This window comes from Vitis riparia, chromosome 18 (genome assembly GCF_004353265.1).
Source record: "Vitis riparia cultivar Riparia Gloire de Montpellier isolate 1030 chromosome 18, EGFV_Vit.rip_1.0, whole genome shotgun sequence".
Lineage (NCBI taxonomy): Eukaryota > Viridiplantae > Streptophyta > Magnoliopsida > Vitales > Vitaceae > Vitis > Vitis riparia.
Window position 1 is genome coordinate 33,761,928 of NC_048448.1, and position 64,856 is coordinate 33,826,783.

Genomic DNA, 64,856 nt, shown 5'->3' on the forward strand with positions numbered 1-64,856 from the left:
TTATCACCATCTTCTACATTTCTCATATCATTATCTTTATGATCACTTGTTCTCTCATCTTTCTCAACCACCTTCATTTTTTCATCATTTTCATTTTCGACACCATTATTTTGGTCCATATCCACACTTTGCCCAATTTTTATAATCCATATCGTGACCTATAATTTATCCATAAACTTTATTATAATTGCAACATCACATAAACAAATAAGTTTTTCAGTTAGTAAATGTATCTTACCTTTGGATCATCATAACCTCCAAGTGTTATGATTTTACGTTTCATCCTAGAAACCTCATTATCTCCCCATTCATTTATACGAGGGCTATATGCATTAAAACGTAAGTTCATACCCTTCTTTGTGGAAATATGGTCTAGGTAGAAAATCTGCAAGAAATAAATCCCAAAATAATTATAGAGTTGAAGATATCACAAACTCTATTATTGTTAAAAATATCATAATATATCAACTTTGTTAAAAGTGTATTACCATTAGAAAAAATAAACATCCAGAAATCCCACTGCTTAGTTTCTTGGATTTAAAGTTGTTTATGCCTCGTACAAGGAAGAAGAATACTATTTGGGCCCAATTTATCTTCTTTATTGATATGGTGTCTTGAAGGAGATGGAGGAAGGAGGGCTTGACACTAACTTTCATCGTTGGACATAACAAGGCACCCAAAACAAATAATACAAAACAAATTTTAAATTCATTCCCACATTCCTTTTCTTGTCGTATTTGGTTTTCTAGCATCAATAATGGCAATTTTCCCTTCCCATCACAATACATGTTGTATAAATCATTCCGTTTACTTGTGCATCTCTCTATATCTACCTCCACTCCCTTAGCCTTCAAGCCCAAAATTAACTCAACATCCATTGGGGATAATTTAATGGAAGTGTTATGCACACTTAATGTGCATGAAAGAGTGTCAAAATTCTCTACCAACCAATGACATAAACTATGATCAAGTTTAGCACATCGCAATCCTAAAATACCTCCAAACCCTATTTCTTGTATGACGACCTTTTGATTAGGTTGCAAGTGTTGAAGTAGTTTATACACCCGATCAGGCGAACAACGCGTGTGAAGATACGACTGGAAGTCATAAATATACATAAGCATATATATTTTAAATTGAAAGAAAATATTATCATAATTTAAAAAACATAAATTTTGAATTTCTTATCTTTGATGCATTTTTTGAGTTTCGACCCTTTTGTTTTATATATTCATGAGGGCATTTTTTAGACTTCTCTAAGAACTCTTTTTTTTCTCCATTTGAAAGGGATTGCCACTTTTTCCCAATCTCTTTTCGCAACTGTAATATTAAATTAGTTAGTTATCATATAGAGTGTAAAAGTTGACTAAAAAACATATTATGCAAATATTCATTTCTTTTCTTACATTATGATTTATTATCAATTCCTTGTTATCTTCTTTTTTTGCGAGTACTTGTTCTTGACTGCAAAAAACATCACATAGAAATGATTATATTTTCAATATATGAATAAATATCCAAAATGAATTAACTATATATGTATATATATTCTTACAAATAATAAAGTCAAGAACCCATAGGAAGTTTTGGGTTTGAAGGGGGATCATTCTCCTCAAATGATTGTTTGCTCCTGTTTAAAACACAACATTATGAATGTAATTTACAACTAATTAAAACTATGTACTATATTCAAATAATTAAGTGACAAATATAAAATCTTACATATTTGGCTTTCTAAGTCAAGATGCAGTAAGACTGCTCAAAATATAAATAAACTCCTCTTATATTAAGCAACTGTGTAGCCTGCAACAAAGTGAGCATACCGATAAGAATTAAGTTTTGAATTTGACAACAATGAGTTCGAAAATATTTGTAACAAAATGGAGTTTTTTTCTAAAAATATTAATCATTAGATCGATGAGTTAAACTAATTAAAATAAATTTAAATTATCAAATAAAAATAATTTATTTACTTAAATTTTTTTTTATTTTATCTTATCTTTTTTACATGGCATAGCAAAAAGACAATTTTTAAAATTATATCAATTAATTTATAATTTTTTAAAATATAATAATGTTGTATTGGATTAGAAATAAAAAATAAATAAAAAAAGTTAAATTTAGAGTATTCTATTTTAAAATTTTTTATCTTTAAAAAAAAAGTCATTAGTGAGCATATGTCCAAATGTTTTAAGCTCTTTTATCATTCTTTTCATCTCCTTAGGATCTTGTTTCATTGTATGGTTCAGTTGCATTTTGTAATTTCCAAATTTCATTACAAGTCCTCTAAGCTTCGTAGTTGAAAGTCCACCATACTTTTCTTTTAACGCTTCCCACATTTCATGAGAAGTTTGATATACCTCATACTCAATCATGAGATCATCTTGCATACAACTTAACAACGTAATGCGAGCTAAAGAATTTTTTTGTGAGAGAGGCCACATCAACAAGATAAATATACATGTCATGTCTGGCATATCAAATTATTTACATGTTATGTACAAAACATAAAACAAAATGTAATAAATAGAAGGAAAACTAATCTTCTCCCTTGAAACTAAAAGGAACAATGTTAGGATTATACATAGTGTCTTCTATAACTCTAGAAGTTGTTTTCAATAACCATAACCCTCTAAGATTTTTATGCTTAATAGAATTTGAAAATCTTGCATTTCACAAGTTAGGAGAAATAGAAAGCACTGTTGTTCGTCTGATGGCATTCTTCATGAAGCATGTTTCCCAGCTTGAAAATAGGTACTAGGTCATCAAAAGACCTATTTGTGAAACCATGAGGCCCTTCTTGAATGGATTCTCATATATTTTCAAGAACTTTTTTCTCAGGTTCTCTTAATGACATTTGTAGAATATGCATTTTACAGTTTGACTCTAAGATATATTCCTCTTCGAAACGTTTGAACATATTAGTCACATGATCCACATGTTCATTTGTAGAATGGCTAGGGTCCATCTTGTAGTTCAAGATTGTATCCAAACGCGGCCAAGGTCCACTACCCCTTAGTACTTTCCTAGTTCTCCTCAATCGTACCATTTTGCACTTGACCAAAAGAATTTAATTTAATTTTAATGAGTAACATATACTCATACTTTAATTAAATATTTGAACAAATGAAATTTTAATTAGAAACACACAATTATTAAAAAAAAATATCTTTTATTGTCCCTCAAATTTTTATTATTATTTTAAATGATAAGTCTAGAATTTTATTACATTTTAAATGAAAAATGAAATTAATTTATATAAAATATTTTATTTGAGATTTAATTTCTAAAATTTTATTAAAAATATGTGATAACAATTTTTTCTATTAACATTAATGTATTTAAATAATTAAAATTATTAATAATTTATCTTATCAAATTAATTTTAATTCATAAAATATCGGTAATAAAATTCAAAAGTTCAATTTATATAAAATATTTTATTTGAGATTTAGGTTCAAATCCATGTTGCATTATTATTTCTAACACTAAAAGGTTCAAAAGTCTAGAATTTTATTACATTTTAAATGAAAAATAAAATTAATTTATATAAAATATTTTATTTGAGATTTAATTTCTAAAATTTTATTAAAAATATGTGATAACAATTTTTTCTATTAACATTAATGTATTTAAATAATTAAAATTATTAATAATTTATCTTATCAAATTAATTTTAATTCATAAAATATCGGTGATAAAATTTGAAAGTTCAATGGTAAAGATTTAATCAAAATATAAATGGATAATTACTAATTATTTATATACAGAGAGAAATGCCTAAAAGGCCCTATTTTTACTACCTCTCACACTCGGGGCTGGGCGTCAAGAAGCTCTTTTCTCCCTCCAGACCAGAGAATCCCTAAAAAGGCTCCAGTTTACTCTGCCACTCTCAATCCTCGCAGGTACTAATCTAATCATGTTATCATTTTTTTTTTCAATACCTGTTTGATTCCTAACAAAATCCATCCCCCATTCGATTTTTTGGATCTGTTTTAGGGGTCTTTTTGCTTTTGTGCTATTCCATTTAAATTTCATGAACCCTAAATCCACGATTTTTTAGCCAGGCTGAAAAACACAATTTTTGCCTGCAAATCATGACCAGATTACCAAATAGCATATTTTGTATCCTTGTGCGCGACCTGGACTGGTAGGAAATATCGGGAAATTTCCCAAAAAAAATCGATAAAAATACTGAAATTTTAGTGATATTTTTTAATCGGTCAAAATATCGTATTTGTGCGCGGCCTGGACTGGTAGGAAATATCGGGAAATTTTTCAAAAAATCGGTAAAAATATTGTGTCTTTCTCATAAATATCGCCGAAATTTTCGACATTTCAATCACTACCATATGACATAAGATGAGTGAAGTACCTATTTTGGGAGAGTGGGTAGAGTTGCCTGCAGGGGGAGATTGGTTTCGGATTTGCCAAAGCCCGCCTGATTCTTTTCTTGCTGATTTCTCCTTCAAAACCCCCACTTAGCTCACTCTCTCTGTAAATATTCATTTCACCCGAAAATTCCATCTCCACACCCTCAAATTTCTGAAGCTTAACTCTCAAAAATCTAGGAAAAGTTGTAATGCCCATCAAACTAATAGCTCACCTCTCCGAAAATAAGCATCAAGTGTAATACCCATCAAACAAATTTTTGTCTTTAGACAAGATTAAGCAAGATAGAAGTGGGAAATCAGGTGACCGACAACCTGTTTTTATTTTTTTTTTTTTTTTAATTTTTAAAAAATACATAAGCCAATTGAACGATCTGGATTGAACCATCTTCATCCAATGGTCAAAATTGTTTTTTCAGTAGGCACCGAAGTGGTACTGTAGAATTTTCCTATGTTAAAAAGAAGGGTTGTTCTATGGTACTCACTCTTTAATTTGGGGGTACCTACCCATATTTGACCCCAATAAAAAGATGACATGTGTAAAATACATATCATTAAAAAATTTATAAAAACTTATCAAACCGGTAAAGATGACTTGTTGATGATAAATAATCACATGCATATCATATATATCTAAATATTACAACTTTTTTATAATTTATTATTAAATATCAAATATAATTTGTTATTTAATGCATTACCTAACTCTATCCAAAAAAAGAAAATCCTATCAACTACTCTTATACTCTCATTATTCATATATAAAAAAAGGGATAGTAATTTAATATGAAAATTAAATAATTTCAATTACCAAATTACAAAATAAATGTATTTTGATTAATCAAATTTCAAGATCAAGTTTAAAACTTTTTGAGAGAGAAAATTTAAAATTTGTATTATATGAAGAAGATGAAGGATTTCAAGTGATTACAAGTGTCAAAGGTAATATTTGATATTTTTTTTATCCAAATATAATTGTTGTAGGAAGAAATGTGATGTTAAATAACGATTTTATAATTTTTTATGAGTTTATTATAAAATTTTGTTATCAAATTGTCATTAATATTTTTATATAATTTTTTTTTTTTGTTCATAGATTAAATTTGAATATGAAGCTTTATATGTCTTGAAGGATGTCAAGTGATTACAAGTGTTAAAAGGTAACATTTGATTTTTTTTTTTTCCATTTACATATAAATTGTAGATAGAAATGTCATGTTAAATGACATTTAAATATGTAATGATTAATAACATCTAGATTTTTTAATTTTTTTCTGAGTTATTATTAATCAAATTGAGTGCATTTAGTCATTTGTTATGAAATTGTCATCAATATTTTGTAAGAAATGGTACGAACTTTGTAAGAGATGGTACGAACTTTCTAAGAGATGGTACCAACTTTGTAAGAGATGGTACGAACTTTGTAAGAGATGGTACGAACTTTCTAAAAGAGTGTACGAACTTTCTAAGAGATAGTACGAACTTTCTAAGACAGTGTACGAACTTTCTAAGAGAGTGTACGAACTTTCTAAGAGATGGTACGAACTTTCTAAGAGAGGGTATGAACAAACGTTTTTAAGAGAAAGTACGAACTTTCTAAGAGATGGTACGAACTTTCTAAGACAGTGTACAAACTTTCTAAGACAGTGTGCGAACTTTCTAAGAAAGGGTACGAACTTTCTAAGACAATGTACGAATTTTCTAAGAGTGTGTACGAACTTTCTAAGAGAGTGTACGAACTTTCTAAGACAGTGTACGAACTTTCTAAGTGAATGTACGAACTTTCTAAGATATGGTACGAACTTTTTAAGACAGGGTACGAACTTTTTAAGAGATGGTACTAACTTTCTAAGATAGGGTACGAACTTTCTAAGACAAGGCACAAACTTTCTAAGAAAGGGTACGAACTTTCTAAGATAGGGTACGAACTTTCTAAGACATGGTACGAACTTTCTAAGACAGGGTACGAACTTTCTAAAAGATGGTACGAACTTTTTGAAGAGATGATACGAACTTTCTAAAAGAGGGTACGAACTTTTTAAGAGTGGGTACAAACTTTCTAAGAGAGGGTACAGACTTTTTAAGAGATAGTACGAACTTTCTAAGACAGTGTACGAACTTTCTAAAGATGGTACAAATTTTCTAAGACAGGGTACGAACTTTCTTCAAACTATTTGTCGAACTAGTCTTTTGAATCCATATCAACTATCCACATCAGGAAGTTATGTTTGACTTTATTTTGCATTCAGCAGACTTTTACTCTGAAGACCCATTTTTTCATCCGAAATCATTCAACAAAGTTATTATTATCAAAACCCTAACTATTATTTTCTCTTCTCTACGACTCCCACCATCTGCGACTCCCACCAGCAGCTCCACTAGCAATGTCTTGCAGTGTCTAGGTAAGTTTTTGAAGCATTTTAACAGAGTGGTTCATGAGTTTTTTTCCCCTCATTTTCCTTAGCTTTCTCACTAACCAAACAGAGGAAAACGAAATATTAAAAACAACCTTTGAAAATTTTAAAAATCTCAAGTTCTTTTTTGTGGTTTCTACTTGTGAACGGAAGAAAAAAAAAACACAAAAAAATCATGGAGAAGAAAAAAAGAAAGACTACCAGAGAGAGATAAGAGCACTAAAGGAAATTGGTTTCTACACTTTGGGGGTTTGGGTAGATTTTGAATTTGGGCGATGGAATGGCTGGCTTTTGAACTTTGAAGGTTTGGGTAGATTTCGAATTTGGGTGGTGGTGGGTTCGGGTTCGAAGTGGACTGATCCAATTGGATGATTTGATAGAGCAATAAAAGAGGAAGAGAGGGAGTGTGGAACGAGAGGGAGAGATTGTGAGAAAAAAGACAAATGAGAGATTTGAAGAGGAAGAAGAAGTGCAGGTCAACGTGCAAAACTAACAAAAATTTTACCCAAATGCAAATTCTTTGATTTTGCCCGGTTTTCTCAGCAACCAAACGCAGGGTCTCAAGAAAATTATGAGTTATGATGATAGAGAGAGGATAGGAAGGAGGGTAGATACCGGAGGGCTGCCGGAAATGATGGTCGTAGGTGGAGAGCACAAAAACCCTACATCTGTTTAGCTCCTAATAGAATAGATGTCTTTTTTTAGCAAATACTCTGTTTGGGAACTGAGAATCCGAAAGAAGAAGGGCAATTTTAGAATTTCACAAGTCGGGTTTCGGCTTTGACTTCAAGGGATATTTGATAATCATTTTTCAATTAATTTTTATAATTTAAAAATTGTATGCATTTTTTAATATAAAAATTATTTGTTTAATCATTTTTTACTTTCCTTTTTTTAATAAAAAAAATTAAAAATTAATCACAATCCACTTGTTTAAAAATTGTCGTTAATCCTCATTTAGTATGATATTTACTTGTTTGTTATTAAAATATTCCATCTTCTTATTTATTGTAATTAATATATATATATATATATATATATATATATATATATATATATATATATATATATATATATATATATATATATATATATGACCAAAATTTAAAATAAAATAAAAACTAAAAATATAATTTGATTTCCCATTCAAATCCATCACCCTCTTATTATTATATTTTGTTGAATTTTTTTATTTATATCTTTTTCTATAAATAGAGAAGAGTTATGAAGAAAACATTAATTTTTTTTTATAAAAAAAACCAACTTTTAAATATGTTTTTTGTTTCAATCGCTATAAAAAAATATTTTTTATTAACTCAACCAAACATGTTTTAAAAATGGCATTATTGGGCATATTTTAATTTATTTTTTCAAGTATTTTAAATTTATTAAATTGGTAATAACTCTTAAAAATGGACTTTGGAATTATATTGTATGAAAATGTTAAATATTTGCAAAAAAAATCTAAAAAAAAAACACTTAGTCCTCCCTTTTAAGTGAATCAAAATTATATTTTAAAAATATTATTATTAATGTTACATTTTATAAAAACTTTCATTAATGACATGTAAAACCATTACCAAAATGTTAAATTATTAACAAAAAAAGGAAAAAAGAAATAACACTAAAAACAAATTTAATATAGAAAATATTAGTTTTTACTTAAATTTTAACTTATTAAATTATAAATTTTAAAATTTTAATTAAATTAGAAAAATTAAAAAATTAACTAGATATAAGCAAAAGTGTATTAATGTGTCTATTCTGCTTTCTCTTTTGTAATTATTTTAATGGAAAATATTAAAATATTTATAGTCGTAACAATTAATTATGCTGAATATGTACACTTTACATCCATTTTTGAAACTTATATAAAATCAAATTTTGAACAAATTTTTTTTAAAAAAATCCACTTAATATGGGTAGCTTAAACAACGACATTTTAATTGTTAATGGAAAAATAACAACATTTTATTCAATTTTAATGGTAATAAATAATAAGAAAATATTATTAATAAAAAATATTGAATTATTTGGATATTAAGGTGTTATTTGTTATTTGATTATTGTTAATAACATACCCTATTATTGTTATTTGTTATTTGTTATTTGTTATTTCATTACAAATTGATGTTATTACTAATGTTTTCTATTGTGTAATTTTGTGGTTAAAAATGAAATTAATTTGATTTTTTTGGCTTCTTCTATAGGTAAACTATGTCTGATTTATCGGTGGCAATAGTTTGTTTTTGTAATGGGAAAATGGTGAGAACACAAACCGATGTTGATTATGTTGGGGATAGAGTTTTGGTTGAACCTATTGATGTGTCTCTTGGGATAACATATGAACAACTATTGGAAATGATATACTTGGTCACTAACATCAATAAAGAACATTTATGATTAATTCTTAGTTGTAAGTATCCTATGAAAAGAGGGAATAAATTCCAACTTTGCCCAGTAAAGAATGATAGTGGTGTAGCTCGAATGTTAGAAATGCATAATAGATTTGGGATGGATGAAGTTGAGTTATTTGTTGAACAAGTACCTATTGACTTACAAATGAATTCACCAATTGGTAATTGCATACCTTTGTTACTTGGTGAAAATGAGGGTACTAGTAATGTTCAAAATCCATTTACTTTTGAGCATAGATCAGAAGAGGATGAGGAAGATGAAAAAGGAAGACAATGTGATGATGACAGTGTAAGAGCCGAGGATGTTCATAATGATGATAATCAGGATAAGGAAGGTAGCTCGCCTTTTTTAGCTGTTTGTGAGGCAATTGAAAAAGAATAAATGAGATATGTGGCTGTGGATGGGGAATGATGTAACTTGTCAAACAATCCAGATACAGAGGATTTAGATGACCCAATTGAATTATCTCCAATGCAATATCATTTGGCACCACCACCACAGTTTGAAAATGTTGAAAACATTGGTCATGTTGTGTCAAGTGATTGGACCTCATAGGGAAACACTCTTATGGGACATCCAATTGGAGAGTTCATAGTTGGCCAAATATTTAATTCCGAAAGAGATTTACAACATGCTGTAAAGATGTACTCTATTAATTCGCACATAGACTATATCGTTTCGCCATCCACAAAGAAATTGTTGGTCCTGAGATGCAAGAAAGCTGAATAGTCTCAATGTCCTTGGAGACTTCATGCTAAGGTTGTTAAAGGGACATCTTTATTTGAGATCAACAAATATAGTGGCTCACACACATGTGTCAATCTTTGCATGAACCAAGATCATCATCAGTTAGACTCAAACCTGATAGCCGCCCATATAGAGGGAATGATTAAAACACAATTCACACTTTCAATGGTTGCCATTCAAGCAAGTGTTGTAGAAATATTCGGGTACCAGATCTCATACACTAGGACTTCAAAAGGCAAGTGTAAAGCATTAATTAATTTGTTTGGTGATTTCTATAAATCATACGTTAAACTGCCACATTTTTTTGGTGCCTTAGAGCAAGCCAATCTAAGATGTGTTGTAATTTCTAAAACATTCCCAGATAATATGCGAAATGAAGAGGTATTTCAGCGAGTCTTTTAGGCATTTCATCCTTCCATAGAGGGCTTCAAGCATTGTCGTCCTGTGTTAACTATTGATGATACACACTTGTATGGGAAGTATAAGGGCACTGTAATGATTGTCATGGGCTATGACGGAAATAATCAATTGTTTCTTCTTACTTTTGCATTAACTGAGGGTGAAAATGTTAGGGTACCACCCATTAAGGTCGAGGGAGAGGTGATCGTCTAGTTGGTCACCGACATGTACCTTTGGCATCTACTTTGGTACAACCCTCACATCCACCAGTCACATCTACCTTTCCTCTATTTCAGCCATCTTCATAATTAGAGTCACCACTCTATCCCCTTGATGTATCCATACCAACCCATTCATCTCAACTCGAGACTACCATACCATCTACCATTACCCCTATTGAGCCATCTATATCATTAGACTTACCTTTCTTCCCTCATGTTACATTTATACAGACTTTTTCACCTCCATCTCCACCTCCATCCCAACCATCTATATCATTGGATGCACACCCACCTATTACAGAGTCTATTGCACCCCCACCTATTACAGAGTCTATTACACCTCCACCTGTTACAGAGTCCATTGCACCTCTACCTTTTCTTCAGGTGACAGCTCATGTCGCACGATTACATGGGTACCTGGAGGACATCAAGCTCCACGTGTACGTCGAGTTCTACCTCCATCAATTCCATCTAACTCGACAGCTCATGCAGATGACGTGTCACAGTTTATAAAGATGGAGACTTTTCAGATAGCACATATGGATACAACAAATATGGTCATCTACCGTAGATGTTCACAATGAAAGAGAAAGATTTCATCATGTGGGACACATTGAGATCTTTTTTCATATTTGTAGAACTATAATAATTTGGTTTATACATTTAAGGTTGCATAAAGTGTTAATTCAAATTAGTGATGTTATGTTATTCACCTATTTCCTTGATAATTTAAACAAATAAAACTCAAATGCATCCTAAAGTCTAAATGAAAGAAAATCTAACTAAACAAATTATTACAACCATTACCTATTTTTCTTTCATATGATTAAAAAATTATACATTTTAACCAAGGCATAAGTTCAAATCATACTTAATAAGAAATAACCTAAAATCATAATCATTGGCATTAATTTTCATATGAAAATATAAAATTTTAAAATAATATAAACAATTTGTTTAGTTATTTTAAAATTTAAAAATAATATGAATAAATAATTTTCTTTAATTCATATGTGAAAATATTCATAAAACAAATAAACATTTTATTTACCATAAATATATAAATTTTTATAGGAATGCATGTAGGCCAAATTATTTTCTCAAAATTTCAAGGAAAATATGAAAAATAAAGATATATATATAATTTTAAAATAGTCATAACAAAAAAATTTATTAAGGATAATTTGTAAAAAAAAAATAATTTTCAACTGATAATGGAAAGATGTAAGGAATTTTCCCCACTACAAAACGAATTTTAAGGAAATTTGGTACATCTATAATTTACACTAAAATTAAAAATAAAAAAAGCAAAATTCTAAAATCTCATACTTTTTTTAGTTATGATTATATGAGTTCCTCTTAAAAATATTTGTGAAACCACAGTTTGTAATTGTGGTTTTAAAGAAAATTGTAAAACCACTGTATGTGACTGTGGTTTTAAAGAAAATTGTGAAACCACAGTCCGTGATTGTGGTTTTAAAGAAAATTATAAAACCACCATCTGTGATTGTAGTTTTTATGATATTTTTAAAACCACAATTACTAACTGTGGTTTTATGGTTATTATAATAAAAGATATTTAAAAATAATATTAAAATCACAATATCATTAAAACGGATGTGGATTAAAAATAATTTTGAAACCATAGTTAATAACTGTAGTTTTAAAGGAAATTGTAAAACCACAGTTTGTAACTGTGGTTTTAAGGATATTTCTGCAATTTTTAAAATCACAGTCACCAACTGTGGTTTTTTATACTTAAAAAAAAACTCATGTGGATACTTACGTGGATGCAAAAGATTAGTTTGACAAATATTTTGAAATAGATACTATTTTTATTTTTTTCAACAAATGGATTATTTTGGACTTAAACTCTATGGAAGTTGTTTGCCAAAAGTACCTTGATGAACTTGGCAAATGTAGTAGGTTGTGGTCGCATAAGGATCTCTTGTGTATTGAAAAAAAATACAATAAGAGTCATCTACATAATGTCTTTTTGTAGACTCGTCATTTTGCACTTGACCCTATAGATTACACTCTTAGTAATAATCATAAATCATTGACTTGCTGTCTCTGATTTTGCTTTAAAAGGTTTTTAGAGGACAATTATGAAATTTTGATATGATTACATCAGTTTCTAATAATTTTTAGTTTAACATGTTTTTTTTTTATAGTTTGAACTTATTATTTCTTTTAAGTATGATTAGAATGAAAAAAAAAATTATTATTTTTTTTAGAAAACAAATTCATGATTTTAAATTAATTAATAATCGGTTTCATTTCTTTAAAAAAATAAAATATGATAAGGATTTTATAATGAAATAAGACAAATTCTTGTATAACATTGGTTTAACATGACTTGATCTTTTTGTAAATTATAGATGTCGACATGTTAACCAGTTTTAGTAAAGGGGTAAATTGAATATTAATACATTATGACTATTAAATATATATTTCAAGATTTTAAGTCATACTAAAATAATTTTTTCTTTTAACATTATATGATTCATAAATTTAAATAAAAATTTGAGTTTACTGTAGCTATTAATTTCATGCTTTTAATATAAAAAGAATGCTTAACCAATATTTCTATTAATATCCCATGGAGTCACAAACAAAGATTTTTTTAAGTCCATTACATAAAAATTCCATTGTTAAAACAGGAAATTAATTTATAAATATTTATACTTGACCTTGACATAATTTAAGACTTGCCAAATACACCTCAAGCAATCCATGCACCAATCGTTTATCATTATCTCCCATAAGCCATCAACCAGCTGTACCCGGCGCACCTAGCCTTCTGAACCCGTACACCTAGTTCCTTGTAGCTGCAACCAGCCGTCCCATCCACTGCAACAGCCCATTCTTTGGGCAGCCCAAGATATATCTCTGTCATCCTCACCCGCTGCTGCTTGCCGCCATAGCCATACTCCTTTCGACTGCTAAAAGCCAGTCTACGAGAAGAAGGCAGCAGAGAACAGAGCCTTGCTCACCCTCTTTCTCTCTCTGATTTTCCATATTTTCTCTCTCTAAAAAATCTTTCTCTCTCCTCTATCTATCGCTTTCTTTCTCTCAACTTTCCCCTATCCTCCGTACCTCTCTTCCATCTGTTTTTTAAATGCGTAGAAACCCCAAACTATCGATTTTTCCGCTCAATTTAGCGGAAATTTTAATGTGTTTATAGTTTGCTTGGTAGCGATCCTCACTATGATCACTTTCCTCTCCATTGTAGTTGCTTTGCCTCGATGCTGCCACCGAAAACAGGTCCACCAGATGTGGGTATGATCCCCTGTCCTTGTCATTTTTATTATTGTTTTAGTGGAGATTTTTTCCATGTTATTTAAAATATTATTTCCATTGCATTTCATGCTAAGCAACCCATTCACTTGGATTTGTGGTTTGCTTTCATTCTCCTTTCTTTATGTGCTTGATCTACTTACAAATGATTTGATTTTCATAATATTTTTTATTTTTTATTTTCATTTAAATTATCCAAATGTTCTTTTGCATAAGATTTTCAATAAATATGTGCACTCTGGTGTGCCTTTTACTATTAATGAATCTAATGCACTAAGCTTCGGTTGATTTAGTTAGTTTGCCTATTGAAGAAACTCATAAAAGTATAGTTTTGTGCATTTTTATTTTTTTTTATGGATACAAAACTCTAATGCATTAAGTCTCCCTTGACTTGAAGTTTATTTTATACCAAAAAAAATTCAGAAAAATATAATTGTGTGTAAAGGAAAACATAAAAGTATAGTTATGTGCATGGAAAAAACATTAGTCATTTTAGAGCAATTTTGGTATTAATTGAGTCAATATTTGAGTTTCAAACTAAAATTAATACACTTGTCAAAAAATCTCGCTTGATTTGCAGGTTATTTTCTAGCAAAAAATTCAGAAAAAATATAATTGCATGTAAAGGAAACAAGAAAGTAATTATGGACCAGTCTTTGCTCATAATTTTTTTTTGGAATTAATCGGATTGGTATTTAGAGTTTCAAATTATCTTTTAGGATTACTATTCTTGTTATTGAATGCACCGTATTAAGTCTTTCTTGACTTGGAATATGCGTGTCTATTGGTGAGATTTGAAAAATATGGTCATGTGTAAACATAAACCAATGAAATCATTTGGGATTGGTTTTGGTTAATGATTCTAGTATTAATTTAGTTAGTTTTTGAGTTTTTTACGAATAAAAACTGCTTTTAGATAGCATCAATCAATTAGCATCATAATTTTTTATAAAAATAATTTTCATTTTTTTTAAATAATTTTAAATTATGTGGCCAAATAGGGTCCTAGCGATCTTTCATTTCTAAATTTCTTCTTATTATAAATGGGATTAAATATTTGTTTATTTTTCCTTTCTTACTTTTTTTAGGTTTACTTATAAGTGGGAAGTACAATGACATGAGTGGAGTCGGAAAAAGGTATCTATTGTTATATTTACATGATTTTGATCTTAGATTGTATTGGTGTAGTCCTGATTTATGTGTAGTTGTAATACCAAAAATCAATACTGGATGAAAATAATATGCAAAGTAACGCTTTCTAAATCCATTAAATCATTTAACGCTTGGGGGAGGTAATTTTAGGATTAGTAATAATTGAAATCAATGACCAACTGACTTAATAATTAAAGTTATTTTTAACTTTATTGTGATATCAAGTCATTTTATCAAACATGTTTAATCCATGGGGGAAACTTTTATGTATGTTTGAAGAATTTGAAAAAAGTCTTGAGGAGATGCCATGACATGTGTAATATCCAGATGTTTTAGTTCACGTGAAAATTATGAACTTGAAAACTTTTCTAGCAAAGTGGTGGTTGAAAAATCAAATGGGTAAAATTAAGAACATGTGTTGAATTTGGATAGGAAAAATTTGAAGAATTCTATTGGTCAAATAAGTGAACTGAATTTGGGCCATGTTAGTTTTATTGGAAAGCATTTCCTAGGAAGTTAGGTAAGTCTTACCTATTATTGGAACTAATAATTTTGGTTTTTGGGAACTAATTTTGTAGAAATGTAGATATATGACATGGTATTATTAGAAGTTATATTTTATGGAGAAATAGGAAATTTAATTAAGAAAAGAAAAACTGCAATAGTTTGAATTAAAAAATATGTTATAATAAGAATAATTTGTGGGAAATTAGAATATATTTGGGGATTTGTGTAAAAATTAATATGGAGAAGTTGTAAAAATAAAATAAAATAAAATAAATAAAAGGAGAAAAAAAATTGCAAGTGGTATGAAAGCCACTAGGGAATTGGAGTGAAAGCCGCTGTTTGAATAGAAGAAAGAAAAATATTGATGAGGCAGGAAAGCCACCAACATAAGGAAAAAAATAAATGAAAAAGAAAAGAAAAAAAGAAAGGAAAGGTCAACAATTAAGAGAAAGAATAAAAAGGGAGAGAAAAGTAGGTGATCATGGTACAAAGAGAGGAAAAAAAAACTAAAAAATAGGAGGGCATGTATAGTAGGTCTTCGGGATGCCGTTTGATGGACTAGATGTGCTTCATTTTATGTGAAACTTTCGAAGAATATTCTATTTCACATATGGAATATTATTGCGGGCTCCAATTTTGAAGTTAACGGTTGGATTCTTGGTATTTGGTAAGGTGGCTTATCCCTAATATTGTTATTATCTTTTGGAAGAAAAAATTATAGATATTGTTGTTTTAGGATAGATTTATTTATACTTGTGATTCTTGCATGTAATTTGATATATAATTGTTGTTTAAATTTTATTTTGTGTTAATTTATGAATTTTTGGTTGATGAAAATGATGAAATGGTCATTCGTTGAGAAGAAATATTATTTGTGTTGAATCTTGAGATGATTGGACTATGTTTGAAAAAAAAAAAAAAAAATAGTTGCAATATGTGGGTGTTGTATATTGAATTTGCATCATATTTGTGTGAAAAAAATAATGATGAAAGTTTGCGTGAAATGATAAAAAAAACAAAATGGTGAAAAGGAAAAACCTTGAGAGATGACAAATTAAGAAGGAAGTAACATTTCTAATGTGAAAGACAAATTTACCTATTGATTGAAAATCCTCAAGTATGTCTTACATATGTAGTATCTATCTAATTGCTAAAAACTCTTCACATTTTTGTCTCTCATGCAACTAATGAAGTAATTTATGAATATTTTGTAAGGTGGTCTTTATGAAAGAACTTTTCGTTGGATTAGATCCGGTATTGAGAACCAGTTTATGGAATGTTATAAAGCATGCAAAGCAAGATCGAACGATTATTTTGACAAGTAATCTCTCATTATATTTGAACTTGATCACTCTGAACTGCATTCCTATATATAATATGTGAACTTATTTGTTAGTCTTTTAGTCATATATGGTTTCATCCATATAGTATTCTGTCATTATCATAGAAGAAAATCATTTGCTGCCACTTTTTACATAATTAATTCATTGCTAAAAAATTCTCAGCACATTCAATGGAAGAGGCAGAGCTCTATGTGACAGAATAGGAATTCTAGCAGATGGCTGTTTGCAATGTATAGCCAGCTCTCGAGAGGTAACCTTGTTTTGTCATATTTTTACTTGTATGTTGATTAACCTATTTTACAATTTTCTACTGCATTTTGCATTTTCATAATGTGTATTGTGGTGAATGACAGTTGAAGGTTAGATTTCAAGAACCTTCTACGTTTAAGGACACAACGCCCCCCCACCAGAAGGATGAGTTGCGTCGCCTTTTTCGGTTTGCGAACTTCTAGTGGGTCAATGGAAAAATAGATCTCACAATTGTTAGATGAGGATTAGAGTGAGTTGAGAAGACAAGCACTTGTGAACAGAGAAGATATAAGATGGGAGGCATGTGGTTACTATAATTCCTGTTCTTGCATTTCAAAACAGGGTATGGGATCATATAATTTGAAGCATGTTGTTGCATTTAGGAGCATAATTTGATGATTGTGGACTGTAAATTCACTCTCTGCGTCCTCCATATAATTGTTGATTATTGTACATACTAATAAATTTAATGTTCTGTATGTTAGCAAGTTTAACACAAACATTAATATCTTTGGATATTTGAAACAATCTTACATAAGATCAACAAAAATCAATTAGTAAAATTCAAGTAATTTGCAAGTTAACTGTTGCCCCAAAGTTACAATAGGCATTATAGAATACTTTTGATGGTTTTTATTAAGCTGAATTTATTATTGAAAAGAACAATACAAAAACTTTTTTGGCCATTAATAAATTAACTTTCACATTAGTAATGCTATTTGGAGCCAAGATCCTGCAGGAAAGTTTTTAACTTTTTTTTTTACTCATATTTTTATTAATAGCCGAATTAAAGTATAAAAAAATTATTTTATTCTTGAAAAACTATTTGTGCATTCATAAATTTAAATGGTATTAAAATAGATATTAATTTTTTAAAATATATATTCCATGATAAAATAGTAGTGGAACTAAGAATATCTTTAAATATTCTTGAAAATATGTATATATTTTTTTTTATTTTTATAAGAATGTATTTTTCCTTTTTTGAATTCCGTAAAATTGTATATAATTTTTATTTTATTACTTTTTTTTATTGCTCCGTGTCAACTTAATTTGCTGCAAAAGAAATATTTTATCTTTTCATTTTATTTTCGTAAATTTTTCAAAAATTAATGATTTGTTTGTAATTAGTTGATTTATATTTTCAAAAAATAAAAGTAAAAAAGAATGCCACCTAGGAAAATTTAGAAAAATTAATATTTTCCATTTAAACATATTTATTAAAGAAATTAACAGAATTCCTTTCATAGGTTACATATATGCAAAAATATAATTTTCATTTTCAAAACAAACTCTTCTAATATTTAATTTTTGGTATAAAAAATTTAAAGAAGGTATTTTTATCTAATTGAAAAAAAATAAAAAATAAGGTCATTTTAAAGGAAGAATAATTTTAAGATAACACTAGATTATCTAAAACATATGAATATTCCCCTCTTCTTGTGATCCATACATTTTAATATATCAATACGATTTTTTAAGTTATAAATTATAAAAAGAATTTAAATAGTTTTTTGTTGGAAATTTATAGTCTTATAAATTTGAAATAAAGTAAAATTCATATTCGTGTTTGTCATATAGTCAAATATTAAAAACATTATATTATAAACATTTTTAATGCATTTAAATAACTTATTAATGATATTTATTACTCTATTTTAAAATATAATTTGAAAAGACATTATAAAAATATTGTCACTATTAAAAATACTATTATGTTTTATAAATAATTTATCTTATAACTTTTGTCTGATGAAATTTATCTTTGTATCATATAATAAAAAAATTGTAAAGCATTGGGAAGAAATTATGAAAACTTCAAATGGTTTCACTCAAGAATTCATTAACAATATTTCATGGTTTTCTCTCTAATATCACATTATGAGCATCATATCCCAACATATATATTAGGATCATTTCAAAATAATCAAGAAAGAATAATGTGGGCCCAAATTTAAATCAAATTAATCTATATTTACTTCTATAATGTGATAAGAAATTAAGAAAATAAATAAATAATTATAAAAAAAAATATTTCAATTATATATTAATGATCTTTTATGATTTTCCCCAAAAGGAACATACTACTTCCATATATTTAGAATACTACAATAGTATAGCAACAATCTTCCGTAATTTTCTCTCCAAAAGGAATTATTAGAAAACGACTACAAACTTCTAGAATCTTAGATATATTATTATTAATGAGATATATTTAATTATAATAAATTTATATTCATTGTTATTACACGGGATAATTATTAAATTCATATTAAATATTGTCATATGGTAAGAGATTTAAAATAAATTATAAAAATTCTAAAAAGAAAATTAAATGTTTCTCACTAATATTTAATAATTTAGTCAACTAAAATAAACCATAGAATTATAACATTTGAAATATTATATTTATAAGTTTTGGTATTTATAATAACTAATATATTTCATAAGAATATGCTTTTATCAATGGTAATTTATATTAAAAAAAAAGTCCCCTATTTCTTTTATAACTAATTATTTATGTGATCAAGTATGTTTGATTAAATCTATTGAAACAACACTTTTTTCCCAATAGGTATCTATTGTTATAATATTTTTACGACTATTTGAGTATGTAACTAAAGCAAAATCTAAGTAAATTGACAAAACTCAAATCTATTTTTTTTTTAAAAAAAAATTCTTTATTTTGAGTGGCTTTTAAAGAATAAATTAGACATTCGTGATTAAAAGCACGAAACTAGAAGTGAGCCAAAACCATGTGATCAAAGAAAATATTACAAAATTTAGTATAAATTTTGCTATTGAAGTTTTAAGCTATGGAAATATGATTAATCAAATATGCTCTTTAAGTCTAATACAAATAGAGACAACTTTAAAGCATCTTTGAATAAAATCATTCACCTTATTAGAGGAAATACTAGATAACATCTTTGAATAAAATCATTTACTTTATTAGAAGTATGACAAAGCATATCATTTTAGAAGTTGTTTTAAGAGACTAAAGGAGATAAATTTTAATTCTTTGAACACATCCTTGAGCAAGAATCCACACACCTTTCAATATTTACCGTACCTGATCAAAAGACAAATAAAAAGTAAAGAGAAGAAATCATAATTATAGAAAAAATAAAAAAATAAATTGAGGGGGTGGTGGGAGAAAGACATACCAAGGTTATCGTTTCTGTAGATATTGTTGCATGAATTAGCACATCCAAACTTACAAAACGTCATGAGTATGAAGCTTGATATTTAAAGACGATTCCCCACAAAGCTGTTTACACTGGATTTCACACATAATACTATTACCATACACAAGTAAGCATCGGAGCATGCACTCACTTAAAGAGGCTGAAGGCTCAACAAGCATTCCCAATACAAGACCAGCCACTACAAGCACCTGAACTACTTCCATTTTCTTCTTGGCAAAGAATGACTTTGACATTTTGAAGAGAAGCTTTTCATCTGGGGGAAATTATTTAAATTGTACCATATCTGGAAATAATAAAAAGAAAAAATTGAAATTGGATTATGAGGGAAAGAAAAGGATATTTTCCTTTTTCAAATGGAAGCAAATTGTGATCTTTCTTCCGTTAATTATACCTAGCAAGCAGCCATTTTTTTTTCTCATTTAAAACAATCTCGTTCCTTTTCCATGCATCTCATTTTAAGTAATTCCGTTCATTTTCCATAAACATTTTCCTTTTTCTTAACATTGTATATATGTAATATTTTATCAATATGATATATTAACATATAAGCACACTTTAACAAGAGAATAAGATGGGGTAAAAGAAGCGAAGAAGAACAAGATTTTGATACGAATGGGAAGAGAATAAGATCAAAATGAGACAATAAGATTTTGATATAGATGAGAAAATAATAAGAGTGTGTTTATTAGTGATTTTATGAAATGTTTTTAATTTTTTTCGTACTTACTATCAAACACTTTAGGATAAAGGAAGTGGTCCAATGTGTAATGAGGATTTTTGGTAATTAACTAACCTTAGTGTATTATTGTAAGTGGATAAAAATTAGGTTTTGATTGAAATGAAAATTAGAGGATAATTTGATAATTGCCTTGGCTAAGTTTTCTATTATTATTAATATTACTAGAGAAAGGCAATTTAATAAATAATTGATTTTGAACCACTTTCCTCCCCAATGCAATTTAATAAATAGTTGTGTAATTATTTTTATTATTTTTATTTTTATTTTTATTTTTATTTTAAATGGGTAAATTGAATATTAATACATTATGACTATTAAATATATATTTCAAGATTTTAAGTATTACTAAAATAATTTTTTCTTTTAACATTACATGATCCATAAATTTAAATAAAAATTTGAGTTTACTGTAGCTATTAATTTCATGCTTTTAATATAAAAAGAATGCTTAACCAATATTTCTATTAATATCCCATGGAGTCACAAACAAAGATTTTTTTAGTCCATTACATAAAAATTCGTATGTTAAAACATGAAATTAATTTATAAATATTTATACTTAGCCTTTACATAATTTAAGACTTGCCAAATACACCTCGAGCAATCCATGCACCAATCGTTCATCAGTATCTCCCACAAGCCATCAACCAGCTGTACCCAGCCTCACCAACCGCGTACCTAGCCTTCTCAACCCGTACACCTAGTTCCTTGTAGCTGCAACCAGCCGTCCCATCCCCTGCAACTGCCCATTCTTTGGGCTGCCCAAGATATATCTCTGTCGTCCTCACCCGCTGTTGCTTGCTGCCATAGCCATACTCTCCTTTCGACTGCTAAAAGCCAGTCTACGAGAAGAAGGCAGCAGAGAACAGAGCCTTTCTCACCCTCTTTCTCTCTCTGATTTTCCATATCTTCTCTCTCTAAAGATTCTAAAAGATCTTTCTCTCTCCTCTATCTATCGCTTTCTCTCTCTCAACTTTCCCCTATCCTCCGTACCTCTCTTCCATCTGTTTTTTAAATGCGTAGAAACCCCAAACTGTCGATTTTTCCGCTCAATTTAGCGGAAATTTTAAAGAAAATTTGCGCTTCTTTTACCATCTCTATCTACATTTTATGTGTTAGCCCAATTCTGCTCCTTGAAGTTTCCCTTTTCTTTTACTTTTGTTTACTGCGCCTTTTAAGTGCAAAACCCGGGTTTTTATTCCTCGTTTTAGTTCAAAATATCGGTTGCTTTATCCCCAAATTTAGTGAGTTAGGTTTACAAATTTATTGCATCTCCTCCCTTCACTGTTTTTTTTCCTCTCACTTTAGTAAGATTAGGGTTCTGCAACTTCTAATGATGTTAATATCAATATAAAACCAAAACCTAATGAACTATAATAAGAAAATGACTAATTAAAGAATGTAATCAAATGCATGAAGAAGGCAAAAAATATTCAAGAACAGAAGAGTAAAGTATTGCAGGTAGAAGGTGAATAAATCAAACCAAGGAATCTAATGTAAGAGGAAGAAGTAAATTTGGAGAGATGGGCACTGACAAAAGGAAGAGGAAGAAATAGAAAAGAGATGTTCATAGTAATTGAATCCCATTGAAGCCAAAGGGCCTTAAAGACCTGTCTTGAGTCTTTATATCTATATACACCACAATAGAGGGAGAGAAAGAGGGTGGTGCAGATGAAGAAAACGACTTTAAGAGAGAGAGAGAGAGAGGGAGAAAGAAAGGACAATAAAGAGGGAAGAGAATAGAGAAAGACAGAGAGAAATATGACGAGAGAAAGAGAGGGAGAGAGGGGGAGAGAGAGAGACAGGGAGGAGGATTCTAAGGAAGAAAAATAGTTTGGGATGGCTTGTTAGCAAAAGCCACATACAAGACACATAGCTTTGGGTAATATAAACAGCTTTGCAGTTCCAATGTTGCATCCAACACGAAAAAGACAAAAAAAATCTTCCCAAATTACAATTTGGCAGGCTAGGGTTTTGTGCTTTCCACGTATATCTGCACACACGAAATACATGTATGGTATCTTCGATTATTACAAAAAAAAAAAAAAAAAAAAACTCTAGTGTTTTAGCCAACTTTACAGTCACCTTTCCAAAATCATAGTCAAGTTGCTTATATATTCAATAATCAACTTGGTTCATACATTCACAAGGTTAGCAACAGAAAAGGGTCTTCAATTAAAAAGGCAAAGCGTTCTATATCAATGGAATTAATGAAAGTTATTGTGTTGGGTAATTTTTATGTTTAGCATATAAAGGCTTGGGAGATTAATGGGACGGTTTAGCTGTTTTTGAATGTTTGCAAAGGATAGTATGCTTTGAACTCCCTTAATAGTTATGCATTATAACAAAAGATGCTTTATAGCGTGGGAAAGACATGTTTTCATACACTCCTATAAGATAAAAAACAAAAAAATACTAAACCAAATTTACAAAATACAAATTTTAGATAATTATTTAAAAATAATTAGTATTTCATTCACTTTTTAATCAAATATAGTACATTTAAGCATTCAGGTACTTTGTAATAATATAGATTAAATGTTAAAATTCATCACTCTCTCTTTAGGATTGCAATTTGATCAAGTGAAAGGTAACTTAAATAAATGAATTTGTCAAGAAGATTGTCTCTACTCATTCAATGGTTTAGAGATTTATTGGAAAAGAATTTTCTCATCTCATGGTGGAACAAGAAAGTTGCATTTGTTCAACTCTTTTCTTTTCCATTAGTTTTATTCCTCTGATTCTGGATGGAGAAAGTCATTGATTTTTTATTTGTGTATTTCACTGTGTTTCACAATGTCTATAATCTTATGAGTCTCGTCTTTCCACCTATACCTCCATGCGATGACAAGTTCCATATTAAATCTTCCATGCTTCGACTTTATTTGGAATGAGAATGTAAGTCTTAAGATTCAGTCTATTGTCCATGATATTATGACCAAGAATCCTAGGGGTCTCATTCCTTCTAGTCATGGAACTCTTAAAATTAATTTGCTAAATTATAAATATTTTTTTTATAAAGATATTAATTTGCTAAATTAATATTGATTTCCTACTATTGTCCATAAGTATCTTTTTTATATATATTATAAATTAATAACATAAAATTATTATAAATAAATTAATCTTAATTATCTTATTATATCTTTTGTATAATAATTAAAAACAACACAAATATAAATTTACCAATATTTTTAAATACAAAATATTTATACATGTATAGTGTTTTTTTTACATTCTTTAATATATTCAAACTAAATAAATCACTATTGTAGTATTAATGTGTTTCAAAATTATGTGTATTGTATTATTTTTTCCATAAAACAAATTTAATATGTCTATTATTGTTTTTTTAAATGATTTTAAGAGTTTTTCCTAACATTTACATAAGTTTTGATAAAATTTTTATCTTATCAAAATTTTTTTAAAAAAAAATTCATCGATATTTTTTAATATTTCTATAAAATCTATTGATATTTATATACTATTGATATTTTTGATATTATCATAATAAATGGAACACACCTTCCCCCTTAGCAGAAGCAACTTCATTCACCTTTGAGATAACATTTCTTCCCCCGCCTGCACATCATAAAATCATTTCCATTCCCAAACTCCGATTTGAACAAAACATTATGGATATGTTCAACCCAACCCTGATTCATTAATTGTACTATACAATAAAAAACACAACGTTATAATAAATTAAAATATAAATATTATTTTCCTTGTACCATATAAATTCATAGAAGTTCGTTCGCCCTTGAGATAAAAAATCCCTACACCACAAGACCAGTAATCAGAGAGCAATCGCGGAACTGGTCGCCGGGTGAAGGAATCTGATGGATCGGTCACCATCGCCGGCACGACACCCCTGCATTACGTTGATCATCGTGAGGTAAGTGACGGGTTGGGTTGATTTGGCCTTTTTTCTTCGTCAATCTTCACGAGGACCTGTGATTGATGGGTCGAAGACTCAGATTTTAGAAGTCACTGGTTGACTCGGAATCAGATTTTGCTTCATCTCTGATATTTTTTGTTGTGATTTTTGAAAAAAGAAAGAGATAATCTCTGGGTTTGACTGGGAATATTTCAGTGACTCGGAGGATTGAACTGAGTTAACTCGGAATCTCGACCGAGTCTGGTTTAGGGTCAAGAAACTCGGAATCCCAAGTCTGTTTGTTTTGTGGGTTTCTTCACTTTCTTTCGCACCCTTTGTTAACGTCATCATATACCCATTTTCTTGGCGTGGTGGTTTTTTTTTTTTTTTTTTCGGGTGTATCGAAGGGGGTGGAGGTGGGTTTTTTGATCGGTCTGTGATGGATGATATGACATATGAAGCCACATGGGAGTTTCTTTCAGACTCCCTCTGGGCTCCATGCTTCTCCTCACAGGTCATCTTCCCTCTCATCAGATCGAGAAAGGTTTTTTCTAGTTCTTGTTTGTTGATGGGTTTTGTTTGGTTCCCAAGAAAAAGAGGGAGAACTGAAAGGAAAATTTGGGATGTTGAAGTGGCTGTTGCTGGATTCTTTGTTTGTCAATGCGTTCATAGTTTTCTTTATCTTGCATTTCTACGAAAGCAATTTACATTGTGTCTCTTTTAAAAAAAATGCCCAGTAAACCTAGTAGGAGAGGTTTGCAGGTTTTTATGCATAGCTATGTGTATTTTTTTTTAGAATTAATTGGATAAAAAGAAATAATCCCCAAATCAATATGTGTGTGCTTCCTCGGTCTTCTATTCTTCTCATGTAACTTCCTCTCTTTGGTTCGGTTTCTTTTTGTTTGTTTGGTTGTTGAGAATATGCAGGAAAATACAAGGAATAAGAAGTCTAAAAAAATCAAACTCATGTGATAAAAACATTTGTTTTTGAGACAGAATGTTCATAATTGCTCTTGGGGTTATTGTGCGACATTTTTTAATGTGTTTATAGTTTGCTTGGTAGCGATCCTCACTATGATCACTTTCCTCTCCATTGTAGTTGCTCTGCGTCGATGCTGCCACCGAAAACAGGTCCACCAGATGTGGGTATGATCCCTTGTCCTTGTCATGCTAAGCAACCCATTCACTTGGATTAGTGGTTTGCTTTCATTCTCCTTTCTTTATGTGCTTGATATACTTACAAATGATTTGATTTTCATAATATTTTTTATTTTTTATTTTCATTTAAATTATCCAAATGTTCTTTTGCATAAGATTTTCAATAAATATGTGCACTCTGGTGTGCCTTTTACTATAAATGAATCTAATGCACTAAGCTTCGGTTGATTTAGTTAGTTTGCCTATTGAAGAAACTCGTAAAAGTATAGTTTTGTGCATTTTTTTTTATGGATACAAAACTCTAATGCATTAAGTCTCCCTTGATTTGAAGTTTATTTTATACCAAAAAAATTCAGAAAAATATAATTGTGTGTAAAGGAAAACATAAAAGTATAGTTATGTGCATGGAAAAAACATTAGTCATTTTAGAGCAATTTTGGTATTAATTGAATCAATATTTGAGTTTCAAACTAAAATTAATACACTTGTTAAAAAATCTCGCTTGATTTGCAGGTTATTTTCTAGCAAAAAATTTAAAAAAAAATAATAATTGCATGTAAAGGAAACAAGAAAGTAATTATGGACCAGTCTTTGCTCATAATTTTTTTTTGGAATTAGTTGGATTGGTATTTAGAGTTTCAAATTATCTTTTAAGATTACTATACTTGTTATTGAATGCACCGTATTAAGTCTTTCTTGACTTGGAATATGCGTGTCTATTGGTAAGATTTGAAAAATATGGTCGTGTGTAAACATAAACCAGTGAAATCATTTGGGGTTGGTTTTGGTTAATGATTCTAGTATTAATTTAGTTAGTTTTTGAGTTTTTTACGAATAAAAACTGTTTTTAGATAGCATCAATCAATTAGCATCATAATTTTTTATAAAAACAATTTTTATTTTTTTAAAATAATTTTAAATTATGTGGCCAAATAGGGTCCTAGCGAGCTTTCATTTCTAAATTTCTTCTTATTATAAATGGGATTAAATATTTGTTTATTTTTCCTTTCTTACTTTTTTAGGTTTACTTATAAGTGGGAAGTGCAATGGCATGAGTGGAGTCGGAAAAAGGTATCTATTGTTATATTTACATGATTTTGATCGAAGGTTGTATTGGTGTAGTCATGATTTATGTGTAGTTGTAATACCAAAAATCAATGTTGGATGAAAATAATATGCAAAGTAAAGCTTTCTAAATCCATTAAATCATTTAACGCTTGGAGGAGGTAATTTTAGGATTAGTAATAATTGAAATCAATGACCAACTGACTTAATAATTAAAGTTATTTTTAATTTTATTGTGATATCAAGTCATTTTATCAAACGTGTTTAATCTATGGGGGAAACTTTTATGTATGTTTGAAGAATTTGAAAAAAGTCTTGAGGAGATGCCATGACATGTGTAATATCCAGATGTTTTAGTTCACGTGAAAATTATGAACTTGAAAACTTTTCTAGCAAAGTGGTGGTTGAAAATTCAAATGGGTAAAATTAAGAACATGTGTTGAATTTGGATAGGAAAAATTTGAAGAATTCTATTAGTCAAATAAGTGAACTGAATTTGGGCCATGTTAGTTTTATTGGAAAGCATTTCCTAGGAAGTTAGGTAGGTCTTACCTATTATTGGAACTAATAATTTTGGTTTCTGAGAATTAATTTTGTAGAAATGTAGATATATAACATAGTATTATTAGAAGTTATATTTTATGTAGAAATAGGAAATTTAATTAAGAAAAAAAAATTGCAATAGTTTGAATTAAAAAATATATGTTATAATAAGAATAATTTGTGGGGAATTAGAATATATTTGGGGATTTGTGTAAAAATTAATATGGAGAAGTTGTAAAAATAAAATAAATCAAAGGAGAAAAAAAATTGTAAGTGGTATGAAAGCCACTAGGGAAATGGTGTGAAAGCCACTGTTTGAATAAAAGAAAAAAAAATATTGATGAGGCAGGAAAGCCACCAACATAAGGAAAAAAATAAATGAAAAAGAAAAGAAAAAGGAAAGAAAAAGGAAAGAAAAACGGCAACAATTAAAAGAAAGAATAAAAAGGGAGAGTAAGGAGGTGATCATGGTACAAAGAGAGAAAAAAAAACTAAAAAACAGGAGGGCATGTATAATAGGTCTTCGGGATGCCGTTTGATGGACTAGATGTGCTTCATTTTATGTGAAACTTTCGAAGAATATTCTATTTCACATGTGGAATATTATTGCGGAGTCCAATTTTAAAGTTAACGGTCAGAGTTAACGGTTGGATTCTTGGTATTTGGTAGGGTGGCTTATCCCTCATATTTTTATTATCTTTTGGAAGAAAAAAATTATAGATATTGTTGTTTTAGGATAGATTTATTTATACTTGTGATTCTTGCATGTAATTTGATATATAATTGTTGTTTAAATTTTATTTCGTGTTAATTTATGAATTTTTGGTTGATGAAAATGATGAAATGGTCATTCGTTGAGAAGAAATATTATGTGTGTTGAATCTTGAGATGATTGGACTATGTTTGAAAAAAAAAAAAATAGTTGCAATATGTGGGTGTTGTATATTGAATTTGCATCATATTTGTGTGAAAAAAATAATGATGAAAGTTTGTGTGAAATGACAAAAAAACAAAATGGTGAAAAGAAAAAACTTTGAGAGATGACAAATTAAGAAGGAAGTGACATTTCTAATGTGAAAGACAAAAATTTACCTATGGATTGGAAATCCTCAAGTATGTCTTACCTATATAGTATCTATCTAACTACTAAAAACTCTTCACATTTTTGTCTCTCATGCAACTAATGAAGTAATTTATGAATATTTTGTAAGGTGGTCTTTACGGAAGAACTTACCGTTGGATTAGCTTTGGTATTGAGAACCAGTTTATGGAATGTTATAAAGCATGCAAAGCAAGATCGAGCGATTATTTTGATAAGTAATCTCCCATTATATTTGGACTTGCATCACTCTGAACTGCATTCCTATATATAATATGTAAACTTATTTGTTAGTCTTTCAGTCATATATGGTCTCATCCATACAGTATTTTGTCATTATCATAGAAGAAAATCATTTGTTGCTACTTTTTACATAATGATTTCATTGTTCAAAAATTTTCAGTACATTCAATGGAAAAGGCAGAGCTCTATGTGACAAAATAGGAGTTCTAGCAGATGGCTGTTTGCAATGTATAGTCAGCCCTCGAGAGGTAACCTTGTTTTGTCATATTTTTACTTGTATGTTGATTAACCTATTTTACAATTTTCTACTGCATTTTGCATTTTCATAATGTGTATTGTGGTGAATGACAGTTGAAGGCTAGATTTCAAGAACCTTCTACGTTTAAGGACACAATCCCCCTCCCCCGCCAGAAGGATGAGTTGCGTCGCCTTTTCGGTTTGCAAACTTCTAGTGGGTCAATGGAAAAATAGATCTCACAATTGGTAGATGAGGATGAGAGTGAGTTATGAGCAGAGAAGATATAAGATGGGAGGCATGTGGTTACTATAATTTCTGTTCTTGCATTTCAAAACAGGGCATGGGATCATATAATTTGAAGCCTTTAGTGTTGTTGCATTTAGGAGCATAATTTGATGATTGTGGACGGTAAATTCACTCTCTGCGTCCTCCATATAATTGTTGATTATTGTACATACTAATAAATTTAATGTTCTGTATGTTAGCAAGTTTAACACAAACATTAATGTCTTTGGATATTTGAAACAATCTTACATAAGATCAACAAAAATAAATTTGTAAAATTCAAGTAATTTGCAAGTTAACTGTTGCCCCAAAGTTACAATAGGCATTATAGAATACTTTTGATGGTTTTTATTAAGCTGAATTTATTATTGAAAAGAACAATACAAAATCTTTTTTGGCCATTAATAAATTAACTTTCACATTACTAATGCTATTTGGAGCCAAGATCCTGCAGGAAAGTTTTTTACTTTTTTTTTTTTTTTACTCATATTTTTATTAATAGCAACATTAAAGTATAAAAAAATTATTTTATTCTTGAAAAATTATTTGTGCATTCATAAATTTAAATGCTATTAAAATGGATATTATTTTTTTTTAATATATATTCCATGATAAAATAGTAGTGGAACTAAGAATATCTTTAAATATTCTTGAAAATATGTAAATATTTTTTATTTTTATAAGAATATATTTTTCTTTTTTTGAATTCCGTAAAATTGTATATAATTTTTATTTTATTACTTTTTTTTATTGCTCCATGTCAACTTAATTTGCTCCAAAAGAAATATTTTATCTTTTCATTTTATTTTCTTAAAATTTTCAAAAATTAATGATTTGTTAGTAATTAGTTCATTTATATTTTCAAAAAATAAAAGTAAAAAAGAATGCCACTTAGGAAAATTTAGAAAAATTAATATTTTCCATTTAAACATATTTATTAAAGAAATTAACAGATTTCCTCTCATAAGTTACACATATGCAAAAATATAATTTTCATTTTCAAAACAAACTCTTCTAATATTTAATTTTTGGTATAAAAAATTTAGAGAAGGTATTTTTATCTAATTGAAAAAAAATAAAAAATAAGGTCATTTTAAAGGAAGTATAATTTTTTAAGATAACACTAGATTATCTAAAACATATGAAATATTCCCCTCTTCTTGTGATCCATACATTTTAATATATCTCCATTTTTTAAGTTATAAATTATAAAAAGAATTTAAATAGTTTTTTGTTGGAAATTTATAGTCTTATAAATTTGAAATAAAGTAAAATTCATATTCATGATTGTCATATAGTCAAATATTAAAAAACATTATATTATAAACATTTTTAATGCATTTAAATAACTTGTTAATGATATTTATTACTCTATTTTAAAATATAATTTGAAAAGACATTATAAAAATATTGTCACTATTAAAAATACTATTATGTTTTATAAATAATTTATCTTATAACTTTTATTAGATGAAATTTATCTTTGTATCATATAATAAAAAATTGTAAAGCATTGGGAAGAAATTATGAAAACTTCAAATGATTTCACTCAAGAATTCATTAACAATATTTCATGGTTTTCTCTCTAATATCACATTATGAGCATCATATCCCAACATATATATTAGGATCATTTCAAAATAATCAAGAAAGAATAATGTGGGCCCAAATTTAAATCAAATTAATCTATATTTACTTCTATAATGTGATAAGAAATTAAGAAAATAAATAAATAATTATAAAAAAAATATTTCAATTATATATTAGTGATCTTTTATGATTTTCTCCAAAAGGAACATACTACTTCCATATATTTAGAATATTTCAATAATATAGTAACAATCTTTCGTAATTTTCTCTCCAAAAGGAATTATTAGAAAACAACTACAAACTTCTAGAATCTTAGATATATTATTATTAATGAGATATATTTAATTATAATAAATTTATATTCATTGGTATTGCACGGGATAATTATTAAGTTCATATTAAATATTGTCATATGGTAAGAGATTTAAAATAAATTCTAAAAATTCTAAAAAACAAATTAAATGTTTCTCACTAATATTTAATAATTTAGTCAATTAAAATAAACCATAGAATTATAACATTTGAAATATTATATTTATAAGTTTTGGTATTTATAATAACTAATATATTTCATAAGAATATGCTTTTATCAATAGTAATTTATATTAAAAAAAAAAGTCCACTATTTCTTTTATAACTAATTATTTATGTGATCAAGTATGTTGGTCATCCACTTGTAATTGATTAAATCTATTAAAACAACACTTTTTTCCCAATAGATATCTACTATTATAATACTTTTACGACTATTTGAGTATGTAACTAAAGCAAAATCTAAGTAAATTGACTAAACTCAAATCTAATTTTTTTTTAAAAAAAAAATCTTTATTTTGAGTTGCTTTTAAAGAATAAATTTGACATTTGTGATTAAAAGCACCAAACTAGAAGTGAGCCAAAACCATATGATCAAAGAAAATATTACAAAATTTAGTATAAATTTTGCTATTGAAGTTCTAAGCTACGGAAATATGATTAATCAAATATGCTCGTTTAAGTCTAATACAAATAGGGACAACTTTGAAGCATCTTTGAATACAATCATTCACTTTATTAGAGGAAATGCCAGATAACATCTTTGAATAAAATCATTCACTTTATTAGGAGAAGTACTAGATACGTTGACAAAGCATATAATTTTAGAAGTTGTCTTAAGAGACTAAAGGAGATAAAATTTAATTCTTTAAACACATCCTTGAGCAAGAATCCACGCACCTTTCAATATTTACCGTACCTGATCAAAAGACAAACAAAAAGTAAAGAGAAGAAATCATAATTATAGAAAAAAAAAAATTGAGGGGGTGGTGGGAGAGAGACATACCAAGGTTATCGTTTTTGTAGATATTGTTGGATGAATTAGCACATCCAAACTTACAAACGTCATGAGTATATATGAAGCTTGATATTTGAAGACGATTCCCCACAAAACTGTTTACACTGGATTTCATACATAATACTATTACCATACATAAGTAAGCATCGGAGCATGCACTCACTTAAAGAGGCTGAAGGCTCGACAAGCATTCCCAATACAAGACCAACCACTACAAGCACCTGAACTACTTCCATTTTCTTCTTGGCAAAGAATGACATTGACATTTTGAAGAGAAGCTTTTCATCTTGGGGAAATTATTTAAATTGTACAATATTTGGAAATAATAAAAGGAAAAAATTGAAATTGGATTATGAGAGAAAGAAAAGGATATTTTCCTTTTTCAAATGGAAGCAAATTGTGATCTTTCTTCCGTTAAATATACCTAGCAAGCAACCATTTTTTTTTCTCATTTAAAACAATCTTGTTCCTTTTCCATGCATCTCATTTTAAGTAATTCCGTTCATTTTCCATAAACATTTTCCTTTTTTTTAACATTGGATATATTTAATATTTTATCAATATGATATATTAACGTATAAGCACACTTCAACAAGAGAATAAGATGAAGTAAAGGAAGTGAAGAATAACAAGATTTTGATACGAATGGAAAGAGAATAAGATCAAAAGGAGACAATAAGATTTTGATATAGATGAGAAAATAATAAGAATGTGTTTGTTAGTGATTTTATGAAATGTTTTCAATTTTTTTAATACTTACTATCAAACACTTTAGGATAAAGGAAGTGGTTCAGTGTGTAACGAGGATTTTTGTTAATTAACTAACCCTAATCTATTATGGTAAGCGGATAAAAATTTAGATTTTGAGTGAAATGAAAATTAGAGGGTAATTTGATAATTGCCTTGGCTAAGTTTTCTATTATTATTAATATTACTAGAGAAAGGCAATTTAATAAATAATTGCCTTTGAACCACTTTCCTCCCCAAGGCAATTTAATAAATAGTTGTGTAATTATTTTTATTATTATTGTTGTGTAATTTAATCTACCTACCCTCTTTAACATATATATAATTATATATCATTTCCATTTAAATGTTAAAGCCACCCATATTTACCACCCTTTTTGCATGTATTGTATAATATTTGAAAACATTTTAAAAAATAACCGTTGTATCAAAAATAATTTTAAAATTATCATACTTGAGGATTTCATGTGTGCAAAACACGAATTAAATGTAAAAATGAACTCATTTTTATATATATGAAAAGAGTGAAATTATTTCCATAAAAAACAAATTTAATGTAAAATATAAACTTTCTTTATTTAAAAGACTATAATAATAACACAATTTATGATAGTTGCGTAGTTTTTTAGTTCACTTGTATTATAAAAGTATTTTGATAAATATATAAGGTTATATAAGAGCTTATAAAAGGATTTTTTGAATTAGATTAATTAATTAATTGAAGTTAACTAAACTAGTTACGATATTGGAAATTATTTACCATGAATATATTGATGTGGATAAATGGAAAAAAGAAAAAAGAGAAATACACTCTTAAAAAACTTACCTACAAAATACAAAATTTAAGTCGTGGACTATTGAAGCTTGCGGTTGCGCTTAAAAGTACAAACCAACAATTGTATGGAGTTGTAGCGTCAGCTGATGACCGGTGGATGGTGACCGCCTAGGTTTTCACTTTGGTTTTGGGAATTTTGGGTCAAAGTAGCGTTTGACCCAAAAAAAAATCAACTTTAGGCCTGTGTTGAAACAACTGTGGATTTTGGCCATTTTTTAATCTTTTGTTCAAAATGGCGTCTTTCTCTCCCATCAGCATATTTTGGAGGTGTGGGTCTAGGTGGGGCAACCGTGGGCATCATCAGCAAGGACGGCAGGACATCGCTGGCTAGCAATGAGTAGCAACTGGAGTTGGAGGAAAGGAAAAATGGCTATTATGGGTAGGATGGAGAGAGAGAGAGAAGAGAAATAGGGAAAGAAGGAAATAAGCGAAGGGAGAAAGGGTTGAAGCCGACCGAAGAAGGGGGGACGGAGTGGTCGACAGCAACGTCGTCAGCGATGGGTCGATGGTGATGGGTGTGCGGGTGGGAGAGAAGGAAGAAACGCAGTTTTAATTTAAAAAAAAGAAAAAAGAAAAAAGAAAAAAAAGAAGGCGGCTAGTTTGAACAATTGTTTCAACACAGGCCTGAAGTTGATTTTTTGTTTCGGTCAAAAGCTACTTTGACCCAAAATTCCACAAAGGCCACCAAACTGTTTGTTCTGGGTTTCTGAAAAGGTTCCAGAGGTTTGAGTTTTGGGTTTCTGAAAAGGTCCCAGAGAGAGAGTGTAGCAGGTGGAGGTGGTGGTGGGGTGAAGCCCACCAAACTGTTCTGAGTTCTGGGTTTCTGAAAAGGTTGCAGAGAGGTTTGAGTTTTGGGGTCCCAGAGAGAGGGTGTAGCAGGTGGAGGTGGTGGTGGGGTTAAGGGTTCATTAACCTGGACACTAATTCTAGAAGTTCAAAGTACCACCTGCTCACCTTACTGATTGTTTCCAGTTTCCTTTTAAGGAATCTCTCTGAACGTCGGACCATTTAAATACCTCAACATATTTTATTCAAATTTTAATCAGAAAAAAATGAATGCTCACTCTTAGTAAACGTTTGAAAATTTACCTTCCACTGAAAAGACTGGCTGGGTTCCACCAACAGTCCAATGCATGGTTCAAAGTCGCGGTATCGGTCATTGACTCGGAGGGTCCCGAGGCGTATCGGTCTCGGTGTATCAGTTTGGTATCGGACAATACGTAAAATAAGCTAATTAGAAAATTCAAAAAATTATAAAAATATTATGTAAATCATCAGAAAAATATATACAATTAAATAAACTCAAAAAATTAATAAAATAAAATTGTATTACATTTAACATTATTTAAATAGTTATAAAAGTATTTGCTCAAAGTTATTTATAATAATGCTAATAAAAATAAATATATCGGTCTCAAAATCAACTTGAAGTCAACTATAATCAATATGATCTTTAGAGGTAAGATCTATAGACGAGGGTGCATAAATAAAATTTTTTTTATCAATTTAGACTAATACATCAACATAATTATTATTTTAAACAATTACTTAAATTATTAACCTCCTTCCGAGGTAATATTAATACATTATTCTTATATGATTCTTTAAACAAATTTTAATTTAATTTTTTATATATAATTAATTTTAATTATATTTGATTTTTTTATATATATATTTTTATAAAAAATCATGCATGAAAATTTTATTTTTCTTAATATATTTTTGAAGAAATCATTTTTTTTCCATAAGCTTAAAACACCAAATTTTTATTTTTTTATTTTTTTATACAGAAATACATGGACCACAGGCTTTTGGGAATTGAACTTGGGCTGGGCCTAATCTAGTGGGCTGAACCCATAAAAATATGTCATGGTGCTGAGCCACATAGGATCAAAAACCTATCTTCTCCTATCTTCCCTCCATTGAAAGCAGAGAGTGCGATCTGCAGAGAGTGAAACCGCCATGGCCACCTCTCTCTTTTCCTATCTTGCCCTCCACCGTGGACGCTCACGACGTTGGTTCTGCCGGTGGTGCCGTCAAATCCTATTTTCTTCATTGCACAAAGCTCTTCTCTGCTCCCAAACTCGGAAGGAGGGTTGTTTAGCCAGCGTTCAGTCACCGTTGCGGCACCAGGAGCGCACCAAAGATGAAAAATCTTCACTCCTGATTTCTCTAAAAATGTTGATTCTTATTGTGATGGTTTCAGAATCTGTTGATTGTTTTTTTTTTTTTTTTTTTTTTTTTTTTTTTTTTTCCGAGTCGTATCCGGTATCGGACTCGTCGCGGTCGGCGTCGAGGCGGATACGACTCGGCCGAGTCATACCGGACTTGGCCGATATTTTGAACCCTGGTCCAATGCCTCTATTTCAAACACATCATCTTAAACCAACCCCCTTTTTTCACTAATCCAAGTTCCAACTAAATTATGCGGGAATCAACAGACCCCACCATAAAGAAAGTAAAATATTTTACCAAAAATGGATGAAAAATTAAACATCATCTATATAATTAATGAATTTCAGATTTTCTATAGGTAAACATTCCCTAAGATTATATTTGACTCTAAAATTTTTTGAAGAAAAATAAAAGAAAAAAAAATAAAAAAGAAAAGTAAAATGAAACAAAATAAAAAAATAAATTTAAAATCAATAAATTATTTTATTTATTATTTCAATCTTATTTCATTTATTTAATTTACTATACAAAAATTAAACAATTCAAAAATATATAATTTTTTAATTAATTTTAATTATAATCGATTTTCTTTAATATTTTTTATAAGACAATCAAACATGTAAAAATTATTTTTTTAATATTTTTTTTTCCTTAATATTTTTTTGGGAATAAGATATAACCTAAAACAACATAATAAAAAATACAATTAAAATAAAACAATATATCTCAACATTTTTTTTAAGTTATAAAATATAAAAAGGATTTAAATAGTTTTTTTTGTTGAAAATTTATTGTCTTATAATTTTGAAATAAAGTAAAATAAATTAAATTGGTATTCATGATTGTCATATAGTCAAATATTAAAAAACATTATATTATAAACATTTTGAATACATTTAAATAAATTATTAATGATATTTATTGCTATATCTTTAAAATATAATTGGAAAAGACATTATAAAAATATTGTTACTATTAAAAATAATATTATGTTTTACAAATAATTTGTCTTATAAATTTGATAAGATCAAATTTGTCCTTGTATCATGTATAAAAAATTGTCAAGCATCGGGAAGAAAGGAGAGTGCTTTTTGGAAGCTGTGAGGGTCTCTTTCCTGGGTCTTTTTTTGTGGATATTTTGCAGAAGAGAGATGGCTTTGAAAAGTGGGTGGGATGCAACTGTGTTTGGTGGGGTGGAAAAGCTGTGTTAAGAAGAAAGGAGGAAGCTAGTTTTTGGAAGCTGTGAGGGTCTCGGGTTTTGCAGGAGAGAGAGAGCTGGGTGAGAGGAAAAATGTAATACTGATACGGGCTGTGTCTTTCTCTGCTGCTGATATTTTGAGGCTTTTAGGTGTCTCTCTGCTGGGTTGGAAGGAGGCTCTCTCTTTTGGGGCAGCTGTGGAGGGTTCGGTTTTTCTTAGCGAGTATTGATGGAGGGTTTGGAGATTTGTTCTTGGACAGCTGACTGTGTGGCTCTGGGGCGGATGTAGGAAGTGCTTGGAGATATCTCTGGGATTAGTGGGCTTCTTGGGCTGCAACCACTCCTCCACTTTTGAAACCCCTCCAATTCTCTCCATTCTGACATTCTGCCTTTTCACTCTCGAGAACAAGAGAAGACTGAAGCTCTCTCCCCTTTTGTACTGCATCAGGTGATACCCTCTCTCTCACTCTTGTTCTCATGAGTTGTTTCCCTTTATTTTTATCTTTACTAAATCTAAAAATCAAAAGGCTACTCACTTCTCTCACTCAGGCATCAAGAAGCCCTTCTGCCACTCTCAATCCTCGCAGGTACTAATCTAATCATGTTATTATTATTATTTTTTTTGCAACCCCCGTTTGATTCCCAAGAAAATCCACCCCCCATTCGATTTCCGGGAAAATTCATCCTCGTTTGATTTCCGAGAAAATCCATGCAAAACCCCCAAGGAAAACCAAAAAAAATGCTTTTTTCTTTGCTCCCTGTGTTTTCTGGATCTGTTCTAGGGGTCTCTTTGCTTTTGTGCCATTCGATTTAAATTTCACGAACCCTAAATCCACGATTTTTGAGCCAGGCTGAAAAACACAACCTTTGCCTGCAAATCATGATCAGATTACCGAATAGCATCTTATTTTTTTTTTATTTTTTATTTTTTTAAAAAAAATTGGATAGATTTTGTATCCTGTGCGCGGGCTGGTAGGAAATCGGGAAATTTCCCGAAAATCGGTAAAAATACCTATAAATACCGAAATATCGGCGCTATTTTCGAAAAATTACCGAAATTTCCGTCAACCGATAATCTGTGACGAATATTGTGTTGGAGATATTTTCACGAACCCTAAATTCACGAGAAAAACACAACCTTTGCCTGCAAATCATGATCAGATTACCAAATAGCATCTCATGTTTTTTTTTTATTTAAAAAATTGGACAGATTTTGTATACTGTGCGCGGGCTGGGCTGGTAGGAAATATTGGGAAATTTCCCGAAAAATTGGCGATATTTTCAAAAAATTACTGAAATTTCCGGTGACAAATATTGTTTCAAAGCCAGCCGAGAAGCGATATTTCTCTGAAAGAGCTGAAAATTTTCGACATTTCAATCCTTGGGTGTCATCATATAAAGATATATAGCTTTTAAGAGGACTGACTTCATATATTTTGCTTCTTTTCAGTCCGTGGGGTGCTTTGTCTGGTCAAGGGCACCTAGAGTTGTTCTCTTACATTAAAGGCCTCCCCTGCTTCCAATCCAATCAGTAGATGTTTTCTTCATCCTTGATGAACTCAGGTTAATACAATGCCCTATTCCATTCATATTTCTTGGAGCAAATACTTCACTTTTATGTAGGTTTTTCAGACTTCATTAGCAAATGTGAGTCACCTAGGTACTAGGTAGTAAAAATGAGAGTCGGGAGTTATAGTGGAGGGATAAAAGCGTTGCCTTTGTATTGCCACAACACTTATTGGTGATCCAAAGATGATCATTTTAGATGAATTAGTATGTAGACTAAGACTTCTTCTTGGTGCATGTTTCTATATTTTATATGCTTTATAATTTATATGATTTTTATTTTTATTTTTAGACAATTGGTATGGATCTAATAACAAGAAGGCATGTGTGGGGCATAATAGAGAATGCAAAGAAAGGGTTGCTATTGAGTGTGATATTAGGACAATGACATACCATTTTTTTGCATTGTCTATTATGTCCCACACATGCCTCCTTGTTATTGGATCCATACTAATTGTCTAGAAATAAAAAGAAACTCCATATGAATTATAAAACAAATAAATTAAAGAAACATGAACCAAGGAAAGTCTCTAGTCTACATACCAATTAATCTAAAATGACAAACTTTGGATCACCAATAAGTGTTGTGGCAACACTAAGATAGCGTTTCATTCCTCCACTATAACTCCCAACTCTCATTTTTGCTACTTGGGTGAGTCTCACTTGTGCTAATAAATTCTGAGAAATCTGCAAAGAAGTAAAAGCATTTGACCCAATAAATATGGATAGAATAGAGTCATTGTATTAACAAGAATTCATACCAATGGTAGGCTTCATTGCATTGAAACCTCAATTAGTTTGAAGTCTCGATTTGGATTTGGTTCTATTGCCCATGTGAGGTTCATCGAAAGCACAAGCAGGAATACTTGCCCCAATGAGGATGCAGTTACCATGCCTTACAGGAAAGCCGTGAAGCAGTTCTTTAAATATGTAAGTCTAATTAGTAGAGATTGCTTAAACATATCCTTAGACTCCCAAAGTTTGGTTTCTGATTTTTTTGAATGTTTTTTTACAGCATTTGGATTATATGGGTCACGTCTTATTGGTTATGTAATAAAGAGTGGTTGATGTTGCACAATTATTATTAAATAGGTCATGTTTAAATTAAGTTCTGTTTTTTTTTTTTTTTTGATAACACTACGTTGAGAAAAAAAATTTAAGCCCAAAATATTTGAGGTTTTTAGATCCAATGTTCAATGCATCAGGGCCCAATGAGGCTCAAGTCCTTGGTTACAAAAGAGAAGGCCCAGCAAACAAATGGGAAGGCCTAATTCTAGGGTCCAAGGCCCAAGGCCCAAGTTCTAAGAGCCATTACTCACTAATTTGGCCACAAGACCCAAGTTGTATTTTCTAAACTTCAATTTATTCAACATTGCAGAATCTATTTGATGGAGGAATAATGGTAAAAGGTCCTAAATTAGGTCGATGCTATTTGATATTATCCCTATATATATGTATTGTACACGTATCATTTCTTTGATCATCATCTAATACTTTCTAAATTATTTATACATATAGTACATTTATCCATCAATTCTGAACCTTTTTAGACATTTTACATAAAAAATTTCGTAAATTAACTTAGTGGATGTTTGTTTTTTATTTTATTTTATTTTTTACTAAAATAATTTGTTTTTAAACTTTAAATTGTTTATTTTTCTACTTTTACATAATTTATTATAATTTTTTTTTATGAATAGAAAAAGTAATATATTGATTTTTCTTTATTTTTTAATACTTAATAAAAATAAAATATTATAAAAACAAACAACTAATACTTGACACTATTACACTATTTAGTTTTAATTTCTATTTAAAATTAAGTAAAAAAAACAAATACCCTAAAAGTTTGTATAAAATGGGTATTGTAAGTTCTTTTTTTTTCTTTTTGTTATAATTTTGTCAATTTCCTATATGGGTTTAGAATCTTAAGGAGGTAGCTTTCGATTTTATTTTGTAGTAGAAACTAAAACTAAAATTTTAAGGAAAATTATATTAATAAATTTTCATTTATCATTCATTGTAAACTTAGGCCCGAGGGTTTGACAATGTTTTTTAAAACTTACTTTTAAAAGCTATTTTTAAGTTAAAAAATAAAAAACAGTTTTTAAAAAAAATAGAAAATATGATCAAATGGGGCTATGTTTTCATTTTGTTTTTAAAAATCGATAAAAACAATTTTTACTTGTTCTTTAAAAATTAGTTTCTATTTCACTTTATTTTTAAAAATTGTTTTAAGAGAAAGACTAGGTTTGCAGCCCTCCGGAAAACGATCAAATAGTAATATAAAATTTTTAAAACAGAAAATCATTTTTAAATTACACGTTCAGACTCTTAAGCTTTTTTGAACTTAAATAAAAATTCCAATTCCAAAAAAACCATAAGTAACCCTTGTTTGAAATAAATTATAATAAGTTGTTTCATTACTTATTATAAATAAGATAATCAAAACACAAACTAATCACATTTAAAAATAGTATTTTTTTTTTCCCAATTATTGAAGTAGGTTACAATAGTAAGAGTACTAAAATAATTATTCCTTTTTAATGAAATTGAATTCCCTCAACATAGTGTTTAACTTCTAAATTTCCTTTTTTCTTTTTTTAACCTTTACAATATCATAAAATAACTTACATTGTATAATATAGTGTGTGTATTTATTAACTTTTGAGTTTGGAAATGGAATGGCTTTATGGGCAGGTGGGGGAGAAAAGATGTTAATGCAAAGTTGAATGAAGTTGCCTTTGCTGTGGAGAATACAAAGGGTACTGCAATTATGTTTAAGTGTATTACTGAATAGATGCCTTTCAAGCCTCCATCAACCAACTAGCTAAGCCCCATGTGACGACCATTCATTCATGGTGTTTAGTCACATCGGTAAGCTAAAAAAGGGAAAAGAAACTTTCTTCTCTTTTTTACTTCTTTCTTCAACACCCACCCTTACTAATCTGCCTTCCACAGTCCAATGCTGCATCCAACACGAAAAAGAAAAAAATATCTTCCTAAATTACAGTTTGACAGGCTAAGGTTTTGTGCTTTCCACGTATATCTGCGGTTTTAGCTAACTTTACTGTCTCATCTCCAAAACCCTATTCAAGTTTTCAGTAGTCGACTTGGTTCGCGCATTCACAAAGTTAGCAACAGAAAAGGGTCTTCAATTAAAAAGGCAAAGCGATCTATATCAGTGGAATTAATGAAAGTTATTGTGTTGGGTAGTTTTTTTGTTTAGCATATAAAGGTTTGGGAGATTCATGGGATGGTTTTGGCCCTTTTTGAATGTTTGCAGAGGATAGTATGCTTTGAACTCCTTATGGGTAAGGAAAAAGTGTTTTTTCATGCATTCATATATATATATATATAAAACCATACGATAAACCAAATTTGATAAAATATAAATTTTAAGCAATTATTTAAAAGTAATTAACATTTTATACACTTTTTGATCAATATTTGACCATTCTAGGTATTACCTTTGGCTAATAAGTGTATGAAATTTAAATTATTTTTAAAATATTTTATTTTATAATTATTTTTTTCATGAGTATATGAAAACTTAATTTAAGTTCAATGGATCTATATAGTATGAAAAAAAGTTGAAAATGAGTTTCCGTATACTCATGTAAAAATATTTATAAAATATAAATCTTCTAAAAATAATTTAAGGTTCATACACTCATCAGTTAAAGATAGTATTTAGGATGATCAAATATAGTACTTATATTATTAAAAGGTAATACTCGAATGGTCAAAAGTAGTATTTTTAACTAAAAGTTGTATGAAATACTAATTATTTTTAGATAATCGTTTAAAATTTATATTTTATAAATTTAGCTTTTATTTTATAATTTTTTTATATGAATATATGAAAACACATTTTTCCCTATAAAATCTTATAACAAGCAGTAGAAATTCATTGTCTCAATCTATGAAAATGCTTCTACTATAAACCACCCTCAAATCTTGAAGGATATTAATATGAAAATAAAAATTTTATTTTATTATTAAAAATATATTATATTTCAATATTTAAAAATTAAAAGATATTATATTTATATTTATGAAATAATTTGGTTGGAACTCTCATGCATGCTGGGGTATTTACAATATTTTGCTAGAATAATATTTTATTACAATATTTTATTTTGCTAGGCTCTAATTCATAATTAGATTAGGAGTCATGATTAACATAAAAAAGACCTAAATAGATAATAATTTCTAACGTTACATAATTTTAAGAATTTAACTTTGATTCAAATTACTAACTTTAAAATTTTCAAATTTTATGAAAAAAAAAACTACATTAAAAAAATCTAATTTCATAATATAATAATATTTATCAAACTTTTTGGTAAAATTATCTTAAATTCCCTTAATATATTTATATTAGCTTATTTAAAAATTTTAAACACTATTTTTATTAAAACACATTTTAGTACATTTTAAATAAAAAATTTCATCATTTTGAAAGTCTAAGATTTTATATAAAATATTTTAGTTGAAATTTAATTTCTAAAATTTCACTAAAAATTTGTGGTGACAATTTTTTACTGTGAGTTAAAATACTTGCATTGATATTAATTTATTTAAATAACTAAACATCCTTATTAAAAGAACCAACAAAAATAATAGTTTATTATTTATTTATTTATTTTTCAATAAAAGGCTTAACAAGCTCTTATATATTGTCTTTTTCATTTGAAGATTTTTTAAGCGTATTTAGAAGAGCAAATATAAATTACTTTTCAAGAAACACTTGATTTTTGAAAAATAAAAATAATAATTTTATATTAAATAATATTTTAAAAAACAAATAAAAAATAATTTCTTTTTGGAAAATATTAAAATTGTTATAAAAAAATATGCTAATGTGTTTTCTATTTTATTTATTTTCATTTTCATGTAAAATTAGGTACTGAAGCTCGACGACGACGTTTAGTCTGGTTCACCTTTGTCTTCCTCATTTCTTAAAGTTGGAAGGTACCTTTTGCAATTGGTCCATGACAAAGGTATTCTCACCCCTCTCTTATAAACCAATGTTTTAAAAATTGGATAAGACCGGCCAGTTGAACTGTTGATCGGACCTTGATCTGGTCCGATTTAACTTCTGAGCTTGAAGTGGGTTTAGACCGACACTGAACCGCTCAGAACCAGGATGGTTCGATTCCTTGACTGCTATTGGGCCACACATTCATTCATGCCCCAACTTTCCATGGCCCAATAGCCACTTATAGTCAATGTGGCATAAGTGTAACAATTGATTTAAAAGAAAAATCAGCGTTTAAGCATGCATGACTTGTAGGCTTGAACAAGTTAAGCATGGTTGCACCAACAGGCTACTTATCAATTTGTGCGCAAGAGTTGTAAATAAATAATAAAATAGATATATTATTTAAAATTTTCATCTCAAATATTTAATATATTTTAAACTTACAAAATAATAAGATATATTTTTTAAACTTATAAAATAATAAGATATATATGAATAATATAATGACATGATACTATTCCTTTTTCAATATATATTTTCATATTTAAATGTTATATACGTTTTATTTAATAAAATTCAAATATTAATATATATATAAGATAAAAAATAAATATTATTGATTTTCAATTTTATATATATTTATAATTTTTTAAAATTATTTTGAATTTTAATAAAATATAAATTATATATTTATGATGTCAACGATTCGACTGTAGTTTAACTACCGATTTGATCATTGAACTGTGAACTAGTAACTTTTCCAGTTCAATAGTCGATCCGATTTTGAAAACATTGAGAAAAACGAAATATTAAGCCTTGTAGCTTCTCGTCTTCATTTCAACTTTCATTGAATGTTGTGCAATTCATCTAGCAAGTTGATTTTAAACTTATAGACAGAAAATCAAAAACTACGATTTTGGATTTTTTCCCCCCTTTCCTTTTTTGCAGTTTCTCTATATCAAAGGGTTAAGGGTTATATTGGTTTTTTTTTTTTTTTTTTTAAAAAAAAAGGCTCCATGAGCATCTTTTCACATAAAGCTAAACAAAAAGATAAGATATTCTTAAAAAAGAATGATTCAGTACAAGAAATCACACTTTTACCTGCAAATTTACTTACAGCTAATAGTTTAAAAATTGTCACTATATGTTTTAGCGATAATTTTTTTTACTACCACAACATGACCACTATATGTGCTATCACTAAATGTTTTAGCTGCAATTTCAAAAATATGCAGCCAATTGTTGTTGTTTTAGCCACAACATCATTTTTGTAGGTAAAAAAAATAAGTATTTAGTCACAACATTTATTATCATAAATTTAAAATATTATTGCCACAAAAGATACAAAATATTTTAATTTTTTTTACTGAAAGTAATTTGTTTTCAGATTTTAAGTTATTTATTTTTTTTACTTTTTCATAACTTATAATAAACTTTTTATTAAATAAAAAAAGCTAAAATATATAGTTTTTTCTAAGTAAAAAAAATAATATATTATTTTTTCTTTTTTTCTTTTTAATGTTTAATAAAAATAAAATACTACAAAAAAAAACAATCTAATATTTAACACTATTAAATATTAAGATTTTATTTAAAATTAAGTAAAAAAATAAACATCACTTAAGTCTTTATCTTTGAATCACAAATTATACTACGTCCAACCAACTCAGCATTTTCCATTTTTTATTTATGATTTCCACTTTTGTTTATTTTTTTCTTCCAATTTTTATTGCCAAGTTATTTGAGAGCATGTAGAAAAATATTTTTACGAAATAAGCTTAAATAAAAAAAATCAATTAATAAAAAACAAGAAAATGCTACGTGGACAAATTAAGAGGTTCCTTTATTCTTTCATGATTTCATGCTGTTAAGCAATTTAGCTGTATTTTTTTTATTATATTGTTTAGGGTACGGGTATAACTCTATGTATAGAACCTCTCATATTCATTTTATGTTGATAATGTTTTATGGTGGCTCCCCTCTCTCGTGCTCAAACGTACAACACTCAGTGCGGGACAACATACTGAACTTTAGTACCTTAAATATATCAAACTTTTTGTTTTTTCCTTGGAATAATAGAAAGTGTTGGACAGATTAAAATAATTCAAAATTCACGTGGTTTCCTAAAAAAGAAACAGACAGTAATGTGGGAGCAGGTAGCAGGAACACTCTAGCTTCCAGAATTAGTACGGACAGCTTCATCCCACATCCCACCACCTGCTACATTATTCTCTCATTTTTTTTATTCTATTCACTCTCGGCATCCTCCATCTTCTCCAAGGCTCAAGTTCTAGGAGCCATTGCTCCCTAGGTGGGCCACAAGCCCCAAGTAAACCTTTTACATGAAAACTTTTTAATAGTAACCTACAGGGTGTTTGGTTTTTTTTTAGATTTTTATTTAAAAGCAATTTATTTTTAAATTTTAAGTTATTTATTTTTATACATTTTCATAATTTATTATAATTTTTTGGTTAAATAAAAAAAGTCAAAATATTTGATTTTTTTTCTAAAAAAAAATATATATATTAATTTTTATTTTATTTTTACTTTTTAATGCTTAATAAAAATAAAATAATACAAAAACAAATAATCAAATACTTAACGCTATTAAATACTGTTTAGTTTTAATTTTTGTTTAGAATTAAATGAAAAAGACAAACATTACCTCAAAGTTAGTAAGAAATGGGTATTGTAAGTTCTTTTTTTTTTTTTTTTTTGTTATAATTTTATTAATTTCCTATATGGATTTAGAAATAGGGAAAAATGGTGTCTTATCGATTTTATTTTGTAGTAGAAATTAAAACTAAAATTTTAAGGAAAATTATATTAATAAATTATTATTTATCATCATATAACTTTTTCTTGTAAACTTAGCATCCGTTTGGAAATGTTTTCTAAAATTTATTTTTTAAAAGCTATTTTTAAGTTAAAAAATAAAAAACAGTATTTTAAAAACAAGTTTTAAAAAATATAATAAAATTGACCCATATTTTTATTTTGTTTTTAAAAACTAGTGAAAACAACTTCTACTTGTTTTCTAAAAATTGTTTTATATATTACTTTATTTTTAAAAATTGTTTTTGGGCAACAGCGACCAAACAATATTAGTTTTAAAAACATTTTTTTTTTATTTTTAAAAATAAAAAACTGTTTTTAAATTACACAACCAAACTGGCTTTGAGCTTTTTTGAGCTTAAATAAAAATTTCAATTCCAAAAAACCATAAGCAACCCTTGTTTGAAATAAATTATAATTAGTTGTTTCCTTACTTATTATAAACATAGATAATCAAAACACAAACTACTTACATTTAAAAACATAATTTTTTCCCAATTATTGAAGTAGGTTACAATAGAAAAATAACTAAAATAATTATTGCTTTTTAATGAAATTGAATTCCCTCAACATAGTGTTTTAACTTTTTTTTTTTTAACCTTCACAATATCATAAAATAACTTACATTGTATAATATAGTGTGTGTATTTATTAACACTTGAGTTTGGGAATGGAATGGTTTTATGATGTGCATGGGGGTGGGGGAAGAGATGTTAATGCAAAGTTGAATGAAGTTGCTTTTGCTACGGAGAATACAAAGAAGTTATTACTTAATTTTTATAATATAGTGTGTATTTATTACTTAATTTTTATTTTAAGTATTTACGTTATTTAATAAAATTAATTTTAAATTATCAAATTGACATATTTATCATCATAAAGTATAATTAGAGCAAAGAGGTTAAGTAATAATGGAGGTTAATTATGGAACAATAAAAAATATTATGGAGGTAATTAAGGCAAATAAAAATAAAATAAGTAAAATAAGTACGTGAGCTTAAGAATAAGCTAATTATTTTTAGCAAAAGGTTCACAGCTTTTTTAAAATGGGAATGGGTTCCAAAGCTGGAAATGGAAAGAGAAGACCAGAGAATTGAGACACCTTTCTGCCAGAAAATTAAAATTATGATATTTGGGGCTCAGCTTTGCCAGGTGTCACAATCCTAGGAGATCACATGTCGTCTTTGAGCTGGCTGTTGGAGAATCAGGAAGTGATTTTGAGAGGCAATGGAAGGTCGACACGTGTTCTGAGACATGCAGGCCGTTGCAAGGGAGAGCGTATTTGGTTGGCAGAGGAGGAGATTTTCTTGCCGTTACGGAGATATTTTTTTCTGGAGGCGAGGTTTTCTTGGAGAGCAAGCTGCCGGAGGGTGTAGGAAACGAGGTGGGATATTTTGAAGGTGTTCTTTGGTTTGAGGGGGGAGCAAGTTTTTTTCCGAGATTCTGGGCTGGTTACAGGGAGGAAGAAAGGAGAGTGAGATATTTTGAGAGGTATTTTCTTTGGCTTGGGGGGCAAGGCAAAAGGGGAGAGGATTTTTCTCTAAAGGGGAGCTGTTTACAGAGGAGGAAGGGGAAGCTTTACAGAGGAAAACGAGGGAGCTTGGGGGAATGAGGATTTTGGGGTTGCTGAAGTGAGATATTTTGAGTGAGCTGGTTACAGAGATATTTTTGAGACTGGTTGCTTGGGAGAGGGAGTTTCTTGAGAGAGATAACCAGAGAGAGAGTGCGAGAGAGAGCTGTACGTTTAGAGAGTAGAGGAGGATGGCTTTGTCGGTTCATTAGTTTCGTTGGCTTTGGAGGAGGATTTAAAACATTTGAAGCTGAACAGAACCTTACTGGAAAAGGGCTCTCTCAGGTATGAATGCAACAGATTTTAGGACCTTACCTAATTTCTTTCCCACTTTTTTTAAGAGATACTAATAAGGATTGTGGGATATAATCCTAAACTTAAATAGCGAACAGTAATTAGTGCCTGCGTGTCTATGTAAGTATATATTAACTGTTTCTATATATATTTCCATATGTCAATCAAAGATCTAATCAGTGAAAAATTATGAAGTAATTGTTTGCTCAGATTCATCAGATGCCACATGAAATTTCAGAATATTGTTTGCATTTTCTTTCATTTAAATTGTGATAAGAGAGAGATAGGAGAAGCTAGCGGGGCATCTGCAGCAAGGTGTTAGGATTTAGGCGGTATCAAAGAGATAGGAGAAGGCATTGTTGAAGTTTCAGGCATCTGAAGAACGTTAGTTGACACAGCTGTGACTGGAACTTAAGAGGTACCTTTATTCCAAGTTGAATTCTTTCATTGTTTTGGTTCCCCATTTTTCTCCCCTAGAAGAAATTTCCTACAAGAGCTTGTGCTAAAATATATGCAGGGAGGGAGGGGGGAGTGGCACCAAAACTGTTCAAGAAAAATATTCATGAGATAAAAACATGTACTCAGTGGGTTCAACTTCATTGCAGAATTTGATGGGATCTAATCATGCATAAAAAACAACAGAGTTGGTGGAGTTGCTGGTGCAAAATGAAAATTCTAACATACCTTGTTGATGTTTCAGGGAACATCGTTTTTGGTGCTATAAGCTTCTAGTGTTTCTTTGATTGGATCACAATTATGGACTTAGCAGCAGACTTTTTCAACCAATCCAATGCTTTACTGAGAAAAAACTTGATTTTGCAGGTAAGTTAAGTTGGTTTAAGTGGAAATACCAAGCTTTTGACTCTGTTTTCTTTCAAGTAGTTGGAAATTCTATTTTTGCTTTATAATTTAATAGAATCACAGTTCAATTTATCTTCCAGTTCTTCAATTCATTCATTTTTAAAAGTTTTTATTTTGGATGTGGCTAGTGAATTTCTTGTTTCTTTTTGCAGAAACGAAATTTTCTCCCCCTTTTTTCGCTCATTTTCTTCCCCATAGTGCTGCTGTTTTTATTCTTCCTTATTCAAACTGCCGTGAACAAAGAGTTGGATAAAAGTAGCTCTCGTCCCATCCCTCACCCTCAGGAATGGCCTGCATTGCTGCATATACCAGCTTCGCGTTATCGTGCCGTGAAAACTACATCTTCACCTTTTATGGACTTGCCCCAGGAATCATGCAGGAGTACAGGGTTGTGTCCTGTAACTCTTCTTCTCACTGGAAAAGATAAATCTTTTGGACTAGGTATACAATAATTTCTTTTTGCATGTGTTTTTCATATGCTATGGTTATTACTATTATTATCAAATTCATGATGACGATGATTATTATTTTTTAACTTCTCTAAACTTTGGATAGGTTTGACTGACAAGATGTTCGCAAAAGTTTCCTCGAATTCTTCAGAAGTTGAGCATAGTCTAGCCAACATGGTCTTGGTAACTTGTTTTCATCTTCTTTCTATTTTCCTCCTCTATTTTACGTATCTCCTTTCCATTTTCATCTTTGACACAATAATTTTGTTATCTAGAATTCTTAATTTTACTTGATGTTCGTCTTCCAATCTAATGTCACCACTTGATAACATGCTAGGGGTCCGAAACAGCGCCTCCATATTTTTATTTTCTTCATCCTACTTCCTTCCCGGATCTTCCTATTTATCATCTTCAAAGTAACCAATGCGCACCAAACTCGACGTTTTTTATTCCTTTACGTAAAGTGCAACGAGGTTCGGCTTGTTTCTTACCCTTTATCTGCAAATTCTTAATCCTTTCGTATAAAAATTTGGACACAGTGCGCATGCATATAAATGGACAATGAACAAGAAGAAAGAATGTAGCTTCTAACTGTGACAATAGATTTTGCAATATATATATAAATTGTACTTAACGCATTCACCTTTGCTTGAATGTAGAGATAAGATGTGTTCGAGCTTTATGTTTGTGGAGGAATAGCTCTTCTGAAGTTAATGATGAGCTATTTAAGGGTTATCGTGAAGGAAATTTAGAGAAGAAGATCAATGAGTTTGCTGCAGGTAAGATATTCTTGTCTTGTTTTCATGGGGTTAAAATAGTGTTTTGGGAGGCTATACTTATAAAGTGATTTTTCTACAGCATTCGACTTCTCAAACTCCAACAAGACTAATTTTAATGTGACCATATGGTACAATTCAACTCATGAGCTAGCACGCTTGGTTAACCTGGTATGTATCATTTCTACACTACATGACCTCCTTGTCTATTTGTCCATTCATAGCCTAAAAAACCTAAGAATATGTTTTTATACTAAAGGTGTTTTTTTATTAGTGTTTCATAAAAGCAATCTTTCCTTTTTCATCTACAAATGTTGAGCACCGGATGCTTTACCATATCGAGCTTGACTAATGGAAAAGTAACACAAAAAAAGGAATGATTAAGAGGAAAGGCGTGTTTAGGGTTTCAAGACACCCTACTTATCACATATACCCAAGTTGACTAACCAAAAAGGTTAGTTTTGATCTTGATCGTACAGTTGGACGGTTACAGAGAGAGGGTCATATAACACTTTGTTATGTAGGAGAAGCATGGGTGGTGGCCCCTCACTACTCTTGTCTTCTGTAGCTTCCCTTTACTAAGAAGCCAATTTCCTTTCTTTATATAGGATTGCTTTTATTTTATATATTTCCTCTTGGAGCCATGTTTGGACTTGTGGTCCTGAGCTCCTGCTTATGTTTGTTTTTATAATGCATTTAATTGGGTTGATTTTGCTCCTTTTGGGGCAAGTTTGAAATATTGAAAATGGAATGGGAAAAGGAAGTTCATTTCATTTTTCTATTTATTACTGCATTTATATTATTTATTGTGAGAATGTGAATTAAAAATCATTTTCAGGAAAAACAAAAACCGTTTTTATATAGTTTTTCTATTCAGCTCTATTTTCATTTTATTCTTGCATATTGAAGTAGCCATTAGAGTTTGTTTGGTCTTATCCGACCTCTAGACTTTACCTTGAAGCACACAATTGTTGGAATTCGGTCATCAAATCTTATAAAATATACTATTGGATCATTTTTTTTACTAGCTTTATTGATGAGTGTTAATTTAGGTGTTTTATTTTATATCATGCAAAAAAAAAAAAAAAAAAAAAAAAAAAAGAGGGGCGGGGGAGGGGGTGGGGGCGCGGGGGCTTTCTTAGGATGCTCTTCATCATTTGCTTTATTCATATGTTTCTTTTCACTTTTTGGTTAACAAAACCTATAGTTTGTATTTTCTACCAGTATCAATTGGAGAACATTGAAAAACTGACATTCACAATGCCCATATTTATAGGCATCGAATGCCTACCTCCTGTCTCTGAAAGATGGTGGTACAAAGGTGCTATTTGATTTCATGAAGGGAATGCCCAAACCTAGCAGTAACCCACCCAGACTAGACGTTGCTTCTGCATTCGGAGTACTGTCATTTACTTGGGTTGTTATGCAATTTTTCCCTGTAAGTGTGCGAAATGATATTGTTTATATATTCTCGTATAACACTAGTTTTAATATTTCATATATAGTTGATTGAGTGTTGCATTTGGTTGCAAACTTGCTATTTTCTTCGATTTCTTTATTAGTTGGATATGCTTAACAAACATGAACAACTGAAGAATTTCATAACCATGAAACTTGGTCATGATTTTAATTGGGTTTGTATCTGAAAAGACTACAAATGCATATATCACCAGTTAGAGTCACTCACCAAATTGGAGAATGCAATGATTTTGGCAAACTGATGATCTACTCTTCTGTAAAAAGAAAACATTTTTCCCCTCCAAAATCTTTTTTCAAATTAAATGACTTTTCTTAATTTTACCAGTTGTCTCATAAGATTTACCTTAAATTCTTGAACTATGTCCACACAGGGCTTACAGAAACACCCTCCACGATGCCTTGTATTCTTCATATAGATTTATAGTATCAGGAACAGATTATATATGTTAGCATGGCTTTCTTAGATTTGTATTAGTCATTAACATCATTTGTTTAATGTTTGAGATCCTTAATTTTTTCCCCCCTACATACATAGTTGTTTGATACTCTATATTTTGATATAGATGGTGTTGACATCTCTGGTTGAGGAGAAAGAAAGTAATCTGAGAATAATGATGAAAATACATGGCCTAGATGACAGACTTTATTGGGTGATTTCTTATACCTATTTTGTTCTCAAATTTGTTATCTACATGCTATGTCTGGTAGCATTTGCTTCAGTTCTAGGTAAGGCGCCCACCCATTGACTGTTCCTGTTTTTTTTTTTTTTCTACTTTGATCTTTCTCCAAGTTGCCTTAATGCAATTAACTTTTTTACAGGGTTACAATTCTTCACTATGAATGACTTCAAAATCCAATTTCTCTTCTACTTCATCGGTATAAACTTGCAAATTTCAATGGCATTTCTAATGGCGCCAGTTCTTTCAGATGTTAAAATGATTACAGGTTTGCTCATAGTTAATCGATGTTCTTTATGATGGAAAGTATAATCTTTGATTTCTTTTCACTTCAAGATCAATACATTGACAAAGTATCTTTACTGGAATTTTATGATTACAGTAATAACATTCGCATTGCTTTTTGGATCAAGGCTCTCTGGGAAGTCTGTTTTTGAGTTCTTTCTTGAAGATACAACATTGTCAAGTAAGTGAAGAAATTATGAATGTATGTTAATAATGCTTCAATGTGATATCTTACATCCCTTAGGAGAAGAAGTAATAAACTCTTCTTAATTTTGTAGATGCATCTTAAATGGATACTAGTAGTGTCTCAATGTGATATCTTACATCCCCTAGGAGAAGAAGTTCCTAATAGTTCTAAATATGTGATAAACTCTTCTTACTAGTGTAGATATCTTTAAAGCTGTTAAGGCCCATTGGCTCATAGATGTCACAAATAATATCTAAGTCAATCCTTAACCTCAATGTGAGATTTTGTTTGAATTTATAAGGGATATTTATTTGTTTGACTCTACAATCACATGAGACATCAAGAGTGTTAAGTTGTGTGGAGTCTAATTATTATCCTACTAGTAAGATATTTTAAGTTAGGGTATTTTAGGATTTTACAAATGATTTTGGTTGTAACCAACTTTGAGAAAGAGTTGTTTTTTTTTTTTTTTGGTTTTGGTATTGAGAGAAATAGAAAAATGTTGAGAGAAAAACCTAGAGGGTGAGACATTTTGGCATTTTGGGATTCTCTTGTACTCTCTTTTCATCATAGTGAAAATTTGCAACAACTATAAGTGGACGTAACTTATAAATCATGTGTAATTTTATACTTTATTTTTTGTATTTGTTTATTGTCACTCTTGAAAAATAGGATTAGGGTGTTTTTATCCCAACAAAGAGGACATGTATGAGAAAGTGATTGTAATATTATACATCATCTGTGTAGATGCATTTTAAAGCTATAAAAACTCATTGGGTATAAAGGGAATAATGTTTACATATAAGGGAGAAGTGGTTGCACATAGGGTTTTTCCAACTACTTATTATTAACAAATGTCAATTTTTTTTTTAATATAACAACCAGAACAAATGCTTCTTATTTTGTATTTCTAAAACATTTTCTAATATCGCATGGAATATTATGTTCCTTGCATTTGTCATTTTTTCTTCCATTGTCTTTTGGTATCAATATGCCTATTTTATTAAATTATTTTTTTATAACATTAGTTTGTGAGATTTTGCTACAACCATTACGAGTCCTTGTTCTTGTTGCAGGACATTGGATTATTGTTATGGAGCTATATCCTGCTTTCTCTCTTTACCGTGGTATATATGAGCTCGCACAATATTCTCTCATGGGTAGTGCAACAGGAACCCAAGGGATGCAGTGGAGAGATTTGAGCGACCCTGAGAATGGGATGAGGGATGTCTGCATTATTATGATGGTCGAATGGTTGGTAGTACTTTTTATTGCATACGACATCGATCAAGGAATATCATCAAGGAATGGAGTCACAGTGAGGGTTTTGCTATTCTTGCAAAATATTTGGAAGAGGTCAAGAAATGGTGTGAAAAGAAGAATTCTATGTTTGATGCTAGGCATTTGGAAGAAGTCAAACTTAAAAAGCCAAAAATTTTTTGCAGTTTCCCCACAGGTGGAAAATATTGACGTTTTCGAAGAGGTAATTACTATAAATTCATATACTTATTCTTGATTCTAGTAGGAATTCGTAACCTATCCATGGGCATGCCTCCAACCACATAAGAGATCTTGTGATTATGAATATCTTTTCATTCTTGTGTACCTTTGTTGTTGGATGTGTTTCTCCACCATCCTAGGCAGTTTGACAGAAAAGATGTTCAATAACATTTTATGTACTTCTATGTTAAATCCTATCTCTATGCAGAAACAAATGTGTCTCTATAACATTATGAATTTGACTTGGTAATCCTCATTTTTTTTCTTTTTTATTTTTTCCTCTTTTTAGAGGGAGAAAGTTGAACGATGGCTGCATAAACCCACGTCGATTTATTCAATCATTTGTCATAATCTTGAAAAGGTGTATCCAGAAAGGGATGGAAACCCTAAGAAAATTGGAGTGAGGAGGTTGTCTCTAGCTATATCCAGAGGGGAGTGCTTTGGTATAGTTGGTGACAGTGATGCAGGCAAAACCTCTTTCATTAGTATGGTAAGTATGCAATGAATTTTAACTCTTCACTAACATATAAAATGCTTAAAATTAGTCATTTTTCCTTGATCAGTCTTACTTTTGGAGCATTTTATATTCTTTCTTCTGGAAAAGTTTGTCTTTAACATGGAAAATCTTCTATGCTTTGATTTCTCTTGCAAATTTGAAATTTAATAAGCTTTGGTATTTTTAAATATTTGATATTTGTATTTGTTACCAGATGACTGGGATCACAAAGCCAACCTCTGGCAAAGCATTCATTGAAGGTCTGGATATAGAGAGTCAAATAAAAGAAATATATACAAGAATAGGTTATTGCCCTCAGATTGAGTAAGATTTTTTCTTTATCAAAGTTACTTTATTTCCTCTATTCTTTAAGGTAAAATATTTTCTTACTTTTTTTTCGTTTGTTGGACAAAATTATACAGCCTTCTCTGGGAAACTCTAACTGGGAGGGAGCACCTCCAATTTTATGGAAGGGTTAAAAACCTCATAGGTCCTGCCTTGACACAGGTAAGTTGACATTGAACTTTAAAATTGTATATGAAAGAAATTGGGGTTTGCGAGAAGAGGTTAGAAATGGAAAATTGGTTATTACTTAGCTAATTTGCTGCATCTACAGCAGGAAACAAGTTGATAGTTTTTGTTTTATATATTTTGTTTACAGGCGGTGGAAAACTCTCTTAGGAGAGTAAACCTTGTTCGTGGAGGTGTAGGTGACAAGGAAGTCAGTGAATATAGTAGATCAGAGAAGAGGAGGCTGAGTGTTGCCATTTCATTGATTGGAAATCCTCAAGTATGTCTTACCTATGTAGTATCTATCTAACTACTATAAACTCTTCACATTTTTGTCTCTCATGCAACTAATGGAGTAATTTATGAATATTTTGTAAGGTGGTCTTTATGGAAGAACCTACTGTTGGTTTAGATCCAGTATTGAGAACCAGTTTATGGAATGCTATAAAGCATGCAAAGCAAGATCGAACGATTATTTTGACAAGTAATCTCTCATTATATTTGGGCTTGCATCACCCTGAACTGCATTCCTATATATAATATGTAAACTTATTTGTTTGTCTTTTAGTCATATATGGTCTCATTCATACAGTATTCTGTCATTATTATAGAAGAAAACCATTTGCTGCTACTTTTTACATAAGATTTCATTGCTCAAAAATTTTCAGCACATTCAATGGAAGAGGCAGAGGCTCTATGTGATAGAATAGGAGTTCTATCAGATGGCTGTTTGCAATGTATAGCCAGCCCTCGAGAGGTAACCTTGTTTTGTCATATTTTGACTTGTATGTTGATTAACCTATTTTACAATTTTCTACTGCATTTTGCATTTTTCTAATGTGTATTGTGGTGAATGACAGCTGAAGGCTAGATTTGAAAGATTTGAAGAATCTTCCACATTTAAGGACACAACACCCCCCGGCCAGAAGGATGAGTTGCGTCGCCTTTTTGGTTTGCCAACTTTTAGTGGGTCAATGGAAAAATAGAGCTCACAATTGGTAGATGAGGATGAGAGTGAGCAGAGAAGATATAAGATGGGAGGCATGTGGTTCCTATAATTCCTGTTCTTGCATTTCAAAAGAGGGCGTGGAATCATATAATTTGAAGCCTGCAGTGTTGTTGCATTTAGGAGCATAATTTGATGATTGTGGACTGCAAATTCACTTTGTGTCCTCCATATGTTAGCAAGTTTAGCACAAACATTAATGTCTTCGGATATTTGAAGCAAAAATCAATTAGTAAAATTCAAGGAATTTGCAAGTTAACTGTTGCCCTAAAGTTACAATAGGCATTATAAAATACTTTTGATGGTTTTTATTAAGCTGAATTTATTATTGAAAAGAACAATACAAAAACTTATTTGGCCATTAAAAAAATAACTTTCATATTAGTAATGCTATTTGGAGCCAAGATCTTGCAGCAAAGTTTTTTACTTTTTTTTTTTTACTCATATTTTTATTAATAGCAAAATTAAAGTATAAAAAAATTATTTAATTCTTGAAAAATTATTTGTGCATTCATAAATTTAAATGGTATTAAAATATATATTAATTTAAAAAAAAATATATTCCATGATAAAATAGTAGTGGAACTAAGAATATCTTTAAATATTCTTGAATATATGTATATATATATATATATATATATATATATATATATATATATATATATATATATATATATATTTTATAACAATATATTTTTCCTTTTTTGAATTCCGTAAAATTGTATATGATTTTTATTTTATGACTTTTTTTATTGCTCCATGTCAACTTATTTTCCTCCAAAAGAAATGTTTTATCTTTTCATTTTCTTTTCGTAAATTTTTCAAAAATTAATGATTTGTTAGTAATTAGCTCATTTATATTTTCAAAAAATAAAAGTAAAAAAGAATGCCACCTAGGAAAATTTAGAAAAATTAATATTTTCCATTTAAACATATTTATTAAAGAAATTAACAGATTTCCTTTCATAGCTTACATATATGCAAAAATATAATTTTCATTTTCAAAACACACTCTTCTAATATTTAGTTTTTGAAAATATTTTGATAATAGATAGGTATAAAAAATTTAGAGACGACATTTTTATCTAATTGAAAATAAAAAAATAAGGTCATTTTAAAGGAAGTATAATATTAAGATAACCTTAGATTATCTAAAACATATGAAATATTCCTCTCTTGTCGTGATCCATACATTTTAATATATCTCAACCATTTTATTAAGTTATAAAATTTAAAAAGAATTTAAATAGTTTTTTATTCGAAATTTATTGTCCTATAAATTCAAAATAAAGTAAAATAAATTAAAATTCATATTCATGATTGTCATATAGTCAAATATGAAAAAACATTATATTGTAAACATTTTTAATGCATTTAAATAACTTATTAATGATATTGATTACTCTATTTTAAAATATAATTTGAAAAGACATTATAAAAATATTGTCACTATTAAAAATACTATTATGTTTTATAAGTAATTTATCTTATAACTTTTATTAGATGAAATTTATCTTTGTATCATATAATAAAAAATTGTAAAGCATTGGGAAGAAATTATGAAAACTTCAAATGGTTTCACTCAAGAATTGATTAACAATATTTTATGGTTTTCTCTCTAATATCACATCATGAGCATCATATCCCAACATATATATTAGGATCATTTCAAAATAATCAAGAAAGAATAATGTGGGCCCAAATTTAAATCAAATTAATCTATATTTACTTCTATAATGTGATAAGAAATTCAGAATAAATAAATAAATAATTATGAAAAGATTAAAATATTTCAATAATATATTAATGATCTCTTATGATTTTCTCCAAAAGGAACATACTACTTCCATATATTTAGAATATTTCAATAATATAGTAACAATCTTTTGTAATTTTCTCTCCAAAAGGAATTATTAGAAAACAACTACAAACTTCTAGAATCTTAGATATATTATTATTAATGAGATATATTTAATCATAATAAATTTATATTCATTGGTATTGCATGGGATAATTATTAACTTTGAAGCAAAATTTTTTACTTTTTTTTTTACTCATATTTTAATTAATAGCAAAATTAAAGTATAAAAAAATCATTTAATTTTTGAAAAATTATTTGTGCATTCATAAATTTAAATGGTAATAAAATAGATATTAATATATATATATATATATATATATATATATATATATATATATATATATATATATATATATATATATTCCATGAAAAAATAGTAGTGGAAGTAAGAATATCTTTAAATATTCTTGAAATTTCCTTTTTTGAATTCTGTAAAATTGTATATAAGTTTTATTTTATGACTTTTTTTTTATTGCTCCATGTCAACTTAATTTCCTCCAAAAGAAATGTTTTATCTTTTCATTTTCTTTTCGCAAATTTTTCAAAAATTAATGATTTGTTAGTAATTAACTCATTTATATTTTCAAAAAATAAAAGCAAAAAAAGAATGTCACCTAGGAAAATTTAGAAAAATTAATATTTTCCATTTAAACATATTTATTAAAGAAATTAACAGATTTCCTTTCATAGCTTACATATATGCAAAAATATAATTTTCATTTTCAAAACAAACTCTTCTAATATTTAATTTTTGAAAATATTTTGATAATAGATAGGTATAAAAAATTTAGAGACGACATTTTTATCTAATTGAAAATAAAAAAATAAGGTCATTTTAAAGGAAGTATAATATTAAGATAACCTTAGATTATCTAAAACATATGAAATATTCCCCTTTTGTCGTGATCCATACATTTTAATATATCTCAACCATTTTATTAAGTTATAAAATTTAAAAAGAATTTAAATAGTTTTTTATTCGAAATTTATTGTCCTATAAATTCGAAATAAGTAAAATAAATTAAAATTCACATTCATGATTGTCATATAGTCAAATATTAAAAAACATTATGTTATAAACATTTTTAATGCATTTAAATAACTTATTAATGATATTGATTACTCTATTTTAAAATATAATTTGAAAAGACATTATAAAAATATTGTTACTATTAAAAATACTATTATGTTTTATAAATAATTTATCTTATAACTTTTATTAGATGAAATTTATCTTTGTACCATATAACAAAAAAATGTTTGTAAAGCATTGGGAAGAAATTATGAAAACCTCAATTGGTTTCACTCAAGAATTCATTAACAATACTTCATGGTTTTCTCTCTAATATCACCTTATGAGCATCATATCCCAACATATATATTAGGATGATTTCAAAATAATCAAGAAAGAATAATGTGGGCCCAAATTTAAATCAAATTAATCTATATTTACTTCTATAATGTGATAAGAAATTAAGAAAATAAATAAATAATTATTAAAAAAATAAAATATTTCAATAATATATTAATGATCTTTTATGATTTTCTCCAAAAGGAACATACTACTTCCATATATTTAGAATATTTCAATAATATAGTAACAATCTTTTGTAATTTTCTCTCCAAAAGGAATTATTAGAAAACAACTACAAACTTCTAGAATCTTAGATATATTATTATTAATGAGATATATTTAATTATAATAAATTTATGTTCATTGGTATTGCATGGGATAATTATTAAGTTCATATTAAATATTGTCATATGGTAAGAGATTTAAAATAAATTCTAAAAATTCTAAAAAAAAATTAAATGTTTCTCACTAATATTTAATAATTCAGTCAATTAAAATAAACCATAGAATTATAAATAATGTATTTCATAAGAATATGCTTTTATCAATGGTAATTTATATTAAAAAAAAGTCCACTATTTCTTTTATAACTAATTATTTATGTGATCAAGTATGTTGGTCATCCACTTGTAATTGATTAAATCTATTGAAACAACATTTTTTTCCCAATAGATGTCTACTATTATTTTTTCCCAATAGATATCTACTGTTATAATAGTTTTACGACTATTGGTGTCTGTCACTAAAGCAAAATCTAAGTAAATTGGCTAAACTCAAATCTAATTTTTTTTTTAAAAAAATAAAATCTTTATTTTGCGTTGCTTTTAAAGAATAAATTTGACATTCGTGATTAAAAGCACCAAACTAGAAGTGAGCCAAAACCACATGACCAAAGAAAATATTACAAAATTTAGTATAAATTTTGCTATTGAAGTTCTAAGCTATGGAAATATGATCAATCAAATATGTTCTTTAAGTGTAATACAAAGAGAGACAACTTTGAAGCATCTTTGAATAAAATCATTCACTTTATTAGAGGAAGTACTAGATAACATCTTTGAATAAAGTCATTCACTTTATTAGGAGAAGTACTAGATACATTGACAAAGCATATGATTTTAGAAGTTGTGTTAAGAGAATAAAGGAGATAAATTTTAATTCTTTGAACACATCGTTGAGCAAGAATCCATGCACCTTTCAATATTTACTGTACCTGATCAAAAGACAAATAAATAGTAAAGAAAAGAAATCATAATTATAGAAAAATAAAAAATTGAGGGGGTGGTGGGAGAGAGACATACTAAGGTTATCGTTTTTGTAGATATTGTTGCATGAATTAGCACATCCAAACTTACAAACGTCATAAGTATATATGAAGCTTGATATTTGAAGATGATTCCCCACAAAGTTTTTTACACTGTATTTCACACATAATACTATTACCACACATAAGTAAGCATCGAAGCATGCACTCACTTAAAGAGGCTGACTCGACAAGCATTCCCAATACAAGACCAACCACTACAAGCACCCAAACTACTTCCATTTTCTTCTTGGCAAAGAATGACAATGAGGTTTTGAAGATAAGCTTTTCATCTGGGGGAAATTATTTAAATCGATCTCTGTACAATATTTGGAAATAATAAAAAGAAAAAAAAATGAAATTGAATTATGAGGGAAAGAAAAGGATATTTTCCTTTTTCAAATGGAAGCAAATTGTGATCTTTCTTTTGGTAATTATACCTAGCAAGCAACCATTTTTTTTTTTCTCATTTAAAACAATCTTGTTCCTTTTCCATACATCTCATTTTAAGTAATCCCGTTCATTTTCCATAAACATTTTCCTTTTTATTAACATTGTATATATTTAATATTTTATCAATATCATATTAACATATAAGCACACTTCAACAAAAAAAGAATATGATGAGGTAAAGGAAGCGAAGAAGAACAAGATTTTGATACGAATGGGAAGAGAATAAGATCAAAGGAGATAATAAGATTTTGATATAGATGAGAAAATGATAAGAGTGTATTTGTTAGTGATTTTATGAAGTATTTTTAATTTTTTTAATACTTACTATAAAACACTTTAGGATAAAGGAAGTGGTTCTCCGATGAGGATCTTTTGGTAATTGACTAACCCTAGTCTATTATTATAAGTGGATAAAAATTTAGGTTTTGAGTGAAATGAAAATTAGAGGGCAATTAGATAGTTGCCTTGGCTAAGTTTTCTATTATTATTAATATTACTAGGGAAAGGCAATTTAATAAATACTTGCCTTTTGAACCACTTTCTTCCACAAGGCAATTTAATAAATAGTTGTGTAATTATTCTTATTATTATTGTTGTTGTTGATCTACCTACCCTCTTTAACATATATATAATTATAAATCATTTTCATTTAAATGTTAAAGCCACCCATATTTACCACCTTTTTGCATGTATTGTATAATTTTTGAAAACATTTAAAAAAAAAACCGTTGTATCGAAAATAATTTTAAAATTATCATACTTGAGGATTTTATATGTGCAAAATATGAATTAAATGTAAAAATGAACTCATCTTAAAAAATAAAAGGTGAAATTAAAATTATTCCTATAAAAGATAAATTTAATGTAAAATATGAACTTTATTTAAAGTACTGTAATGATAACATAATTTATGATAATTGCATAGTTTTTTAGTTATTGTCTTCGGTAGAATATTAAATATGTGCTGTTTGTTTTTGCCTTTTAACCCTTAAACAAAGATGGTATTGTTTGCTTTAATAGCAATAGGTTCTTACTATTCTGAAATGCGTTTTAAAGCTATGATTGCTTAATATCTATATAAAAGAGAGTAAGTTATTATAAATGATATCAAAGTCGATCCTTAACCTTAATGTAAGGTGGTGTTTGTTTTTTTACTTAATTCTAAAGAGAACCTTAATGCTTAATAGTGTCAAATATTAGGTTGTTTGTTTTTGTAGTATTTTATTTCTATTAAGTATTAAAAAGTAAAAAAAATCAATATGTTATTTTTTCTATTTAGAAAAAGCTACATATTTTGGCTTTTTCTATTTAGTAAAAAGTTTATAATAAGTCATGAAAAAATATAAAAACAAACAACCTAAATTCTAAAATTAAATTATTTTCAGTAAAAAGCCAAAAAAACAAACACCACCTAAATTTTCATCTATTTGACCCCATAAACATTTGGGGGTATAATGAAGACATCGTTTTTATATGAAAGATGACTAATTGTAATATCTCATATTGGGCAGATGAAAAGGTTTTTCACATTATATATGTACAAGTTCTTCTTAATCATATAGGTGTGTTTTAAAGTTGTAAAGGTTCATTGGCCAATGGATAACACCTAGATTGAAGGGAACAAGATATTACAAATGATATCAAAGTCGATGCTTGACCTAGCATGGGAATTTTTTTAGTCTTGTAAAGGGTATTTATCCGTCCAAGTGCCCTACAATCCTACAAAACATAATGAAGATGTTATGTTTGCATAAGAGTGGTAATGATATCATACAATACAATATAATCAACATACTTCTCTTAACCATGTAAACATGTTTTAAAGTTTTGAGGGTACATTTTACCTAAAACAATTACATGGTTAAAAGCGAACCATTACAAATAGCATGAGAGAGGATCCTAAACCTTGATGTAAGTCTTTGCTTGTCTAGCCCCATAAAGAGTAATTGTCCACTAGGCCCCATAATTTATGGGGCATGATGAGGATGTCATGTCTCCATGTGGTAGTAAGGAGGTGGGATTGTGATATCTCACATAAGACGTAGGGTGTATATGTATACCCCATTGACCCAAAGTGGATCATATCTATATGGGAAGGAGTGGAAAGTTACAAATTTTCAAAGAAGTCTATCCACCGAAAAGAAAAAAAATTCTAGAAGGCCCTAAAAAAACACATCCTCAAATTTTAGAAAAATTATCATATTAAGAAAATCATGCTTCTATTCAAGCCTAGTTTCAAACAACTATGGTTTTTATTCTTGAGTTACAGATGAGCAAACATTCATCAACATTTAGATCGGCAAAAATAGCATCTTTGCCTACCAAATATACAACAAAACTTAAAATATATCATACTAACTAAAAGACTTGTTATCAGATTATAAAATTCATATTCACCAAATTCAAAAAAAGAAAAATAAATAAATAAAACCTAAATTGAAGCATAATTTGAAACTGTTTTTGGACAATTTGAAATATCTGATCCAACCCTTACCCTTTCAATTCTAATTTACCTTTATTTACACCTATCTATACTTACCTGTGACATTTCAAGTAATCAATTGGTAACCTTGAGTTTTCAATAGAAAGTAAGTCATATAAAAATATCCTATGTTAGAATAAAAAGAGCAAAATTGTCAATACACAAACTACAATGTATAATACACTAACACTCTCAAGTGTATAAATATTATTCACTTTGAACCTAATGGACCCTCATAACTTTAAAATATATCTACAATATTAAGAGGAATCTACATATTAAGATAAGTCTATGCATATGTAGAGTTAGAAATTTTTTCTCTTATCCAATATAGGATATCACAACAACTCATTATGTAAATATAAAATCTTTATTATAGACACATTTTAAAGTGTTGAACTCAAAGTAGACAAAATTTACATGAGAGGAAATGAGTCATTACAAAAGACG

General features: G+C 28.9%; 2 protein-coding genes and 1 long non-coding RNA gene across 9 annotated transcripts; all 3 read left to right on the plus strand.

The window, feature by feature from the left end:
- Nucleotides 1-13,595: 13,595 nt before the first annotated feature.
- On the plus strand, nt 13,596-17,594 carry LOC117905875 (ABC transporter A family member 12-like). Of its 2 annotated transcripts, XR_004649738.1 has the most exons (5): nt 13,596-13,872; nt 14,979-15,027; nt 16,765-16,870; nt 17,055-17,142; nt 17,246-17,594. XR_004649738.1 is itself a non-coding variant. In XM_034818737.1 (4 exons), exons 1-4 carry the CDS (start codon nt 13,839-13,841, stop codon nt 17,342-17,344), a joined length of 270 nt encoding a protein of 89 aa, XP_034674628.1. In that variant the 5' UTR covers nt 13,596-13,838; the 3' UTR covers nt 17,345-17,594. The 2 variants fall into 2 exon arrangements, 1 of the variants encoding a protein (XP_034674628.1); XM_034818737.1 differs by lacking the exon at nt 16,765-16,870.
- Nucleotides 17,595-37,393: 19,799 nt separating this feature from the next.
- LOC117905876 lies at nt 37,394-40,149 on the plus strand. Its single transcript, XR_004649739.1, has 2 exons — nt 37,394-38,062; nt 38,926-40,149. It is a non-coding gene; the product is annotated as an uncharacterized LOC117905876 (long non-coding RNA).
- A 7,904-nt stretch (nt 40,150-48,053) lies between these two features.
- LOC117905873 (ABC transporter A family member 8-like) lies at nt 48,054-57,195 on the plus strand. Of its 6 annotated transcripts, none has more exons than XM_034818732.1 (20): nt 48,055-48,718; nt 48,938-49,145; nt 49,428-49,549; nt 49,741-50,029; nt 50,144-50,220; nt 50,375-50,510; nt 50,697-50,816; nt 50,896-50,984; nt 52,090-52,251; nt 52,856-53,018; nt 53,112-53,237; nt 53,352-53,435; nt 54,518-54,924; nt 55,231-55,431; nt 55,652-55,761; nt 55,860-55,944; nt 56,099-56,227; nt 56,326-56,431; nt 56,616-56,704; nt 56,808-57,195. In XM_034818732.1, the coding sequence occupies exons 3-20, from the start codon at nt 49,484-49,486 to the stop codon at nt 56,931-56,933; spliced, it is 2,565 nt and encodes an 854-aa protein (XP_034674623.1). In that variant the 5' UTR covers nt 48,055-48,718; nt 48,938-49,145; nt 49,428-49,483; the 3' UTR covers nt 56,934-57,195. The 6 variants fall into 6 exon arrangements, with proteins under 6 accessions (XP_034674626.1, XP_034674623.1, XP_034674622.1 ...); XM_034818731.1 differs by having other exon boundaries at nt 49,005-49,145; XM_034818733.1 differs by having other exon boundaries at nt 49,009-49,145.
- Nucleotides 57,196-64,856: the final 7,661 nt, after the last annotated feature.

Bases quoted from the DNA above. Each gene is read 5' to 3' on its own strand.
- LOC117905875 (XM_034818737.1), top strand. From the start codon at position 13,839: ATGCTGCCACCGAAAACAGGTCCACCAGATGTGG. The intron at 13,873-14,978 runs GTATGATCCCCT...TACTTTTTTTAG, and splicing joins AACAGGTCCACCAGATGTGG to GTTTACTTATAAGTGGGAAG. The intron at 17,143-17,245 runs GTAACCTTGTTT...GGTGAATGACAG, and splicing joins GTATAGCCAGCTCTCGAGAG to TTGAAGGTTAGATTTCAAGA.
- LOC117905873 (XM_034818732.1), top strand. From the start codon at position 49,484: ATGGACTTAGCAGCAGACTTTTTCAACCAATCCAATGCTTTACTGAGA. The intron at 50,221-50,374 runs GTAACTTGTTTT...ATAACATGCTAG, and splicing joins GTCTAGCCAACATGGTCTTG to GGGTCCGAAACAGCGCCTCC. The intron at 55,762-55,859 runs GTAAGATTTTTT...AAAATTATACAG, and splicing joins GGTTATTGCCCTCAGATTGA to CCTTCTCTGGGAAACTCTAA.